General features: G+C 42.3%; 1 pseudogene; it reads right to left on the bottom strand.

The window, feature by feature from the left end:
- Nucleotides 1-45,870: 45,870 nt before the first annotated feature.
- LOC146782727 (vomeronasal type-2 receptor 26-like) lies at nt 45,871-68,732 on the bottom strand (annotated as a pseudogene).
- Between the last annotated feature and the right edge of the window lie 3,357 nt (nt 68,733-72,089).

Here is a 72,089-nt window from a genome sequence, read left to right as displayed (position 1 = left end):
AAAAAGTACACAGTGTTGTCCGACAGGGATGATTAGTAACCTGCAAGAAAATGAGGGTTGTGATTAACAACCCTTCAGTAAAAAATATAGTCCAGTGGGTATGTCTACAACAAACCAGCAACTAAAGACCGATACGTGGTGAAATAATGGCTTTATAGCTTATGGGCTGTGGATGCCTCGTCAAAGAATCAGTATATAGGCGGGAGACACAAGCCATTGGCAGTAAAATAATGCCCCCGCGGTGTGAACTGTAAATTTGAGTACACAATGGGTGATATCCGATTCACGGTAACATAATGGCTTTGCAGCTTATGTGTCTAAAATGACTAGAAAAGGAGCCAGTGTATAAACGGGAGACCAAAGCCGTTGTCGTTAGTACTTGATAGCCCCGGGTTATGTGACATTAAAAGTGTAATACAAACTGGGCAGATATTGCTTAAGCAAACATATTGTTTAAGCAAACATAGCCGCTACGGCATGATTCATTCCCCATAGACAATGCCCAATACCGCAAGGAAAACAGAGAGAATATACGCGCAGTACCGACCTGATGGCAGCTCTGGTGGCAATCCAAGTAGCAGCCTGTCACGGTTGGGGGAACCCTCTTAAGCGCGTTGAAACGTGCACAGTGCCGCGTCAGAAGGAAAGACGCTAGATGCTGGCTATGATCCTACGATTTTACGAAAGAATGATGTGTGTGTTTCTTACTCTGTCCTTTCATATCGATCAGGCAATAATAAATGTGAAAAGCTGTCCGACATATCAGCGTACAATCTTAGAACCAATAATACAAAAGAAGTAAATTACATGTGTAATTGACATATATTAACACGATATTCGGTATGTATTGTAGGTTAAACATCAAAGACGTGTGTCCTAAACCAATGACTTTAGTATGATCTTACAGTTTATGGCGTGCGTATTATTTACTATGTGCCCTTCTTGTTAAATCAATCAGGCCATATTTTGTGCCAAACTGTCCAACGCATCGGCGCACAATTTTAGCAACAACGATAAAGGAGGAGTGACTTCTAAGGGAACTAAACATATGTTATATTGACATGGAATTCAGCGAAGATTTAAATATCTAACATATGTTAAATTCAACAACACAAAAAACTCGTCAAAAACGCATATTCTAAAACAACGTGTGACATGTAGTCCCTTCACATGTAGGCCACTTAAGTACATATATACAAGTTATGAGGCGGCTCATATAACCTTACATGTGGTTATGATTACATAGCCAAAGCTATGGCTCAGATTGTGGTTTAGGGGCTTGCCCGGAGCTAGACAACTATTAATATCAACCCTTTGATATAATGGTGCCCCAGATGGTATTACATGGAGAAAGGTGGTATTCTAGGACTTAGTGTATGATGCAGGTGTGAGTGTTAATCATTACTTATACAAGAAAGTTGTGCATATGTTGCATCTAGTTCATTGAGCCCATTATGGACAGAGTCAAAAGAAATCCACCCACTTGCATTCTCTTATGTTCAGAATGGAATTCAGATCCCCACCCCCCTTCTGATTCCCAACATGATTTTTTCCAGGACCACCCACCTTATGCATTCTGGTTGATGGCCTAGGGATTGAAAATGCTCCACCAGGGGTGACCCAATGGTGCCACACCTGACTCTGCTTCAATGTTGCAGTATTCGTGCATTGACCTTTTGTCTTGTTTGGCCAATGTAGATTTTTCCGCAAGGGCATAGGATGGCATAGATAAGGTCAGACGTGTTATAATTCGTGTGTGCTTTTAAATCAATCTTGTGCTGTTGGTAACACAGCTGTTTAGTTTCCACTGTAAGTTTGCAGGGTTTACATTTGCCACACTTGTGGTGGCCTGTAATTTCCGGTAACTTCCACATGGTTTGAATGATGGACTGTGACGCTGTGTCGAGGAGTGATCTAACCACATAGTCTCTAATTGTTTTGCCTTTCTTGAAGGAATGCATGGGAGGATTGGGTATTTCCAAATCGTCTGCAACAATTTCCCAGTGTTTATTCACAATTTGTTGGATTTCATTGCTCTTTGTGTTGTAGGTTGTCACACAGATCATCCTATCCAGGGTGTCAGTGGTGCGTACTTTGGGCATCAGTAGTGAATCCCTCTGGTTGAACAATGCCTGTTTCCTTTCCCATTTTACCAGCCTTCCAGGGTAACCCCGTTCCACCAATCGATTCATGAGGTCATCAGACTTGTCAAAGTAATCTTCCTTGTGGGAACAGTTCCTCCTGATCCCGAGGAACTGGCTGAAGGGCAAGTTATCCCGTAGTCCTCTTGAGTGGTGGTTCCCATATCTCAGGAGGGTGTTACTCTCTGCTAGTTTTCTATATAGGGTGGTATATAGATGTTGATTGCTAAACTTGATGGATATAGCCAAAAAGTCAATTGAATGTTTATCCCAGTGGATGGTAAATTTCATATCATTGGAACTCTTGTTGATCCACTCATAGAATTTCTGTAGATCTGTTGGGTTGCCAGTCCATATTAAAACCACGTCGTCGATGTACCTTTTCCAATGCTTCACCTGATTCTTAAGTGGATTGTGTGACACTGTGTTGACACTAACCACCTTCAATTGCGGAATGTGGCCTTTATTTCTCTAACAGTGAGTCCTCCACATGGGAGTTGTTACGTTTGGTATACGCAACAGCGCTTACTGGTTTTTGATGTTGGCTTTCTGTTTTCTGTTTTTGTCTCTGACAGTCCAGGAGCCTACGGGCCCTCTGTTTTACTACACAGTGCTTAGTACACAGTTACATACATCGTGCTGTTCTACATTGGTAATTATCTAATTAATTTCCCCATACATTGATATTTATTCTAGCTCTTGTCACCAGAATAATGCTTTATTAATTGTTTTCAGGTGCTTGGGCTTCCCCCTCTCATTTCACGAGTCCCCCATGGTTCTGATGAAGACCCCCAAATAAGGCGGAAATCACCTTTATGCTTTCAGGGGTCGAAACGCCGACAGATTGCGTTCTATATATTCTGTCAAACATAGGCAACAGAGATTTTGTATCTGTACCTACTGTGTTATGATTTACTATGTATGTGTATGCCAAAAATGTGGTGGGACAAGTTTAATAATCTCCGGATGTAATTAAAACACATTACCTTCCCTCTCCTTCACATAATCACTCAACTCATGTCGAACACTCACCATTTTCCCCCCTTATCTTGAGCACCAATTTATGGTTGATTTCATACATTTATTGTCAGATCTGTTTGGTTCATCCTTATTGTTGTGATGAAATTAAATCACATTCATTTGTTGACCTTCTATGGTGATATTTCAATTATTTTTCTTATGCAAGTTTAAGTCTGCTTTTGTTATATCAATGTGCAAATGATTGCCACTGTGACCAATTCTTTATTGTTTCGAAGAGGGACCCTGTTACGGTTCCACAAAGCTGCACAGCCGTATAATGGATTAAATCCAATGAATCAAATTTATTTCCTTTTCCTTTATTTTTACGTTTTACTCCTTTCACTTTCACCATTCTTTTGTCTTAGTTCAATTCATTTTATTCAATGTATTACTTTCCGAGTTTCCAAAAAGCACTCAGATGCATAGGGTTCATTCCATGTCATGATTTATTTACAATGGTCCATGCATTTCGGGAGAAACCCTCCCTTCGTCAGGGACATCTAAAAGTATAAACAAATACATGTCTTTAAACGCTTTATGCCAGTATTACATAACAATATGCTATTACATCACAAGTTACATTTATCAATTATCCACGTGCCGCTAATCATAGACATTTGTTACACTTTTGTTGAATACATTCAAAAAACGTTCGATATTCACTACTGTTTAATAGCTGTTATGGTGCACCCTCAGTTCACCCCCTGACTACCTTAAAGAGAAATCCCAATTAATCCCCCCTCTATTGCGGTCACATATTTAAATCTTTAAACTTACCATGACATGTAGACAAATCATATTACTTGAAAGAGCATTTCCTTTCGGCTACCTTCATGTAAAACAATAATCGTTTTCCATTTTCCGCACATGCCGTGGCAGGCATCTTTATTGTTCCAACAAGCTGACTCCCAACTTTCTCGTCCTTATATTAGTATGTGTTCCCACCCTCCATAATGACCAACAGGTGATAATTTAAAAGAACCTCGATTCCTCTAACACGCTCAATAGGAATACCTCATTCTACCAGAATGCAATTCTCTTTGTACTGCTCTCCCCGGTTTATGTGGCATAATGTCGTATTTTCACAGCCGTTAGCCTTAAATAAAAACACGTAATTACAACTCCATAACTCTTTGAATTACCCCATGATATCTAGCATAAACTCATCAAAATAGAACTTGACTTTTAAATAGATGTATTAGTTTCCAACATGGCACGTAATTTATCCCATGCTTCCAGTGACCTTTCAAGTTTCTAAGTGCTGTCCAACGTTTCTGCTGTTATTTTAACTGGCTTTTCTCCAATGATTTTCACTGTGGGTGCTATCTCATGAGAGACGAATAATTCATGGTATGAGTTCACAGGTGATGAGATGCACACCAAATATACTCCATAATTTTCAACAATTTCAGCGTTTTAGCGTGCAAAACTTTTCTACGCGCTCGTCTCGTTGCGCTGCAACAATAACTACTTCGAAGAGGGACCCTGTTACGGTTCCACAAAGCTGCACAGCTGTATAATGGATTAAATCCAATGAATCAAATTTATTTCCTTTTCCTTTATTTTTACGTTTTACTCCTTTCACTTTCACCATTCTTTTGTCTTAGTTCAATTCATGTTATTCAATGTATTACTTTCCGAGTTTCCAAAAAGCAGTCAGATGCATAGGGTTCATTCCATGTCATGATTTATTTACAATGGTCCAATGCATTTCGGGAGAAACCCTCCCTTCGTCAGGGACATCTAAAAGTATAAACAAATACATGTCTTTAAACGCTTTATGCCAGTATTACATAACAATATGCTATTACATCACAAGTTACATTTATCAATTATCCACGTGCCGCTAATCATAGACATTTGTTACACTTTTGTTGAATACATTCAAAAAACGTTCGATATTCACTACTGTTTAATAGCTGTTATGGTGCACCCTCAGTTCACCCCCTGACTACCTTAAAGAGAAATCCCAATTAATCCCCCCTCTATTGCGGTCACATATTTAAATCTTTAAACTTACCATGACATGTAGACAAATCATATTACTTGAAAGAGCATTTCCTTTCGGCTACCTTCATGTAAAACAATAATCGTTTTCCATTTTCCTAACATGCCGTGGCAGGCATCTTTATTGTTCCAACAAGCTGACTCCCAACTTTCTCGTCCTTATATTAGTATGTGTTCCCGCCCTCCATAATGACCAACAGGTGATAATTTAAAAGAACCTCGATTCCTCTAACACGCTCAATAGGAATACCTCATTCTACCAGAATGCAATTCTCTTTGTACTGCTCTCCCCGGTTTATGTGGCATAATGTCGTATTTTCACAGCCCTTAGCCTTAAATAAAAACACGTAATTACAACTCCATAACTCTTTGAATTACCCCATGATATCTAGCATAAACTCATCAAAATAGAACTTGACTTTTAAATAGATGTATTCGTTTCCAGCATGGCACGTAATTTATCCCATGCTTCCAGTGACCTTTCAAGTTTCTAAGTGCTGTCCAACGTTTCTGCTGTTATTTTAACTGGCTTTTCTCCAATGATTTTCACTGTGGGTGCTATCTCATGAGAGACGAAAAATTCATGGTATGAGTTGACAGGTGATGAGATGCACACCAAATATACTCCATAATTTTCAACAATTTCAGCGTTTTGGCGTGCAAAACTTTTCTACGCGCTCGTCTCGTTGCGCTGCAACAATAACTACTTCGAAGAGGGACCCTGTTACGGTTTCTTTATTGTACCATAAACTACACAGGTGACTGACCTGCTTTGAACACTCTAATTTTTTCAACTTAAACGCTTCGGACACTCAGTCATGAGCATCAATGGGGCACCGAGAGGCAGGGGCTAGGGCAGGAGGGAGCTTACCTTGCGGCAAACCGTCAGCTCGATCCTAAGACCCAACTATGAGATTTTTAACTACAGCAACTTTAATATATGACATTGGAGCTGAAATTACCATTGCTGCTGGCACCAGATTTGCCCAACAATAGATTCCTCTTAAAAGGATTTAAAGTTTACTCATTCCAGTCCTCTTTTGATATTTTTTGTCACTACCTCCCAAGTAAGGACCGGGTAATTAAAAGAATCCTACATGTGAATATTTAATGACATTGGACTTTGTGTCTATGAATGTAGTGCTGAGTAATTTCAATTGTCTTGAGGAAAGTATTCAAAAGATAAACCCTCGCCAGAAATCATGTGAAATCCTTTGCTTGAACATCTGTTGAAACATATTCTATATCTACTTAGGCGGTCGTTTTGTTGTATCGGGTCACTTATTGTGCACTTGCCTGGTGCTATGAGTCATTGTGAATCCAGCAAATGCAGACGTGGCTCTTTCCAGTATCAGCAGCCCTACAGAAATTATGTTTAGACTGGGAATTTTACAGTTTCCGATGCTATCTGGCTCTTAGTTACTTACCAGTAAAATTTACAAGAATTATGGGGCATTGTTGAAAAGGCCACATCTTATCCTTACATCAAGTTCCTGTGCTTTTATGCTCATAAATGATCTAATTCAGCAATCTGTAATGAATATGTGTTGCTGGAAAACATGTTAATTTTGAGGTACTGAGTTATGTTTTAAAGTGGTTAGGTGTTTGGCAATTGCTGTGCATCCATGCAATTCTTCTGTTACAAAGTACCATTTTGAGTCTAATTAATGTTATTGAGGGTGCTTCAGATCTTCTCCTTACACAGCAATGATTTCTGGTTTTATATAAGCCTGGACGGAGTTCCACTGCGAAGTGACAAAAAACTCTGCCACACTATGCGGAGCTCCGCAAGTGGTAGAGTGCGTTAGGGTTATGCAATTTGCGGTGATTTTGAGCGCCTGGTGTTTTTCCCACACTGTAAAATCATTGTGAATTGCACCATGCATAGCACAAGAGGGTGCAGCTTCCTTTCTGCTGCTCGAGCAAATGATGAAAAAATCCCCGCCCCGCGGAAAGGAGGTTTTGGGTACTCTGCGTGCTCCGCGGAGCACGGGGTGCGGAAAACTCTGCAAACTCCGCGAACGTAGAGGAGTTCACCACCCAGGGTTGGTTTTATATATTATTTGCCTAGTGTTTTATAATTGACAGCAAATTCTAAATAATAAATAAAAAAACCGTGAAAGTGTGGGTATGGCTCTTTGGTATCTACCCCAGTATGTATAATGTACATTTTTTCCAAGGGCATTCTAGTTAACAGCTTCATTTTTTTTTTTTTTTTTTTTTTTTTATTCATCATCCTCGAGAATTATATTTAATGATACATTTCATTATGCAGTTTCATCAAAAAGAAGAAAATAAAAAACACAAAAAATTAAAAGTAAGAAAAACAAAACATGATAAGACCAAGAATGCATGGAGGGCTAGCCGATTGCCCCCGATCAAAACGGAGAATGTCAATATTTTAATCTTTTTCAAGCCTCTCTTTCCAATAGGCAATAGGGGCCCATATCCGATTCCCCATTTGTCTTGTCTTCCATCCTTTTTTATCGTACAGGGCTTTTTCTAATGCATATACAGCTAATAATCGTGATAGCCATTGTTGGAATGTTGGCGGATTTGGATCTTTCCACATTGTTGCGACACAAAGTCGGCTCAAAATCATCGCTATATATATAAACTCAAATTGGGGTATTTCTACACCATCCCTAGTTACCCCCAGAACCATAACTTCGCTAGTTATAGTAATTTTGATCCCTAGTGCTCTATCCAAAAATTGCTCTATTGAGTTCTTAAATAAATCCAAGGCGGGGCATGCGGCAAACATATGTATAGTATCTGCCTGTGTTGCCTGACATCTTGGGCAAACCACTCCCGTCGTTCCACCCCATTGAGCAATTCTGTGTGGGGTGTAATAGAGCTCAAACATGGTCTTATATTGCTGGACTTGTAAGGTGGCTACTCTTAACACTGAGTTTGATAGCTTGAAAGCTTTTTCAACCTCATTCCCAGATAAATTCAATTTTATATTCCATTTTTCTATAACCTTTGCACTATCGTCCTCCTTGTGCCTGGTCAATTCCCCGTATACCTGGGATATTGAGCAGCCCTTCTTATCTCTTAGAATTTCCATGATTTCTACTCTCCGATAGTTGATATCCCCTCCCTGTTTTTTTAACAAAGCTGATCTTATTTGAAGGTATTTAAAAAAGTCCCTGCGGTCTAAGCTATATAGCTGCTGTGCTTGATCAAATGTTATGAAACCTGTTGTACCCATAAGGTCACCGATCGTTTTTACCCCCATCATATCCCACCTCTTCATAACTAGATCATGAAAGACCTCTGGCAACAGCTGATTATTAAATAACGGGGTGTAATAATTCATCCTCCCCATTTTCATTTTCTTCTTGACAGTTGACCATACTGCCATTGCCGCGCCTAGAGTCTTGAACTTGACTTTTTTGTAGTAGCTACCTTCATTAAACGAAAGAAGCCACTTATTAGAGTCCTTAATCAATAGCTCATATATATCAGGGACGCTCTCTCCTACTCTCCACCGATCCTCCATACTTCCTCCCACTAACCCTCTGATATATTGCAGGACAGTCGCCCAATAATAAGCCCTATAGTCAGGTGCCGCCAGGCCCCCTCGCTCTCTCGGTAACGACAGAAATTTCAATGCTCGTCGTGTTTTGCCTTTAGCCCAAATAAAACGATTTGTGAGTCCTTCTATTTCACAAAACCAGCTGTTATTAAATTTTAGTGGAATGGTGCGGAACAGATATAGTACTTTGGGCAAAAAGATCATTTTTACTAAATTGCATCTGCCAATTATTGTTAAATGTAGATTATTTAGTCTATCTAAGTCCCCTTTAGCCTTTTTTATTACCGGCCCCACATTCATTTCCACTACCTTCGAGAGATCTGAAGTTATTGTTATCCCTAAATAAGAAGCTGAGTCTGTAATTCTTTGATCCACCATCGTTACCTTTTTTATTAATTACTATTTGAGTTTTGCTCTGGTTTAATTTATACCCCGAGAGCGCCCCATAAGCCGTTGCTTCCCTTTCTATTTCTAGCAGCGCTGCAGTTGGGTCCGTAGATGTTATGGCTAGGTCGTCGGCATACCCTAAAATTTTTGTTTCAAATCCATTCAAAACAACAGGCTTGATATTTTCATTTAACTCTATCTTTCTTATGAAAGCATCTATATAGAAGGCAAAGAGTAACGGGGAGCAGGGGCACCCTTGCCTGGTGCCCCGTCCAACCTTTATTATCTCGCTCTGCTCTCTCATAATCCTTAATCTTATCGTGGGGTTCTTATATAGAGCTCTCAGAGCCCCAATACAGACATCTCCTATGTTTGCCTTCCCTAAAGCCGCCCAGAGGAAGCCCCACGAGACCCTATCAAACGCTTTTTCAGCGTCTAACAAAATTAAGGCCATAGGGTCTCGTGAGGCTGCCGTCCCGTCAAACAATGCACACACTCTTCTGATATGGTCCGCTGTGCCCCTTCCTGGGATGAACCCATGCTGTCGGGGAGAAATAATCTTGCCTATGAATGCACTAAGGCGATTAGCTAATATCTTAGAGTAAACCTTAGTGTCGCTGTTCATCAGGCTTATGGGTCTATATGACCCGGGATCGGTTGAAATTTTATTCTTTTTTAGGAATACCACCATAGTTGCTTCCCCCCATGACTCGGGAGGTGTCTCCCCTCTTTGTGTAGCTACCATTAATTGATAGAGATCCTCTTCTATACTAGGGAGGAATTTTTTATAAAATTCGAGCGGTATAAGATCAGGACCCACAGCTTTCCCAGCAGGTAAATCTTTAATTGCTGCCCGTACCTCTTCTATCGAGAAATTAGTCTCCAACTCCGCTCTATCCTCCATTGTCATTTTCTCTACTAGCACGCTTTCTAAGTAGTTCTCTATTTCACCATCTGCAACGCCACTTTCAGGATTATATAAATTCTGATAAAACTCTTGGAAAACAGAGCATATCCCCTTTGGTGTTGTCGCTGCTATCCCTGCCACGGAATTAACCTGTAAAATTTCTCCTTTAGTGGCCGCCTGTCGTGTCCTAATAGCTAAAATACGCCCTATCTGTTCGCTGAACTCATATTGGTCCTGTTTCCACGCCAAATATTTCCCAGCCGCTTTGACTGCGAGCGACTCACTCACTGCTGCCTTTGCTATTGCCACCCTTTGTAGTATTCCAGCGACCTCTTGCCTGGCCTCTATTGCTTTAATTAATTCTTCTTCGACAGCAGCGACTGATCTCTGTTTGCCCTCCATTTCTTCTTTCTCTAATTTATTTCGTTTTAATGTAAAGCTGATAGTCTCCCCCCTTATGCCCGCCTTCATAGCATCCCAAACTATTCTGGGGGAAGCAGATCCTCTGTTTACCTTTAAATATTCTTTTAGCCAGCTATCCATCTGGGTAACATACTTAGAATCAAGCAACAGAGCTCTCTCGAAGGTCCAGCTAGATCTCTCTTTTTGTTGATTTGAGATAGCGATATCTAATATCAAAGGGCTATGGTCTGATACCACCCGTGGCAATTTTCTAACCTTAGCGATCGTCATCAATACTGCTGATACCAGAAAATAGTCCAATCTAGCTAAAGATTTGTGTGGCGCAGAATAATAGGTGCTTCCCCCTCCCCCAGTATTTTGTTGTTCCCATATATCTGTCAGCCCGTTATCCTGCATCATCTGTATTAGTGCCCTATGACTTTTCTTTTTTCGACCTGTAAATCTAATTGGATCATTTTTCCACAGACCATATAAGCCGTTGATGTTCAAGTCTCCACAGACTATAATCGGCATAGGCCAGTTTGTCAATTGTGTGTTAATATGATCTAAGGCCTCTGGATCATCGACGGTTGGAGCAGAGACAGAGCATAGTGTAAAGACAAACTCTTGCACCTTGCATTCTATTATGACCCATCGACCATGGGGATCTGCCTTCTTTTTTTTTACTGTCACCATGCCGCCCCGTGCCAATACCGCCACCCCCCGTGTCCTAGACCCTTGCGTTGTACATATTAGGAGTTGATACCCTAATTGCTCTAGCAGGAATTTTTGAGATATCTCAATATGTGTCTCCTGTACACATACTATATCAGCGTGTATTGCCCTAAGATATTCTTTCAGCTCTCTCCGTTTTTTAGCATCGTTCAATCCGCTTATGTTGATTGTGACTATCCGCATAAAGTTCGATTTTTTTTCCCCTTTTCCCGCTTAATCCCCTCCTTCCTCCTTCTGTATGATTTCTTGATGATGATGTCATTTTTCTCTCTCTTTTCTCCCCCTAGACCCCCCCCTATCCCACCCTTCCTACAAGCCCCTCCCTCCCCTCCCCTCCCTCCCTCCCCTCCACCCTGTGAGGCAAGCAGACCAATAGGTCTCTGTGATGGAGTCTGACTGTCAGCCTCCCTAAGCCTAGAATCCTCTAAATTTTTTTTTTTTTTCGGTGCATTATACAACCATATCGTCCATTTCTTCTTCTATTGTTATACCCCTCCTTCATTTTCTACCCCCCCCCCTTTTTTTTTTTTTTTTTTTTTCCTCCCCCCTGTCACCAATATCTAAAATAGATCTACATGGCCCATAATATTTCTTATATTTCCTCCTTCAGGCAGTGGAACTAATCTTTTTTTTTTAATGTATCCATATACACCTTTGCTTGTACTTCAGAGGTAAATACTCTAACCGTGTTTTTATATATAATCTTCAACCTGGCAGGGTTCATCAAATAAGCCTGCAATCCCATTTGATGACATGGATCTAGCAACTCTCTCAGTCTCCATCTCCTTTCCACTGTTGTATGACAGTAATCAGGGGTTGTAAAGAAAGTTTGGCCATCGAACGAGCATTTAGAATTGGGACGGGCTTTGGCATACACTTCCTCCCTTAATAAGAAGTTTCCAAAAAATATCAGTATAGCTCTTGGCCTCTGTGGTCTCTGGGTTCCGCCCTGAGCCTGAGCCTGTGTCTCTTTCTTCTTCATCATCAATGGGAATCGATGAACTCTTTGGACTTCCTTCTCCCAGTCCCAGTGACTCAATTCAGGAAAGGCTCCTTTCAGCATCTTCAATACGTAGGCTCTCACATCATTCCCTTCCTTTCCCTCTTCGATACCCAAGATTCTTAGATTATTCCGCCGTTGGCGGTTTTCTAACTCTTCCAATTTCCATTGGATGTCAGAGAGTTGCTGTTCATGTCCTTTCACCTTGGCTGTGTCTTCTGCATGTCGGTCTTCCATGGTGCTAATGCGGTCCTCTAGGTGGGATACCTTCGTTTTTGTATCTGAGCAGATTTTGGCTACTCTTTTAATTGACCCTTGCAGACTCCTGGTTGCGAGCCGATTTTTCCTCCCCTCACTCTTTGTTGCCTCTTGGAGTTGTTTTATCGAATTTAATATCAACTGCAGCGGAGGAGCTTCCATTTCTGGCTCTCCAACACCCCCCTGCATCGGTGGTCCCAGGTAAACCTCCTGGGTGGCTGAGTAATCCCATTTTAGATTTGTTGCACTACCCCCTCCGCTTACACGCCTTTGCCCGCTAAACGCTTTTTCCTGTGACTGGGTGTCTCTTTGTCGTTTTGAGAGCCTCTTTTTTCTAACGGCTATGTCCTTTTCTTTAAGGGAGACTCTGCTACTCCCTGAGCTAAGATCAAGACTGGCGTCTGTAGAAGCCTCCTCATCGCTTCTTTCTAGCTCAGATGGAATATCTTCAGACCCGTCAGTCACTGAGAAGAAATTGTCAGCTGCATCTATGTTATCCTCTGTGCCACTGGGGCCACTACTTGCGACAGCCCCCAGAATCAGATTCTTAGTCGATAATACTTCTATATTTGGCGTGCCTGTTGTACTCTCCACACTTATCACCTCTGATCCTGCTACCTCAGCTCCAGGGGGGCCTGCTTGGCCTTGTACTTGATTTAAAGAAACCATTGGGTTCAACTCTGTGCTTCTCTTATCGAGCTCTTCTTGAATTTCTTCAATTTCACGGCCTTCCACAATCTCTCCCCACTGCGTCTCAGAGTTAATGTCCTGTGTCTCAGGAGTCTTTCTTGCATTTTCTTGCGTATCTGCTTTACCTTTGCGTACAGCCGTGTTTTTATCCCTCTTTCTCTTTTCCAGGGCCGGCACAGGTTTGTCATTTGTATTACCTAGTTAACAGCTTCAGGTGGCACTTCTGACTCTTGTTTGTGAAATAGTTATCCTGATAATGGAGACTAGGTGTAGTTCCCTTCCACACAGAAGGCACACCTGCATTTGGCTAGGAAGAATGCACATTATTTTGTGTCAATGTGAGTGACTTCTAGGAGCTGTATTTCAGAAAGAGCCCCTGGGGTGCAACAGGCATGTGAGCCCGGTTTGATTATTCTTGGGGCACTTAGTTATTACTTTCCGTAAAACTAACAGTATTGACATATATGTAGCACTAGCACTATCTCAAAAGGGCATTTGCTTATTTGCAAAGGGGCATGGCCTCATGCAAATTAGGGAATCTCGTTTCCTCTGCATCTGGGCTGTATTATGGCTAGGGGTGCAAAAGCAAAGAAGCTGTCAGGAGGTGCACTGAAAGTGCACCATAAAAAGTTGGCACACTGTCAGTGTGTCCCCTAAAGGCAGCCCTCTGGCGGGTGGAAGAGAATCCATTGGACCCTGCAGACATCCCCCTGCAGGCTACTGCAGTCACTCACTATACCTGTCTGCAGCGGTATCTCAAATTCCTCATCAAAGTGCGGGTGGGTTCCCGTCTGCACTGTGTAACACAGAGCGGTTTTAATAATAATAATAATACAGAAACTTGTAAAGCGCAATAGCAACCTCAATCAGAGGTGTCCCGGCACTCAAGCAACAGGCGGTGCACACGTCGCGGTGGATACACTGAGACCGAGCCTATTCAGACCTAAAGAGCTTTTCTGAAGCAGGAATCTGAATCAACCTGGCGGAGATACCTAGGCAGGGAATTCCACAGTTTGACCGTCCTCTCAGAAAACACTCTGCCACCCAAACGAGCTTTCGCAAAGCAGTGTGTGCAGAGCAAATTATGCGAGTTTGACCTTATAGATCAAATTTGTTTGTAGCTGTATAGCCTTTGTTTAAGGTAATCGGGGCACTTTCCCTTCAGTGCTCGGTAGGCCATAGTCATGGCCTTAAATTACATTATTTTGGCTACTGAGAGCCAATGCAGTGCAAGTAAATGCGGAGAGACATGATGTCGAAAAGGTATGAGTCTGATCAGTCTCGCAGCCTAATTCTGTACCATCTGTAGTCGTTTGATCAAATATTTATGAAGGCTAAGATATAAGCCATTTGCGTAGTCCAGCCTAGATGTTACTGTGGCATGGACTACGGATTTGCGGCAGTCTTCGGGTCGGTAGTGCAAAAATCTACGGAGGTTTCTCAACTTGCTCAAGCAAGTTTTGAAGCAGCTACTCAGCCTTTCACTTGAATGATCTGCTCTGGGGGCAGTATGAGTTTGCAGCTGCCTGGGGGCAGTGCATTCTTCGTAAGAGGGTTCACTTTCCTTGTTTGTGCACAATCCACCTACCTAAAGGTGAGAAGTGGCGCAAACAGGAAGTGTGAATCCTATGTGTAATATGTCCCTAGGTGTGTTATACAATATGTGCGAGTGTGAGTGCATCATTGTATGTTTGTATTTGTGTGTCTGTGTGTGAGAAATTCGACTACACTTGCTAGTACTGGGTCTGGACCCTTAAAAGACTCCAGTTTGTTTTTTTGGTGAGCAAGGAACTTATTGTATGACACATTAATTTCTCTCACTCTCTGAATTTAAGAATACCAAAGAAGTGACCTACTTAGCATTACATTTATTTCAAAGGATTCATACAGTTTCAATTACTCCGAACTGTTAGTAGATATGTACTCACGCTGTTGACAGAAGACCCACATCTCCTAACCTATACAGGGAAAACTAAACATGAAGGACTCACATTCTCTTCACTCATATGTTATCATGTGCATCGTTTTTTCATGGCACACCTTCACTAACACATCCATCCGTTGGTGATGCAAAGTTAGTCCATCACCCGGGTGAAGGACCAGCTAACCACAGCACTTGGGTATTCAACTATCCACTGAACACAGAGCACCAGGCACCTGGATAAACTTACTATCACCATTTGAAAATGGCCTCCAAATCCCTGTTGGAGAAATATTGAGAAATGGTATTTCATGGCTCTCCTTTTCCGAGATCTTGTTGATAAATTCTCCCAACCAGAGGGCCTTGCTTTTTTGGAGAAGATCAAATCTGTGGGCCTTTCCGAATGTCCTGCTTTCCCAGTGGCTGGTTTCTGCCTGTGGTATTATTGGTACCGTATAGCCCTCCTGATCAGTGAGACACTTTCTACTCCACAGTGATAGATCAGCTGCATCTGAGCACCTGCCAATATTTCATGCAACATTTTCTTCCATGAAGTAGTAAGAGTAAACACGTGAGACTATTCTGCTCAACATTAGGTAATTTCTCTTAAAAATCAAAGACATTCTTCTTTCCAAAAGTATGCAAAGTTTAAATATCAGCACAATTAGTCTATATTTCTACATCAGCACAAAGCGCATGTTTAAGATGCCCATGCACATACTCATGCAAATGACAGGTGCTTTTTCCTTTCCCTGCTCTTTATGGCAGACGTTTTCCCTTTGTGTTTTTTGGATAAGAGTCCCTTATTGCATGTGAAATTAATCTTCATCTCATGGTCATGTTAGCAGGTGTGAGCTAAATTACAGGGAAGAAGAGTTGGGGATACAAAATATCATATTTGTCCTCCCTTGATTGGTTATCAAGGGTTTGGGCTTAATGTATACCTATCTATCATTAAGTTGTGAAATCCCTAAGAAATGCTAACTCTCAAAAGAACAAATTCACAATAGGACTTTGGAAGACAGCTGACCGAAGAGACGTCTGTCTCCAGGGGGTATTGGGGGAACCAAACGCAGTCTAGGGCCGGATGTACTCCAAAGTATTTATATGTCTCCATTTTGGGCTGCCACCCACTATTTTGTTGGTAAGTGTACACAATGACTACCCTTTAGTTTTAGGGAAATGTTGTGGTATTTTTAGGTGCATGTAGGCTTTTAGTCTTATAGTATCTACGGCCCCCTTAATATACCAGAATGTGTAATCATAAGTTTATCTATCAACCTCTCCCCTACCTTCTCCTTCTCTCCAATTTTAATTTACAGACCCCTAGGTCAATGTAAGGGGTACATGGAAGTACTACCAGAGTTAGTAGCCGGCCACATAACAAAAAAAGCAAACTTTACTCTATTAGGGAAATTTAACCTGCATCTCGATCAAGCTATTAACCCAGTGATTTCAAACTTTCCACAGGGTCTGGTGAATGCTCCTCACGCAAAGGGTGGAGGAGCCTACCCATTGGAAAGGCCATTGCTTGGACCCAATTTTCAGTAATGAGCTTAATATTTCAATGAAAAGACCTCGTCCAATGGCTTGTACCAATCATGCTGTTATTTGTTATTTTATTCATGCTGGATGGTCCGGTGATAAACTCCCCACGAGACAAGGCAGGAGATGGTCAAAATGTAGGATTGATACCTGGCTATCCATACTTGCCGACACCAGACCGACATTAGGAAAAGACACTCAGGGTGCTAATGTCAGGGTGAATGAGTGCATTAATAGTTCACTCAATGAATTGATCCCCATGTGTACCCCAAGAAAGGAATGCAAAGAAAAATTGGCCACCTGGTTTAATGAATCTTCAATTTCCCTGAAAAAGGGATGCAAAAATTTGGAAAGACAATGGAGTCATAATTATAATGAAAACATAAAACTTGTCTATCGGGCAGCAACCTGGCATTAACACCAAGAGATAAAAATGGTGCAGGCCTTATTTTATGAAGATCAATTCGGCAAGGCAACCAAAGCTCCTAAGGAGTTATCTTAAAATCTCTCACAGCTTCCAAAAGCGGGAGTTCATTGCCTAATCTCCCAGAAAATCACTGCAATGAATTAGCAGCCTATTTTCAAAATAAGGTGGCAGACATCCACTGCGAACAACAAAAGAGTAGGGACTCCCTAGAAATCAGTCCGGAAAATATATCAATGATTCAAGGATTAGATAATCTACAAAAAATTCACCCTATCACCAAAGAAAGATTCCCTGATTTTTTGTGAAAGTAAAACCTGGGTACCTATTAGATCATGAACCTCCTCACATTCTTTCACAAGGGAGACAAGAAATCCTGCTTATAATCAGGAAACTATTGAATATCTCAATTTCTACAGACATAGTTCCATAGCAATGGAAGCATGTGGTTGTCAATCCCCTATTAAATTAAACAAATTTAGACCCTGCCTGCCCAGGGAACTTTAGGCCTTTATGTCTGCTGATGGTTTTCGGGAACATTCCAAACAGGACTCTAAGATCCTCCAACACTGGTATTCTTAAAGTTCAAAGCATTCAAAAGGCTAAATGAAGTGGAAGATCTTTCTCCTATCTTTCTCCCAAACTGTGGAATGCAATACCATTCCATTTAAGAATGGAGTTGGATGAGGCCAGGTTAAGAAAACATCTGAAAACCTGTCTGTATCCCAGTTAATGAAGGCGAGGTGACCAGCAGAGAGCAGCAGAGAGCAGCAGTGAGCAGCCGCAAGCAGCAAGTCGCCATTCATCATTCTCCACGCCTGCGAGCAGTTAGCAGCGAGCGAGGAGCAGGCGAGCAGACAAGTTTCAGCTGAATGCCCGGAGCCTTTCATCCAGCGCCCTGCCCTGCCACGTTATCCGGAAGCCGGTAGCCGGTTAAAAAAGGTGCCGGGTCCCTGGTTTTCCAGCCTGCGGGGAGTCAGCGGAAAAGCCTGCTGGGGGGCTGCTGCGGCGTTTTTGGCAAAGCACACGGGAACATGGGAACAGAGTCTGAGCAAGTTAGAACAGGAGAGAGGCGGGCAGCCGTGGTATTCCTGCCGACGGAAACGGAGCAGGGGAGAGTTCAGGCAGAAAGCTCGGGTGCTCTACAGTTTAGGAAAATTTTGAACGGGATAAGCAAACTGTGAGCTGCGAAACCGGTGAAAGCGGCGCTGTACAGTACCAGTACCAGTATCAGTAGCAGAGTAGCAACTGCAACAGCGAGACACCAGAAATCAGTGAGACCGGAGTGAGACCGGAGTGAGTCGAAAAGTGTGACCCGCGGTCAGCTGGGCTTGTCAGCCCCCCAGCCACAGCCCCTAGCCACAGCACTGCATAGCCTCAGTACAGCTCAACAAAGCAAAGCGAGCAAAGCAAGCAAAATCTTGTGGAGGGATCAACGAACCAACCAACCAAAAGGGGAGCAAGGGGACATTGGACAATCGATTTATTTAACCCTTCAGCTCAAACCTTGCACGGACCACCCTGTGAAGCCGCTTTCTTCACAATTAGCACCAGACCACCCCGGGAGGGACCGGACACACACCAGGACAAACCGGTGAGTGGTGTGTTGGTGTGTTGGTGTAGGGTGCGAGGGGGGGGAGCTAAAGGACTAGTGACAACAACATCACGGTCAGTGTGCACCCTAAGCTTCCCCAGCTCTACCCAGCTTCCGCCTTCCACCGTCTGTCGGTCTTTGCAACCCAGGCTCAATAATCTAACATGAGATCTGGTAAGATCCGAGGGAGCCAAACGCATAAGGGAGGACCAAACAAGCGAAAACAAAGGACTAAGGGGCAGATTTATGTTCCCTGGCGCATCCCTGCAAATCAGCATGGATGTGCCAGGGAAGATGCGTCACGCAAGTTTACCCTTGCGCCACAATAGATGCGCCGCATTTACAATGCAGCGCATCGTGGCGCAAGGATAAACAGATGCGTGACGCATCTGATGGCGGAAGGGCGGCGCATTGCTGGAGTTGCATCGCGACGCAGCTCCAGCAAGGCTCGGGGGTGCCCCATCGGTACAATGCTGCGTCAATCCTTACGCCTGCTTCAAGCAGGCGCAGGGATTTGACGCAGCATGGGCGGAAAAGTGACTGAGTGAAATCTTGTAGATTTCACTCAGCCACTTTACGGAGGCGTTCCTGCGCCGGAACGCCCCCCCCCCTGTGAAGGTACGCCCACATGTGGCGCAAGCTTTACAACCTGACACATCTCCCTAGATGCGTCAAGTTGTAAATCTGCCGCAGCATGGCGCTGGGTTTGCGCTGCCGCTGCGTCACAAAAGTGACGCAACGGCGGCGCAAAAGTGACGCACAAGGCTTATAAATCTGCCCCTAAGTCATCTAAGGGGGAGATTGAGGCTCAGACAGACGTGTCCAAACCTATAGAGGAGACCCCCCCCACCAGAAATAATTGACCTAACAGTCTCAAGCGAGTCAGCGGAGCCAACTCAGGCCCATATTGCTACAACTACAACCAAACAAATAAGAACTACGATGAGCAAAGAAGGGGGAAATAAAATGAATAAAACCTTGGTTCAGCCTAAAATCTATACAAAATTTTGCTTTTTAAAGAATCCAGGGGACATTATATTTTCTAAGATCAACAAAGTATCAGGCCTTCAATCACCTCTTGAACCGTTCCAACCAAATTTAAACCACCATCCCAGCGACAGTAAGGGCCGACTGAATGACAGCTATAGCAACAGCATCGGCAACAGCAGAGAAGACAAAAGTATAACATCTATAATATCACCCCAAAAAACTTCAACACCTCAGCGCAATAATCTCAAAACGGGGCAAAAGCTCGAGATGGCAGACATCCCGGCAAGACGGAAAATGACCATAGATGCCAACTTAATACAAATACACCGGCCAAAGGATGCCACGGATTTTTTACCATCAAAATTGGAGAAGAACATCTCTAACATCAACACTAATATCGAAAATGTCAGCATGAGCAATGAATTAGGCCAGGAGGGTCACGAGGGCATAAGCAATAATGAAGAGGGCAGGAGAATAGAGGAACCTGAAACCGCTCCAGCAAGGTCATCGGAGATGGAACCCTCATTAGTAGTCCTTGATACAAAAAACAACGAAGCAACACTAGTACCTAAGGTGTCAGAAGGGACGGGAAAAAAAGATGGAAGCCAGAAGATTTGCACTCCAGAAGTGATCGAAATCTCTTCTTACCTAAGGAAAGAGGAGTGGGAGGAACTCATGGCGGCATACCCCAAAGACCTGAGCACAAGTAGGTTGGCCAGTGAGATACCAAAATGTGGAACGGCCCACCAGCAGACAAACATAACAGGAACGGAGGGGCCAGAAACAGCGCAACCCTTCAAAGTGTCACCCGCGTTCCAAGAAGCGGGGCCCAAAGAGTGTGATGGGAACCAGGATGCATATTCAGCTCAGGCCAGACAAGAAAGCACATGGCCCAGTCTCCTTAACACAGTACAACTCCTGGTGGATGCAGCACAATATCAATCGGAGAAAATGGACGCCCAACTAACGTGGTTAGACACGCTGGCAGTATTCGTAGTCGCAATAGACGGGAAGCTGGGCACGCTAAACTCGCTTCTTCAGAGCAAACTGAACCAACTTGTGGACACCAAAAGGAGAAACAACATTGATTGTGAATGTGGCCCAATCATTGACAAACTGGCCACCCTGCCAACATTAATGTCAGATTTATGCGGACATCTGAAACGATCTGCCGAACTTAGCCAGAAGATCAGCAGTGGTGTACTGGGTTGCCCAAAATCAAACGGACCCGGCAAAGAGTCTACTGTACATATAGGGGTGGCTGAGGCTGACGCCACCCTCGGCAAAGACACCGCTGCCAAACGGCGCGATGAAACAACAATGATCGGTGGGCATGACCATAAAAAAACGGAAGCGAAAATCCAGGACACAGGGGAGAATAGGACGGAGATATTAACACCTCTATCAGCAGGTGTCGAAGACGACGCGGACACAAACCAGAAATCAAATGCCAAACAGAGGAGAGCGAAAAAACGCAAAGGGAGGAAACAGAAGCTCTGCTCTAAACGTGAAGGCTTTAGGCAACTTTTCGGGCAAATTAAAATCGCAGAACAAAGCACGAGCAATCTGGTTGAAGTAATATCACCGAACTATGAACAAGAAGAAAGAGTCGGCACTTCCGATGACATCGCCCAACCAGCAAATAAAACCTTAGTGAAGACAGCAGCTGATCCACAAAGCAATCAAGCTGTGGTGCCCCAACACTCTGGGTCCATCACTTCATTGGTCGACCCTGGGTCTTGGAACCGACTAACACACAACATCCAGCTTTGCACAAAACCCATGGGAAGCCCAAAAGCTCCTATAAGCCCAAGGGAAGATAAAACAGGAAGACAGGATCTAGGACTCACCGAAAAACAAATATCAGCCATCACCTAAGAAACGGTGTCAAACTATCTACAGGTGGACCAAACAATGCCAACAATTGCCCCTGTAATCCTGACTTCAAACAAACAGCTTCCACGCCGTGAAACCTCTGATCCAACAAATGGTGCAAGGGATCTAATCTCAGTATGGGAACACAACCGAGAGGGCTATCGGGTACCAGTAAATACAACTAGTAATACGAAGCGGACAGCAACACCAAACAAGGACAACGTATTTGGAGGTGCTACCGACCAAGGGGAAGCTGCGGATGCCACATGGTTCATCCCTGATTTTACCTCCAAAGGAAGCCACGAGATCCTTAACAGAGGCAATATCTTGCGATTATTGGCCCACATTCCTTCATTGTCATTTGTGGTAAGCTCGGACCTGAAGACTATTGAATTCATAGCTGTGGATGGCATAGGAAAAGAAGCAACGAAGGCGACCTGGGCTTCGGCAGACATGGCACAAAAGATCCTTATGGAATCTGAGATCTTTAAAAACTGGGGCATCACGCTGAAGCCCTTCACAAAGCCACGATACCCGGATGTACTGTGCTCTGAGAGAAACCCGAACCCGAGGGTGCATACAGAAGGCAGCAAAATCTCGGTTCTCAGGGGTGCTGTCGGGCCAAGCTGTACTGGCAGTAACGGGTCGAGCGAACTCACTTTCGGAGTACGACATGGAAGACAAGCTCCAAACGGGTGGCAGGAACAAAGACGGTTTGTGAGAACCATAACAAACAGCAATTGACAAGTGCAGTGGCCAATAACGGAGAACTTACAGGACCAATTGCGCTTATGTTCCTGGAACATAAATGGCCAAGCATCTAAAATGCTTGACTCAGACTTCATAGCTTATATTCGATCTTTTGATCTAATAGCGCTACAAGAAACCTGGCTTGCCGAGCCCCCGCACCTGCAAGGATACCTACGTTTCTTCTCTGGTGCAAAGAGCTTAGCTAAGTATGGTCACTTAAGAGGAGGTTTGGTAACATATGTAGCTACAACTAGCTTTGCGATGGCCAAAGAAACCGGGCACTCGGCGACAGCTGCACTCGCAGTTAACCTGACTTTGACAACAGGACTAGGTAAAACAATTAATTACTGCATCTTGGTTAATGCTTATATTCACCCCAAAGGAAAGAAAAAAGCAGCGGAGGAGTTATATGCATATATTGAAGAGTGTATCACGGGGGAAAAAACAGGGAATTTAGTACTCACTGGGGATTTCAACCTCAATCTTATGGGAACAACACAAGAGGAGGGTACCATGGCACAAAATACATTCTGGGCACTACCACAACAAAGCAAGCCACTAACAGCCATTCAATCAAAATTGGGAAAGAAGGTACTTGAGGCATTAGAAAACTTTAACATCAGGGCATTAAATGGCAGGTTTGCAGGGGATAACCCGCCAGCTTCAACTTTTCACTCAAAAAAAGCGAATAGCACGCTAGATTATACCTTCATGTCACTTCCACTCTTCCAATTCGTAATATCCTATCAGATAGGGATCCAAGCAGATAGCGATCATTGCCCTCAGGAAATCACTATGGACCTTGCTAAGCCAACCTACGAGCGTTCGACAGCTCCTAAAGAGTCCATTTATACCGAAAATTTTAAAAAGATCAAGTATTCGACCGCAATGGGCGAATTTTTGACTGGACTGGCAAAACAACACTATATGGAGCGCACAGGCCCTAATGAAGTAGTGAAATGGGTGCAGTTTACTACCACCTTTGGGCAATATGCAACAAAATACAAACTGCGCACAAGGACGAACAAGCTGGGCACCCTTCCTCAACAATACAGAGTGAAAATTAAAGAAACAAAATACTTAATCTCTAAGTTAAGGAGAACAGCACAGCAGGACCACAACAACAAAAGGATGCTGTATCAACTTTCTGAACTAAAAGCCTCATTAAAAAAACTTAAGTGGGAAGCAAATAGAACCTTAGAGGAACAACTCTGGGCAACCCTTCATGAGGACATAAAAAAGAATGATGGTGCAAGGTTTTGGAAAACAATAAATTCATTAACGCACCCTGCAAAAACGGAGATAATATCAAACATCACAGAGGCAACTTGGGCAGCATATCTCGAAAACCATTTTAACCGAGATCTGTTGGCCAATCAGAACATGAGCAAACCTTTTCCTGTGCGAGCCCAGGACGTCGGCAATAGGTTACAATGGTGCCCAATCGACCAGGACACGGTGGGGGACACAGATCATATATCATTGGTACCCATAATAAAGCGGCAAATAAAGAAAGGAAGAAGGGAAGGCGTGCCGGGTCCAAACGGGATCCCGCCCGTCCTCTTCAAACAAGATATGGATTACTGGGCAGCAGCACTTGAACCTCTCTTTCGGGAGATCAGACATACAAACATCTTGCCAGATACTTGGAAGGGCTCCATCATTGCCCCCATATATAAAGCAGGGGATAGGGGCCTTCCTCAAAATTATCGGTTAGTTGCTCTAATCGATAACGATGCGAAGTATTTTGCAGGTCTAATCTTGAAAGAACTAAAGGAATGGGCCATGAGGAAATCTCTCATACCTGTCAATCAAACAGGCTTTGTTAAAGCAGTGGGGACTACAACAAACATACTGACGATGGGTATGCTTATTGATAAGGCAGAGATGAAAAAATTGCCTCTGCACCTCTGCTATATTGACTACAAAGCAGCATTCGATAACATTAATCGCAACCTACTATGGACAAAACTCAATGATTGGGGTATCCCAAAAGGTTTGTTGGAGCTGTTAATTAATTTACATACAGACACTTGGATTCAGATCAAGGTGGGGGACGGCTCAATGTTGTCAAGGCGGATACAAACTAATAATGGCCTTAAGCAGGGCTGCGTGTTGGCCCCCACATTGTTCAACCTGCTCCTGGGGGACTTGGTGCCCCTACTAAACAACTGCAACTCACACTCGCCAAAATTAGGAGGCCTCAATTTACCATGCCTCTTATATGCAGACGACCAGGTGTTAATAAGCCATACAAGAGTTGGGCTTCAAAATCTTCTGAATACGACCCAGAGATATTCTGAGTTAAATGACTTAACAGTGAACCTCGAGAAAACGCAAACAATGACAATCAGCAACAACAAAAAGAAGAAAGTTTTCTTGTGGTTCTGGAAAAACACCCGTATCAAAGACACCTCGTCGTATAAATATCTAGGCGTGAAGATAGACAGTGGTGGCCAATTTAGCGAACAAAGGGCTAGCATAAGAGGCAAAGGCACCGTTCTGGCAATCGCCTTAAAAACACTAAACAACAACCTCTCCGGCCCTTCTCTGACCCCCTTACTACATGTCATACGTGCCAAACTGTTACCAACACTAACATATGGGAGTGAGGCCCACCGAGGCAGAGATGCCGTTACACTTGACAGCACAATCGTGTCGGCATATAGAATCATCTTCAGCCTCCCAAAGCGATCCTCCCCAGCACAGATCAGACTGGAGTTTGGAATTTGGTCACAGCTTTTGGCACGACAGGGGGCATATATCTGCTCTTGGGATAAAGTAAGAAAAACGACCGAAGGGACGCTGAACGAATATCTATGGAAAGAGCTAGAGCAGACCCAAAACTCACCAGCTGCAAAATACCTGGAAAAAAGCATAGTGAACACCGGGCTGGCGGAGCTCTGGGCGTCCCCTGCAGATCATAAAACACTCAACAAATTGGTGAAAAAATCGATCAAGCTACAGTCATGGGTTCGGGATAAAGCCATCCTATCAAAAAGATCTCACGCTTGGATGGTATTAAATACATACCTGACACAAGCCTCCCAGCCTTACCTTGCCCTAGGTTACACAAAAAAAATCAAACTGTGCTTTTTAAGATATAGATTGGGCCTGCTACCATGCATCCTACATCTTCCTCACTGGCTGAGATTGAAAGCAGGAACATTATGCAGGTTATGCGGCATTGGGGCAGAAGACATGTTGCACCTGCTATGCTCGTGTGAGGAACTGCAAGAAGAAAGGAAGCTCCTGCTGTAACGCCATTTCATTCTACAGGGGGTACGCACACGAAGGAATGCATGTTAACCTGCTTCTCAGCACAGGACCCTCAGCTGAGCTGCAGATTTGTGAAATTTTTAAAAGCAGTAGAAAAAAAAACTACCAAAAATTGACTCATGATTAATTCAGCAAACAGGACATATGATTTAACTTACATAGATGAACAGTTAATGAAGGCCACATTACCTACTTGCCGGTTTCTAACTCAAAGTGCTGGGAAGCATCAGGGTAGCTATGCGCTCTATTAGTCAAGATAAGGTAATATAAGAGTCTAGAAGAGAGTTTGTGGATGGCATTAATAGCCCATGACATGCAGGACGACTGCATTTGAGAACCTCTCCATCTGGTTAAGGAGGCAAGGCACTTGGATTTATTGGCCATCATCAGCCAGTGGGATAGCTGCGGCCATGTTGCAGGCTCACCACCAAGGAGCCCTTCATCAGCCCAGGTGAGTGTCAGGAGCTGCCCACGAATATGCGAACCTTCCCTGGAAGTGAGAGAGGTCAGGTGGGGAGGGGCCACAAGTTATAAGTGGCAATTTGGAGGAGTTCTCTGGGTGGGGGAGGGGAAGGCCACACTCGAGCCCATGCAAAGCAGAATTTGAAGGCAAAGTGGGGCCGTGGTCAGAGACCAACGTCTGCCGGAGTAGTGCAGTTTCGAGGGGAGGGGGAAGGGCTTGCACCTGCAAGCACATTTGAATTTGCATTGTTTAGAAAACAATGGTTCACTAAGATTTTAATCTCCATATTAAACAAAGAGGAACTCGCTTCACATAGTAGGAGACAGAGAGTATGTCTACTTTATACAATACCAAGACATACAATGTAGTCAGGCTTATTTTGCAATTAATTTATTCACTGCATATTATAGTATCAAAATACAATTCGTCTTCTAAAAGATTCAGTTCTCATGCTTGTGGTGAACAAAAGTGCAGGGAAGAGAGAAGGTAAAAAAACAAAGTGCATCACAATTTAAATGACAAATTACTCCTTTGTTTTGTTATTTTAACAGTTTGCTAGGAGTCTATATAAGTCTGTTCTCAGTGGCGTTTTGACCTTGTTTAACGAAAGGTCTTCATCAGGACAAGAGCAAGAACACCCAGTATCTAGAGAACAAAGAGAAGCAACAGTCAGAAAAATGTGAGAAGTAGCCTGCCTTTAGACTACCATTTGAAAAGAATGCCACACTTGCCTGGTAACGGGGAAAATTACCCTGTTAGGAATATGCATGAACATGCAATAAGGGGGCACAACATTTTTGCTAGAAATAATGAAAAATAAGGTAAGAACGGGCTAACGAATAGCCACTAAATAATCAAAGACCACTGTGAATGAGAGTAATCATCACCTTATGAGTTGGATGAATAGTCCCTTATTTCTTTAGGGGAGGGTAAGAAGAATTTTAATGAAGTGATGGCCCAAAGTTTCAACCATCCTGCGGGGAGGACCGTAGTCACAGCTATCAGGTCCTGGCTACCACTGGCTCTAGAACAAAATACTAGGGGGCAGAGGTAGTAAGGTATTAGATAGGAAAGATCAGGATGGGGGAGTCATCATTATTAGGCTCGGGTGGTAAACTCCATTCTACTTTTGGAGTTTTCAGAATTTGGGCACTCCACGCTCCATGGAGGAACGCAGAGTTCTTGAATTTCACCTTCCCAGGTGCGAAGTGGATTTTTTTTCTGTTGGTGCGTTCAAGATTTGTTTTGGCACTCACTTTTGAGCTCCACAATAATCTCCAGCCTCTAGCAAGCTTGCATGAGACTTCACGCTCACTCGCACACCTTCTGGACGCGACGGCGCTAATGAAGGACCAGTCGCGAATGCACCGCTTGAGCAGCTTTTGTGCCTGAGAAGCACCTGAGAGGCTTTTTGAGTGGACTTTCTTCTCCAACAGACTGCTGGAGTTGTTTTTTTGGGAAAAGAGCCATTTTTTATAACTTTTTTCCCCAATTGAAAGGAAGTGCCCTAGAGACTCTAACTTGATGTTCTTGTCCAGCAGGCTCCTCCCAGTTCTTCGTCCATCGCCTTGTCTCTTTTAATTTGGAGCTGGAAGGATCACTCTCCTTGTCTGCTGCATACATACCATTGGATTTAAGGACTTTGTATTTTGGATTTCACACGTAATTTAAAAAAGCCTTGTATAATGGTGCTATTTTGCATGATAGAGGGCATGCACCTGTATTTGTTCGATTTTCAAAGTTATTGTGGTGAGTGGCCTGCATTTTTTCAGTAGAAGCCTAGTTATATTTTTGAATTTAATTTTTTTTCGTTGTAAAGGAACAATGTTGCACAGTTTGGCACATTTTCTCCATGTTTGTTAAATTTTTCATATTTATTTATTTTATTATATGGCCTAGTCTGCACAGGGAGCCATTAGGTCGGCCCATGCCAGTGCTAGTCATAGGTACATGAAACACCTGTTTCTGTGGTATATGTTGCTTTAAAATGTTATTTAGGGCTGGGGTGGCATTGGATTGAATTAAATATGTGGTGTTTTTTTTTTATTTGATTAATTTATGTAAAAAAAGGGAAAACGTGGGCTAATATTTGATGCTTTGGGAGGATGTGTGGTTTTTACATTTTTATAGCTCAGTTAATTTCCATTTTTGGCATTGCTGAATTAATGGTAGTGTTTTTTTAAGTTTTACCATGCTTCCTTTGTCTGTCCAGTGTGTGTGTATGTGTGTTTGCCATTGGCAGTCATTGATTTGTCTTTGTTCTCCATGCCACGTGGCCCGGGGGCCATTTTGTGAAGTTTGTGTCCATAGGCCAATTTGTACATCCAGCCAGTGCACTTTGGCCATAGGCTTGCATTTATTCTTTGTTCTGTTGCTGGGATTCTGCACATACATAGAACTATGCGCAAGAATATGGGACCTCAGTGTATAGGGGCTGAGACTTCCCACCACCTTAGTGCCCACATACCCAGGACTAACTAGCTATCGTATGTCACTCGCTCTCCTACGCACTCATGAAGAAGCAAATGATTAGACACCCCAGAGCACAACACTCCCGGATCTCTCAGGTATCGCAGTAACATGACACACCTTTTCGCTCACTCACTCATACATGTCCATAATAAGAATTGACTGAAACACGATTATAGTTTAAAATGTTTATTTTAACTATTGTGCTCTAAAATGCAGTATACGAGCCACAACCAGCAGCAAAATGCATAATATCAATAGAGTTAGCATTGCAGCAAGGCCATATATCATAAAGGGAGATGTCATTATATATAGACAGTGGATAAAGGATTAGAAGGCCTAACCACCCTCCCATCGGTAAAAAGAAGTATTATTATATAATAGACGATCTCTGAGCTTTTTCAGTAGACCCCATACCTTAGTGCCTAAATGGTATATCTACATCATAGGAACTGCATGGCTCTTCTCCCTGGAAAGCTCCCTCTCCACGTGTTTGTTACCTAAACATGCATCCCCATAATATAGAAGCACGAGTTTCCAACAGCAGCTGTGTTAGCATGTTTTATCTATGTGCTAGGGACTGACCAGAATAGAAGAACAAGGGGCATTGTTTATCGACCTTGCTCACAGTGTTCAGACTAAACTCCAGGAACTGGCAGAGAACAAACCAAGAAGACAGTTCTCATGTGAAAGGTCTTGCAAAAATAAAGCCATGTAGTAATGTGCGCAAAAGCAGCATCATGGTTGCTGGGCCCATGCTAACTTTGCGATGTCGACAATGTGCCTATTAGCCATGTGACTGTTTCCAATGCCTCCTTGCTCAGTGTTATAATTTGACATGTGGCACTGGCTGGCAGCCATGTTGTGTGTCCAGCCAGTGTGCTTTTGCCATAGGCTTGCATGTGTTCTTTGTTCACCATGCATCCATGCTCAGTGTTGTAGTTTGACCATGTAGCATTGTCTGGCAACCATTTAGTGCATCCATCCTGAGTGCTTTTGCCATAGGTTTGCATGTGTTCTTTTTTCGCCATGCCTCCTTGATCAGTGTTGTAGTTTGACCATGTGGCACTGGCTGACAGCCATTTGGTGCATCCAGCCAGTGTGCTTTTGCCATAGTCTTGCATGGATGGATGTTAGCTTTCAGTTGCTTTCAGTATGCTTGAGGATCATTGTAGTATATGTATATTAAGAATATGATTTTGATAAACAATGCTTACATAGCATTACGCGCATTTTCAGAAATGTTTTCACATTGCGCCTCCAGCAGGTTTCTTCTCATCCTCCCATATAAACATCAGGAATGAACATTTTTTTAGTATAATTTGTATTTTATTATTTTATTTTTTATTTTATGTTTTTATGCTTTATGTTATTTGTTATTTAACTCATAAAAAATTCTTAATTTACATTTCTTTTCATTGTAATTTGTTTCAATTTTACCTTGGTCGATCCATCCATCCATCCACCATAAGAACACCGCCATGCAACAGCATTTTGATTTTTTGGGTACATAATTCCATTTCCTCCTGGACACCCTGGCTGCTGTGCACTTTAGATACATCAGCATCATTCATTTGTGTAATTATGATTATTTTATTTCCCCCTGGACCACATTGCCTGCCATATGCGCACACTAACCTCTATTTTTTAAAAGATTACTATTCCGTTTACCCATGTAGTTCCCTGAGTGGCACGTGTGTCTGCTTCAGAATGTATGGACATAAAGGAAAGAGCTCTACCATTCTGTATATTGTGTGTTATTCTCATGGTAATTACCTTTTATGTGGGGTTGTGGTTTGACTTTAGAGTGGTTAATACCTAAGCAACAAACCTCACTAATATTGCCTTTTTTCTGTACTAATGCCACTTGAATAATGCTATGTTTCACTGAATGTTTTTCTCGCTTGTTTGCTTTTAGGTGCACCAGAAAAGAGACATCGCCTGCACAATTGACACACAGGAGGCCTGTGCAGTGACATCACATGTTAGTCCTCTAACCTCTTCTGCTTGTGCAGCACAGAGCAATTGCCAACTGAGAGTTTTAAAATGGCCCCAAAGAAAGATGCTTCAAAGAAAGCAGTCAGTGAGAAGAAACAGCTTCCCACCAGTGACGTGTCACCCCAAAACCTTTTTGGAACATGCTGTGTGCCTGCCACACCAGCCTCAGGGGAGCAAGCTGAGAGCAGCACTCCTGCAACAACAGTAGCACCCCAACCTGAGCCCAAGACCATGTCTGTCAGTGAGGTGGCCACTGTAATCATGGCAACACCGACAAGCAATGACACTGAATTTGATTTGTCCATTTTGCAAAGTAGTATTAAAATATTTCAGGAAAGAGAGCAAAGTGGACAGCAATAGTACATCTTCCTGATGTTGGAGCAGAACAGGAGGTTTAGCTTCCTTCAGAGTAAGAACATTATCTTTTAGAATCATTGGCTCCCAGATCTCCAGCAAGAAAAAGGAAGATACTACTCCACCATCTTCTCCGAGCACCATTTGTGATGATGATAATGGGGACTTGGAGTGGACCCCAGCAGAGTACAGGAGATGCCAGGACAGGCAAGGGAAAAGAAAAGTTCTTGAAAGCCATATAATTATGGAAAGGGATGATGAGGAGGATGATGACGACGAGCCAGTCATTGTGGAAGGTGACACAGAAATGGAAGATTCCAAGTCAGACCTATTTTGCCAGACTTGTTGTTCCAGCACTGCATCATGACCTGCTGCATTTGGTTGGACAAGCTTTACAGCAAAGTGTTGTTCACACTATCCACCTGACGACAGACATGTCAACCAGTTATCAGGCGACTGATTACATGTGCATCATTGCACAATGGATCTCCTTTGTGGGGGTAAAGCAAAAGATATCTACAGGTTTTGGCCCTGAAGAAAGCTTTAAGAGTTTTTGGTGGCTTGCAACAGTGGTCATGTTTGCTATGGAGAAACCACATACAGCTGTAAACATATTGGCCAAATTTAACAGCAAAGTGAATGAATGGCTGTTACCCAGAGGTCTCAGAATTGGGTTTGTTGGCACAAACAATGGCAGTAACATAGTCAAGGCCATGTCAGACAGTGGCTATTTCAGGGACCTATGTTTGGCCCATTGCATCAATCTGTTGGTACAGGACTTTGTATAAAAAGAAGACATAGTCAACAACATATTGACCACCTTCAGTAGAATCTGCACTTATTTCTGCCATTCTGTTAAAGCCCTGAAGTAGTTGCAGATTTGTCAGCATGCAAATAGAGCACCATTTAAAGCCCTGATATGGGAGTTGCCAACACATTGGAATTCGACCTATTACATGTTGCAATGTCTCTTTGAGTAGTTCAAAGATCAATGACTATGACATTCAAAGAGGAGAGGGTGCAGTTTGGAAAGCTATGTCCATTGATGTGGACAAATGGAGCCTAGTCAAATGCCTGACACTGATAATACTCCCTTTTGAGGTTTTCACATGGGAAGTTAATAAGGTGACAGTGTAATGGGCTAGGCTATCCCATTGTTGCATCTGCTACAGGACCAGCTAAAGAAGGTGTCTGAAATGTTGACCCCGGCAGGTGGGATTGAAAACACAGAAACACATGACTGCTTAATCCTTCGCTTGGCTTGTAATACAAGGCTGTAACCTGACATCATCTTGTCCAAAAGAGTAAATCTGTGCCAAACAACTTGATTCACAGTACAAAAAATGCCATCTTCAACTTCCAGAGAGGGCAGTCAGTCTTGTCTCAGCAGCCAACAACATCATCAACCAAAACACCTACAACAACAGGAACAGAAGGACTAGACCCAACCTCTGAATTGAATTGATTTCAATCGGCAGGGTTTAAATCCAGTACAGAGGAAATAAAAAAAGAGGTTGAGAAAGTGGCAGCAAAAATGACTATACAGAGGATGTTCCAGGAGTATCTGGATGATCCTAAAGAGGTCTATGTGGATCAAAACCCATTGATGTATTTGTATGGGAAGATGCGCCAATGGCCAGAGCTCAGTAGGCTGGCAATAAACTATATGGCTTGTCCTGTAGCCAGGGTGTCGACTGAGCATGCGTTCAGTGTAGCTAGTGCAGTTTTTACAGTGAGATGGACCAGTCTCTCACCTCAAACCTGGGGACTATTATCAAAATGAACCAACATTTCATATCACACAATTACACCATTCCTGAAACAGCAGAGGAGGAGGAGGATTGGTCAGAATTATCTGACCAACTTCTGGGTGAGACACCTGCGTTTGAGCACAAAGTCTACTTCCCATACTGAATATGCCAGTGCCACCATATAACTTTTAATTATTTCTTTGAACTTCTTTCTTTAAAAAAAAAGTAGCAAGTGGGAACATTATATTTGTGTCAGATTTTTGATACCCCACCATATTTTACTCACATATATTGCCAGATAGCAGTTGGAACAGTGTGCAGTGAATAAGGATCCTCAATTCCTTCATGACATTGGAGACAATGCCTACATCTGTTGTATGTCCATCTTTTTTGCATCAATTAGCAGGGCTGCCCCAGGAGATTGATGGTTTATAAGAGCACCAATCCAAAGGTGTTGCCTGTGTCAAAGAGGAGATACTGCACCTACCACCGTGTTTGGATTGGAACAGGTAACCAATGCATCAAAAAGTGAATATTGAGTGAGTATGAGTGAAGATTAATAAATCATGTGGTGGCCAACAGTAAGGGAAGATGTTGAACTGTAATTTAGGAACTTGCTTGAGGCGATTTGCAATATTTGGGGCCTGAATTATAAATTAATATTTATTCCTGGAGGTTATTGGCCTTGACAAATGTACTCAGAGAAAAATTAACCTGCCCGGTCTACTCCTATGATCCTTCTGTTTTTTCATCACCTAGAATGGCTGCCTCAGATGATCATTTGATTTAAAAGACTGCCAAATTCTATTCTTTTGCTTGCATCAAAGAGGAAATAGTGTACCTACCACCATGCGTGGATTGGAACAGGCAACCACTGCATAAACAATTGATTATTGAGTGATTGTGAGAGATGATTTAGAATTCTTGTGGTAGAAGACAATGAGGGAGGATGTTGAACTATATTTTGGGAGCTTGCTTGAGATGGTCTGCAATGTTTGGATCCTGAATGATGGGTGATAATTGTTTCCTGCATGTGATTGGCCCTTACACACTTAACCAGATTTGCTGGCAGGCTCCACTCCTAAATACTGCAATTCTGTTTCTCTACTTGTCCTTTAACAGCAGTGTGCTAGACATCAGTCTTGCTTGGGTCATGACTAGGACGGGTTACTCAGAGTCAGGAGGAGGATGGAAGGACTCAGGGCAGGACTACCTTATCAACAGCTAGAAGCAAGAAGTTATCGACTTCAAAGGGAATCCATGACTCTGAGGCCGAGTACTCAGCTATGTGGAATGGAGAGAGGTGCGTTGATTTGTGAAATATTGCTGAGTGTGTGTGTGTGAGTTGTTTTAGCTCTCTCCTCATTAATGATCCACTCTCACCATTCTCTATGTTATCTCAGCGCCAAGACGCCTCGGCATTCGAGCGCTCTATAAATATTTCAGTATTCAGTATTCCTCTGAGTCTTCTTGGTACACTGCTAATGAAGCTTACCTTCCTTCTGTCTTTCTCCTTGACTCTAAAATACAGTTTCTGTTTTACAATGCACAGGCCTTCTCGTCTCCTGCATGAATGAAAGGCAAAAGCTGAGCTCAACACTCCTGCTTACCTAACAGATCAGTCCATGAAGACACCCAAGTGTGATGGACATTCCTGATGAGAATGCAGATGCAAAACTTAATTTTGTAATAGAGTATCATTTTTCTTTTAACAATCATATTTGGAGAACTGGTTGGGTAAACGCTTCTATAATTTTATTTTTTCCAACCTAGAAGACAGAACATTTAGATATCTGATAACTTGGGTCTTTGGGGATGAACGACTGTTGCAATGCATTTAACTGTACTGTGGCATTCTCATTCCTTTGTTTCCTTCCACAACAGATTGATAATAATGGTGTGCTGCTCATTGCCCAGATGAAAGTAGTGTCTTTGTCTAACCTTTCCCCATGTTCCCATTCCCATCTATTCATCAAACCCCTGACCCTCTTCCCCCAGGCTGTGTGATTTCTTGAGGTGTGACTTACTTTACACCATCAATGAATGACACACTTGGTGGAGCGGATGAGGTGAAAGCAATACCAACTCACTGCAGGATGTTCTATAACTTAAGCAATAGTCCACACTGGTCCCATTTACCCATCCACACATGAAAGTGATCCATATGTTAGATATGGAACAAAGAACACCAGACTTCAGCATCATCATTCAGACCTTGTTTATATTTTTTGGTATTGCAGTTATCTAGAGAAAATGTTAAAAGACAGTTGACTTAAACCAAAAGGATTTAATAGATGTAAGAAATGTACAGCACATAAAAATAGCTCAGAAATATGGGAATTTGATATTCTGCATCTGAAATGACTTGTCCCATTAAAAATATTGACGATGAACAATAGATTTAGCAGTCAATGTTCCAAAATGTTTATGCATGAAGATCTATATACAAAGCACAATCTTTCAACTATATAAGCCCATATGTAAAGACATAAGAGAAATAAGATCAAATGACACAAGCTACTCCGTTGCACACCATTTTGCTCAATTTCACTATAAGGATCCCAAGTTTTTGTCTTTTTGTTCGACAGATTGTGTAGCAGAACCATAGATTCAGAAATTGAGTAGAGTAGAAGTAAAGTACATCTTTGAAGTTAGATACATGCATACTGAATGGCTAAATAAAACTAAAGAATTGTCTGTACATGTACTTCATTATTTGATCATCTATTTTTCTTTCTTAATTTTGTTAATCTTGTTTCTATCAATCTATTGTATGATTTTAAACCACAATTGGGAATCACAATTTTGTTTTTCAGAAGTATTTTCTTTTTACAGAGAGGATGTACTTCTTGACAAAGTGGGAGAAAATTATATATTTTTATGTGTTTGGCTTATAATGACCGTATAAACAAAGATTTCTCTTGGATTACAACTCACAAAGAGTCAATTTACCACATTCAACCATACAAAGGACATGCAAGTATACTTAATCCACTGTTGTTTCAGAACCCATAAACCAATTATAACCATAACAAGAATTTTGCGTGAGTATTACAAAAATTAATTTATTAAAACCACAATCAATAATATAAAACACATTAATGTAACCAATTATTTCTAAAAGGTTACAAAATATATTTCGACAGACCTATACATATAACAAATACATTTCAATATGTATGAGAGACAAAAACAAGTGACACATTAAGAATCATCATAAATGTATTAATTCGATTGAATCTGTTGCATTGGAGTCTATCAATTCTTTTATAATTAGGCTAAAACATTCCTCAAATTTAACAATATCAAAAAAAGCATTGATGCATTTCGGTGAGCTATATATTTTTACACCACCTTCTTCAGGACTCTTAAACTTAGTGTCTCTCTTAGAGTTAGCACAGTGTCATATGTGCCTCGTAATGGCACTGTCCCTCAAGAAGAAATAAGTGCTCAATCGTGGTGTATTATTGGCATATGGTGTCTTCTTGTTTGAAATTGTAGATTCTGGAACTTTGATGTTCTTTTATTTAACGGAACGTAAACCGATAAAAAAACAGGAATTTCTATACCAATATTTTGAATGGCTGACCAATATAAATAGGGTTTGACAGCCCTCCAGTGATATAAATCTTTTAACCGGAGGCTAATCAGTCCTCGGCCTGATATAAAGGGGTTTCAAATCTCCCTCAGTCATAAAGGTTGTATCCCGGTAATTTCACACAATGCGTCCTCACAGGATTCTTTAGAAAGATAGGTCCGCTGCGTCAAAAAACATCCGGTACCGCTCCGCAATAGGAAGACCCTCTTGTTATGCTTATTATTGGTTTATGAGTTCTGAAACAATAGTGAATTAAGTATACTTGCATGTCCTTTGTATGGTTGAATGTGGTAAATAGACCCTTTGTGAGTTGTAACCAATGTTCCCTCTAATTTTTCCCCTCTGTGTGCGGCACTGTAAGGTCTCTGTGCGCTGCAGCCAAGGTTGTGTGCGCCAGTAACCCGACCGCGCGTGTGGTTGCAGCAACACATATCAGTGCAGATTGTATGAGTATTCATGTTAATCGCAGTGCCAGTCATGTGCTGCAATTACCATGAATACTTTCTCAGAGGCACACAATATGCCCCGCACAGGGCCGGCCTTAGTGCTGGTGGTGCCCTGTGTGAGAACGTTTGTTGGCGCACCCCAGTGACCACCCCGCCAGTGATTCCCTCACTATTATCCTTTTACAGTGCCCCTCAAGGTCTCCATTACAACTCTCTCTGAAATGTATTTAATTTTGTTTTATAACGTCTCTCATACCAATGTAGGGTGTACTTTCCATTGCACACATATTAAACAGAGACAGAGACAATCAATCATTATTTTTTTTTGCAAACAGATTTTATTGAGTCTTCTAACAATAACTATCACATTTATCAATACAACTTTAGATTCATTCGTCTAGTTCCTATTATGATATTGCAAAGAAACGCCCCAGAGTGGTAAAACATTTATCAATGGCATCTAATAGCTTGGCTCCATCCGTTTACTACCAGGGCATCCACGGCTGACATAACAACTCGATAATTACACATTTGCTTAGCTGTAACTTCACGGTTCCTGTGTATCTATTCAAACTATCCCCAACAGTTCCCCCCACCCGTCCCTTCCGCCCAGGCGTGTCACATTAGGCCCTTCATTATGCAGCCAGTACAATGACAGAACACCACTTTTGTCCATGATCTCAGGTATAGTCTCAATGATAAACCTTACCATCAGAGGGGACACGTTAAACATGCATTCGCTGCTTTTGCTAATGTTGCACTGTTGCAGCGAACACTTCCCAGCTGCTCAGCCATCCACTACTGCACTCTTCAGTTATCAGGAAATGAGGCGGGGGAAGCACGCTCCCAACCCTCATTCATGCTGCGGCTAAGCCATACCGCATGCCAGCTCCCCGCAAGGCCTCCCAATGGCGAATCTCTGCCTCCACAAACAGTTTGCTCCTTACCAGGCTGCAGGGAGATGAAACATCAGCTGCCATCTAATGTATCTGCACTACGGCGCACACCCAGGAGTTTCCGGTCTCAACTGGGTGCCACCTCCGACATAGGCCTCTCCGCTACTCGGACGCGAGTGCAGTCCCCGTCTTCGCCTTGCTGTGAGGGGTGTGAGGGGTCTACCAGGTCTTCCGCCAACACCTTTCAAAGTGCGGCGTCTCCGCTTCCGGCCCACTCCGCTGAGTATCATGGGAGATACTCTTGGCCCTCGGTTGCTCAGGGTACAGTCAGAACGTCGAGGGCTAGCTGCTCCTCCCCTCGTCAGCCGCCATCTTATATTGCTCCGGGCCGCTTACTCTCAGTTCATAGCCAGCAGGTTTTTCTCTGCCATGCAGCCCGCTTAGCTGCAATAATGAGAGCAACGCACGCACGCACGCCATTCAGCAGGCACAAAATATATGTGCCCAGGGCTCAGGATAATCATTTACCGGGGGTATGCCGGCCGGAGCTCCGAAGCCTGTCTCCTCTCACATCGGCTCCAGGCCACACACCCCCAACAGGGACAATCAATCATTGGTATGTAAATCAGTGTAGAAGAAATGTTACATATGACAGAGGACTGCAAGATATAGGAGTGACATATCATTCAATACTGATAGGCAGTATAGTTTAAGAGTGCTTTGTCTAGAGAAGCACAAATTCAGAATTTAAAATGTAACATCATGGTTAGGATTTCTCTTTAACTTCTCTCACTTCTCTCACTTTGCGCCCAAAAGAACCCTATTTGCAACATTAGGATAATGAATGGCTGGGAAAAAAATCATAACGCTCCAATCTATACCTTGCAGTATGCATGAAGTTCTTTGATGACAGTTAATAGTTTACTTTTCTATATTAGGAATAAAATATAGATCTGTTCTTTGCAGCAGGCATATTAACCTGCTGTGCTCCTTTAAGGCGAGTCAAAACTGCCACTAGACAAAACTCCATCTCAGTCTCTCTAGCAGGAACATTAATTACGAGTTATCATGCCATTTTTATTGGTGCCTGAAAGCTGGAGGCACAAGGAACTCTGCAGCAGGTGATTTTAAATTTTAAGTTGTTGCTGAACACTGCACCCCCCCCCCCTGAGGCCAGTGCCAAAACAGTTCAGCACCCAGTGCCGCTGCACCGGTCGCTCCACCCTAAAGCTGGCCCTGATTCTCTCACTACCATCCTTTAACAGTGCTCCTCAAGTCTCCATCTCTCTCTCAGGTGCATTTAATTTGATGTACAGCGCCATTGATACCAGTGTAGGTTGTCAGAGCACTTTACATCACATACATTACACAGAGACAATCAATCATGCATGTGTAAATCACTGTATAGACAATATTACATAAGACAAAGGACTACAAAGTGTAGGAGTCCCATGTCAACCATACTGGTAGGCAGTATTGTTTAATAGTGGTTGGTCTGGAGAAACACAGACTCTGAATTTAGAAGGCAACACCATGGTTGGGGTGTCTCTATAATAACCAGAATTGATTTCTATCCAAATGAACCCTTTTTGCAACATTAGTATAATCAAAGACTGGGGCAAAAAACAATGCTCTAATTTACACCTTGCAGTTTCCATTCAGCTCTTATATGACAGTTAATAGCTCACTGTTCTATGTTAGGATTTCAGCTTATAAACTGCAAGTAACAAAAAGATCTCTCTGACAAAAGCAGTAACCCATTGACCTATTTACATTATGTGCAGTTTGTGATCTGCATGGTACATGTTCTCTGCGGCAGGCACATTAACCCTCTACGCTCCCTTTCCATGAGTCAAAACTTCCACTTAACAAAACGTCATCTCTCTCTAGGAAGAACATTAATCACTAGAATTATCATGGCATTTTTATTGTTTCCGAAAATTGCTGGAGGCCAGGAAGGAGGCAGCAAGTGCTTTTAGAAACATAATATATTTGCCCATAATCCTGTGAGTTTGCAATCCTGTAGATGACTCCTTGTGAAAATAAAAAAAATACAAGTCTTTATCCTTAAACAAGTTTTATATGGGAATACTTCTCAGATTCCAGACATGTATTTTGATGACTTCTCAGACTAACAGGCCACACAAATTCTAAATTCCAACTATCTGCACAGCTGCAGCAACTATGGATCACAATTGCCTTAGCAAGGATGCTATGGACCACAAGGAACTTCAGGCGTTTACAGTGGCGGCTGCTGTTTAAATTCTTGGGAGAGTCCTGTGACTCCTTAGAGATAAGCGGTTATATTTTTTTCCTGGGCTAATGTTGAAACGTGCTTCACTTTTCCTGACCTTAGTGTTCTTGAAAGAGTAGAGCCTCGCTATGAAACCTGCCATGTATTCATTCAGCCATTTAGTGCAACGCCTCACTCTCAGATGTGAGGCTGGTCTTCATTCAGCCGTTTAGTGCAGCGCCTCACTCTCAGATGTGAGGCTGGTCTTCATTCAGCCGTTTAGTGCAGCGCCTCACTCTCAGATGTGAGGCTTGTCTTCATTCAGCCGTTTAGTGCAGCGCCTCACTCTCAGATGTGAGCCTTGTATTCATTCAGCCATTTAGTGCAGCGCCCCACTCTCAGATGTGAGGCTGATCTTCATTCAGCCGTTTAGTGTAGCGCCACACTCTCAGATGTGAGGCTTGTCTTCATTCAGCCATTTAGTGCAGCGCCTCACTCTCAGATGTGATGCTTGTATTCATTCAGCCGTTTAGTGCAGCGCCTCACTCTCAGATGTGAGGCTGGTCTTCATTCAGCCGTTTAGGGCAGCGCCTTACTCTCAGATGTGAGGCTGGTCTTCATTCAGCCGTTTAGTGTAGCGCCACACTCTCAGATGTGATGCTTGTCTTCATTCAGCCGTTTAGTGCAGCGCCTCACTCTCAGATGTGAGGCTTGTATTCATTCAGCCGTTTAGTGCAGCGCCTCACTCTCAGATGTGAGGCTGGTCTTCATTCAGCCGTTTAGGGCAGCGCCTCACTCTCAGATGTGAGGCTGGTCTTCATTCAGCCGTTTAGTGCAGCGCCTCACTCTCAGATGTGAGGCTTGTATTCATTCAGCCGTTTAGTGCAGCGCCTCACTCTCAGATGTGAGGCTGGTCTTCATTCAGCCGTTTAGGGCAGCGCCTCACTCTCAGATGTGAGGCTGGTCTTCATTCAGCCGTTTAGTGCAGCGCCTCACTCTCAGATGTGAGGCTTGTATTCATTCAGCTGTTTAGTGCAGCGCCTCACTCTCAGAGAGAGTAGCAACTGTAGCGCAATGAGAAAGTGGAAAGGAGCTGGCCTGTGTAACTACCAACTCCATCAAGAGGTGAACTGAGTCCTAACCGTTGCCACAAGTCACCCAGAGTTCTCCCTGCAACAGTGATGCACCGACCAGGCTTCAAGTCTAACTTTCTGGCCAGTGCTTCATTTTACATTTTGGTGCTCTTAGTCTCTAAGATCTCTCTAAAGCGCCTCTAAAATAAAGCAATATTTGTTTAGTTATTGTTTCACATTTTGAACCTTTTATTTCTCTACCTCTCTAGGCTGCACTTTATAGAAAAATGTCCGAAAAAGACATTTCCAGCAAAAGTGATGTTCGTTTTTGGATCCATTTCACGGAGCAACAAATAAACGAAAGGAGAAAAGAGGGTGAGAAACCGTTTCTTAAAGTCACGGTTTCCAGTAAGTGAGGAGAAGCAAGACAGAAAGAGAGGGAGGATGAGTGAGAAAGAGAGGGGGACAGCTGTCAGCGGCAGAGCAGAGGTCGACACTGACCTTGTCCCTGCCCGTGGATCTGTATAAATGTGTGGCAGATAAAGTGGCACAACCGATGCTCAACAAGTTCAAAAGACAAGGGAGAACAAACAGTTGCCCGAAGATGTCAGACTAGCCACCATAGTAGTCATCGCAAAAAAAGATAAACCTTTGGTCCAATGTGGCTCATATAGGCCCATCTCCTTGCTGAACTTTGAAGCCAAAGTTCTGGCTAAGGCGCTAGCTTGTAGACTGTGTCCAGCCATCTCCTCCATTATTCATCCCGACCAGTCGGGTTTTATGCCGCTTTTATAGTGGTAGCTATACTGAGTCATGCAAATGACAGGGACCCGTCCAACTTAGGCAGTGGCTGGTTGGATGCATGTATGGTATTCAAAAGCATTTTTGGCCGTACTTGTTTGCAGTCCTGATGCGAATTGGCTTTGGGGGAAACATTTGCGACTAGGTCAGACTTCTCTACCGGGACTCAATGGCAGGAGTCAGGGTCAATGGGGTGGTATCCAGGTCATTCATTTTTTTTGTTTACATTTCATTATTAATTTTTCTTGCAATTTAACAAGGCCATAACATATGCAGTTACAGTTGCCACAAGCATATTAGGTTACATTGCTGTTTTAATAGTGTTACTGGCTAATGGGTGTCTATAGTTGTGACGTGCCCCAGGTTGGTGAGATGGAAGGCTTACAACTATTTCAGATCACTGTGTGTGTGATGCCTGAGTATGATCTTGGTGTTCACGTACTGCGTATGTGGGGTGGGTGGGATTGACACGGCGGGGTGGTAGGAGAGAGGGAGGGGTCGGTGTAAAACAAGGGAGTTTAATGGGGTACTAAATGTGTGAACTTGCCAAAAGACCCTGGCTTTTCGATCTCTGTCATCTACCCATTGCCTCAATGCTGTCAGTTGGTGTCCCAACCATGTTGTTTTTGCGTGAGGGGAGCTGAGATGTGGGGGTGCAAATGTGCTTATTGGTCACTGCATCTGATAAGTGCTCCTATTGTGCATCATCTCCGCTTGCCTCTAGTGCCCTTTCAGCCTCCGAATGCGGGGACCGGGGCCCTCACCAGACCTTCTGAAGCTCCAAAATTATAGCACCAAATGCGGTCACCAAGTGGGATTTGGCAGAGCCATAGGGCATCTTCTTGCCTCAGTGCCACACTCTCCGCTTTCACCCAGTTCATGAGTGAGCGATGCCATGCTTCCCGTGTTGGTGGTTCGAGACATTTCCATCATCTGGTGATCAGGCATTTATTAGTGATTAGGATTAAGTCTTTGAACTGGGACGTCACATTATATTTCTTACATCTGTGGAATTAGCCCAGGATCCATACTTCCCACGTGTTTTCCACTGTGCGTTTGGTGCAGTTTGCCAGGTGAGTGGTGACCACTAGCCAGTAAGAAATTAGGGCAGTGCAGCCCCATGACATAGAAATTAGGTCTGCATTTACCAGTTTGCATTGGGGATAGTGCGCATTGGCATGCTGAAAGTATCTATTTATTTTTTCTGCTGTGAGGTATGCCCTGTGACTTATGTAGAGCTATATGAGGCGGAACCTGGCATTCCTGGGTATGAGTTCGGGCCCTGTCAGGATTCCCTCCCATTCTTATCAGTGCTAGAGTGACAGAGATCAGCATCCCAGTGGTTTCTGAGTAGGGTCAGTCTGTGCATCACATGCATATGCAGGGATTCAACAAACCATTTGATAAGATGTCTCCCTGTACCCATGATATGGAGGAGTATTATCCTTTAGGATGAAGTTCAATCACACTGTGCCTTCACCGCGCCACATGCAGAACAAATGCATCTTCAGCACGCAATTGTTCTGCACGAAAGTCATTACAATGACTTGCATTTGGGGGGGAATATATACCTTAACTACACATGCATTACATTGCATGACATTATAACGCGGTCCTTACAAGGACCGTGTTGTTAAAACGCAAACCATTACATCGCAAGTCATTTCAACTACTTGCTGTAGGGGGCGTACTTGACTTAGGAATAGTATAATTTACTATTTCTACTCTAGCTTTTGCAACAGCAGGAAAGGTGTTGGAATGTAAATCCAACACCTTCCACCCCCTACAGCAATTTGTTGTAACGACTTGCGATGTAATGGTTCACGTTGTACCAACCGCGCTGTGAGAGCATGCGATGTAAAGCATGGGATCTCAAGGCTGTTTCCCTAGGAGGCACAATGGTGGAGTAGTGTTGGAATTAAAGTCCAATCCCTTCCCTACCGTTGCGCAGACTGGAGTTGGAATAGTAAATTAAACTATTCCAATACCCATTGCCCCCCAAGGCAAGTTGTTAGAACGACTTGCGTGCAGAACAAACGCATGCTAAAGATGCATTTGTTCGTATGACAAAGTTCCTAAGGCATGCATGAAAAATGCACGTGGAATTCTGTCATACATTCAATATGGATGTATTGGATAGTGTGGTGTGTTGCAGGGTGCCCCCCACAGTGTCCTCAGCGCTGTGAGCAGGAAGGCATGTAGTAGGAACTGTCCTCGTGCAGTCCATCCTCTACCACTGGTGTGTCATAGGGTGTTAGTTGTATGTTATTGTAAGGATGTAGGTGTCAAGGTCATTCATACTGCCCAGGGGCATCCAGCAGGAATGCCCCCTCTCCCCCATGATTTTCGTGCTGGCACTTGAGTCCCTCATGGCATGGGTGTACCAAGACCGCTTGTCCATGGTTTCGCGAGTATGGGGAGGCTGGGAAGAGCATATTTTTTTGTACGCAGATGATGTTTAACTATATGTGAATAAGCCCCAGAAGTCAATCCATCCACTCATACACAGCTTCTGGCTGTTTGTGAGCTACTCTGGATATCCAATAAAGTGGGATAAATGCCTGGTTTTTCCGCTGGTCAGCGAAATCCCCCCTGACATCAGTTTGTGCACCATTAGAACAGAAAAAAGAGTTCAAATACCTGGGTATCCTTATCACTCACTTAGAGTGGGAACTTATATCACTCTACATATACCTGCAGCAAAGGAGGTTGAAGGAGGACATTACCCATTGGATGTGGCTGCCGATCTCCTTGATGGGTTGGGCCGTCCTGTTCAAGATGATGGCCTTCCCATGTTTACTGCATGTGCTCCAGAACATGCCCTACAACATTCTAAACAACATCTTCCACATGATCAATTTGGAACTCCATAACTTGCTCTGGGAGGGGGGTACCCCATGAATAGTGCTGCGCAAACTTCAGCGCGGAGCATACGAGGGCGGTTTAGCGGTTCCAGACATCAGGTGCTATTACCTGGCATCCCAATTTATAAACATCCACAACTGGGTGTTTATAGACACCACGGTACCGACATATCAGCTTGACCAGTACACCTTGGGAATGACAGGCTATCCAGCAGCGCTCTATCAGAAAAGCCATGACAAAGATTTCTCGGCCCATGTGCAGGCAGTAGTGCGAATGTGGTGAGAGGTAAATAAACTGTTGAGATGGGATAACAAAGTGACAGCCCAGACCCCTCTCTGGGCCTATGATGGGCTACCAGAAGTGGGGCACTTACTGGGTTTCGGCTGCTGGACCCTAATAGCTATTGAGAACCTGAGGGATATCTGGCGAGATGGGGCAATGATCTAGTTTGACAATCTAAAGAACGAATACCAGATGGCAGATACTGAGTACTTCTGATGTTTACAGTTGTGACACTCTGCGCTGCCATTTGCCAGAAGCGGAACAGAGGCATACCCTGGGAATAAAGGGGGTGAAGCCATGGCCCAAATACCCAAATATGCTGGCTATAGCGATAGCAAAGAGAAACATTGCTCAGGCATGGGGAGCAGCGGCCCCACCAAGGGTGAGGGACTGGGAACAGAACATGGACTGGTGCCAACTGGCAGAGAATGTTGTTTATCAAAGCAGAGAAGACCCCCAAAATTGGGAAAAGATCTGGACCCATTTGGACCTGTATAGACATAAATAGATGACATCCAGGTATGGGTGCTATGACACGACTAAACCATGGGGTAGGAGGGGGCAATAGGAGATGCGATTTTTCATAGGGAAAGAAGTCTCACTATGTGTTTAAATTGGCTTCTCAATAAAGATTTAAAAAAAAAATCATTTCTTTGATCTTCAAATTTAATATTTGACTTATGTTTATATTTGGCCATTCCAGTACGTCACCTTTGATATTTATGTTAAGCAAGATTGGTTGGAAGTTATTGTTTTATATTCACTACCGACTGTGATACGTTAATATTTTTGGGCCAATCATATCTCTAACAAACTATATGCATACATATTTTTTATAAGCATACATATCACAAATAAATGACCTATAAATTCAAGTGCAACTTTCTATAACACCAAATACAAGAATCCCATTAAATTAAAACAATGGGGTATTTAAATCACACATTATAGCTAATGGTATGGGCTCTTATGACTATAAAGAAAAGAAAATGCTCATTAACATCTTGAATATTTTAGATTTCTATGGCAATAATTAATGTTGTTTTTCTTCATCTGATCAGTCACATTGGATATCACAAGCCTAAAAGTAAATTAGTGTCAGAAATTCATGAAATTATGAAACTATGAAATCCATAGAATAAGGTCTTCCCACCCTGAAAGGAACAATTCTATGTCTAAGTCTCTTTAATTTTGTCCCTGTGTTTTGCTTCTCTGCCTATGAGGAGTTCCTTTGTGTTCATCGCAGGCATCAGCAGAATAATGTAACGCTTGGGTAAAAATATGAAAAAAATAAGGAAAAAATTGGAAGACAAAAATTGCAAAACTTTCCAAGGCCACCATGTATTTGCCCTTAGTGCTGAGGTAAGCTGCAATAAAAGAGAGCCAAACACTGAGGAAGGCAAGCATGCTGAAGGTAATGAATTTAGCCTCATTAAAACTGTCATGCAAATTTCTTGCCATAAAGGCTACTATGAAACTAATGGAGGCCAGAAGTCCAAGATACCCTAACATACACCAGAAGGCTATGAGAGACCCCTCATTGCACTGAAGTATGATGATCCAGGTTGAGATTCAATGTTGAATTCTGATGCAGGAGGAGAGATAATTAACCATGAGGCACACACGAGAACCTGAATGAGTGTAGAACTACCAATGACCGAGTAGGACAGTTGTGGACCAACCCATCTTCTTAATTCACTGTTGGGTTTGGTTGCATTAAAGGCAAAAACTACCATGATGGTTTTGGCTAAGATGCAGGAAATACACAGAGCAAAAGAAATTCCAAAGGCGACCTGACAAATGATACATTTGACTTCTGTGGGATAACCAATGAAAGCCAATGAGCACAAGAAGCACACAGTGAGGGAAAGGAGCAGGAGGTAGCTGAGACTGTGGTTGTTGGCTTTGACAATGGGAGTGTTCCTGTAGTAGATGAAGAGTACCAGGATAGCAATAGGGACTGCTGAGAGAATAAGGCTGATTACTGTCAGGCTGGTGCCCAATGACTCTTCATAGGACAGAAACTCAGTAGGCTTCAAGATACATTGGTTTTGCTTAGCATTTGGCCACTGATTCCAGGGACATTTGAAACATTCCACGGAGTCTGAAATCAAGAAGAATTTTTCAGTTATCTATAATAAATTCTTTATTATGTAGGTGTCAGAAGCACTTTTATGTACGTACCTGTTTGGTTGGTTATCTCTCCTAGAGAACACTGGATGCATGAGAAACAGCAGACAAGTTGTCCTTCTCTAGCAGCTTTTCTCAAACCAGAGGGACAGCTTGGGGTGCAAACCGAGACTGGTGTCTAGAAAGAAAAAAGCCAATTAAATCAAAAGAATGAATGAAGTTGTTTAATTAGAGTTTAATGTAATATTTGTACTACAAGAGCACACATTGCCTTTCCCAGTTCTCTTTATATCTTGCTTATCATTGCTGCAGCTACTTCAATGACTATTGCACAATGATTGGTGTCATATGTCCCTGCCTTATAAAAATGTTAATTTCTGATATGACAGACACTGTCCTTCCAGTTTGTACTTCTTACAAATTGGGCTGTTGTTTTTGCGTGGGGTATTAGCTCTGCTAAAGCAACAGCCATGATTCCTGTCAGGGTGAACCACAAAAGTAACTAAATGAACCTGTGGTTAACACTCTGGTAGCTTGGCATAAAAGCAGTCAGGCCTAACTTAGAGGCAAGGTGCAAAGCATTTAGCCAGCACACACACAGTAATAAAGTGATAACGCAACACTAATGTGCATTTTCATAAATTGTTTAACACCAAAACAACAAACTTCCAATCACTAGAACTGGAGTTATTAATTTTTACTTTTTTAGTTAAAAACTAATGCCTAAAAGATCAAAGCACCAACTGTGGAAATCTAGTTGCATAAGACCAGACCAAAGTCATAAAAATATGGAGCACGATTCAGATACAAGAAGTGGAATTAGCCCAGTCGGCATTTACCTTCAAACTTAAAAGAAATCTCAACAAAAATTGTGTGAGAAGGTAGAAGTTCAGTGGGGCAAGGTAGGAGGTGTTGTCCAAGGAGGAGGCGGTGTTGTCAGGAAGCTGCTGGATGAAGTCACAGTGAAGAATTCCATGTTGGGTTTAGTCTCTTTTTTGGAAGTTGAAAATCTCCAGGGGGACAAAACTGGAGGCTATAGTCAACGAGAGCTCACCTAAGTCGGATACCACTTCTGTTCAGGACTGCTGTACAGGATTTTCAGCTGCATAGAAAAATGTAGCTGGAGCTCCTGCGAAGTCAGGCTGACTGGCGATGCACCTTTGGTGGATAGGCAAGTAGGTTGATCCTCATCTCTTCTTGGTTCTCAGAGCAGTAGTTTAGCCAAAATTATTTTAAGTCTCATGTTTTGGATTTTGGCTACCTGGCCACCTTTAGCACCACTTCCAAGGGCCCAGAACTACGGAAGCACTACTTGGAAGGTTGGGACTCACTCCATCTGGGTCCCAGTGTGGGTTTCAAGTTGGTTAGAGCCTTTACTGTCCCTGAGGATCTGTTCAGTAGGCCAACAAACTAGCCCATGGAGTAACACTGATAGTCCTGGGTGCAAGAAGTGGAATGAGGCTTAAGACATAGGAACGGTCTTTGAGAATTCAAGATAGGCTTGAGGCAGCAAATCAGTGCTTCCAGGTGCATCTTTTCAGTCTTCTGAAGTACACATCAAGCCACAGGAGCAGGCTGCCCTCTGAGAGTCCTTCCACAGGATCAGAAAGTGAACTGAAGAGTGGCTTGAGGGTCCTATTTTTATACTTGATATCTTATTTGAAGTAGGAGACGTTTCTACAGAATTCCCTTTGAAGTGCTTGGAGTTTCCTGTTTCCCATGCCCTAGATCCAATCTGGCTCTTTTGTGTGTAGGTAAGGCACAACCGATTGATTTGCAAGTGGGTCTGTAACCAGCGCTGTCCAACTATCCTGCCAGTGATGGCCCATCGAGGCACACCTAATCCCTCAATTGTGGGTCTGTCTGGGAGGAATGAACAAACACCCAGTCATGTGATCCAGGAACAAGCTGCAGGCATAAAATAGCTGGGCAGGAAAATGCCAACTTTCTAAAAGTTCACCATGTGAGAGGGAGTAGGACCTTGGGTATGCAGCAAGATTGGACCTATGAAACTGAAAAAAAGAGGTGAAATTGTTTCCCTAAAGAGGATTATGAAGTGCATGCTAGGTCATTATGGGACCAACTGAAAGATAGAGTAAGACCTAACAAACTACTGAAACATGCAATGAAAAGGGCATGGCACACACCCTGGGAATGTCTCTTGACAAAGAGAGCAACACAACCTATGGAGAAATTAGTATGTGTTTCCACTTATGGTCCACATACAAATAAATTCTGGCAAATTATAAAAAAAAATTGGCACCTTATAATTAATTCAGAACATCCTTTACAACCACTGATATTCGCATTGAAGAAAAATGCTATCTTTGGCCAACAAATTGTATGGGCTGATATTGCCCCTTCTACCAAAATGAAGGATTTAAGATCACAGGTACCAGATGCTGAATTTTATGAATTTTGCTCATTTGAAGGCTATGGATTTGAATTTTAATTAACCTGGAAATTCTGGAGGTTTATTCAGCTGCTATAAAGCCCACTAGAAAAACACCTTATCCTACGAATTGACATGGCTCATGGTTCCCTTTTGTGATGTTTTTAAGAGCATGTTCTATTGTATGGTTGCATCTGAAACAATTATTCACGATTCAGCGAGTGAATTTTAGTGAAGAATGTTACATTATTGTATGGTCAAACTGACCTATGTTCGAATTTGATCTAGTTGTTGTTGATGCACTGAATGCCTTATTTTGTATTCTTTTATGGCTGCTCAAGTCGAATAAAGATTTATTGATGATGATGATCACAATGGAATCTGAAACCGGTCGAAGGCCACCAAGAGTGCGGCAACTGCTCAGTCTGTGACTTAACGATAGAGGGAACAGTGTTTTCGCATAACAATCTCCAATGGACACATAAGGAATTTTGAAATTGCAAAATGAAAAATGTCATGCATGCCACTGTATGCTCATGTCAAAAACTGTACATTGGTAAGACAAAGCAAGAGGTTACACAACCCATTGTTCAGCATTGCACAAGGATCAAAACAAAGGTAGCTACTGCCCCAGTGGCGAGCCACTTTATGGAAAGGAACTACAGTTAGACAGAACTAAAATGGACCATATTAAGTGTTATTAAACCGAACCTAAGAGGAGGAGACTCAGAGGCAGCACTGTTACAAAGAAAAGCTTATTTAATGTTGATTAAAGGAGATGTCTGAAGTAAGTAGAGTTTAACCTTACAGGAACCTGGTCAGATTACAGAACTTCGGTGAGCAGTAATCCGGTGAACTTACAAGAATTCGAACTGCTGAATACCATAAGATAGTATGAGTCATCTAGCAGATGAAGATGTTGGCAAGTAAAGTTTACAGCAGGTCTGCTAATTATGCTGTTCATAACTATGAGTCCCAAGATGCATCGTAAATAACACGGAGTCTGGAAGAATATAAAGAATCAGAAACTGGAAGACATCATGATTGAATCAGCTGGTGAGAACTTGTGAAGACAACGCCGAAGCCAGAACCACCATGAAGTAAGTTCAAAGAATGTTTGCCCCCGGTCAGCCCGCGACTCGCTAAAAAAAGTATAATCTGCTATAATATATGTCGCTGCAACCAAACACCAATGGACTTTTAAAAATCTCAGTTGTTTTCCATCTATTGTAGAAAGAACATAAACTTGTAGCACACATTGACCGAATATTGATCAAAAGCTTGTGCAAATATAACAGACAAGGAGTCGCTAAAACAATGTCGACATATAACCGCTTGAAAGTAAGTTGTGCTGATCATTTTCTTGATACAATTGCCTGTTGACTGGAAACTGGAACTTCACTCTGAAGCAAAACAGCTTCTTTCACCAGAACACACAATTTTACCAAAAATAAGCTATTGCTGCCCATGTTTGTATTATAGATCTTATGGCTATATAGAAATGTACAACACTGGGAGTAAATATACAAGTGTAGCATTTAATCAATTGCTCTACTATCTTCAAGTGAAAAGAGATTAAAAAGAAGATAGTGCAGGTATTGTGAACTATTTGGCAGGCGCAGATTGAAATAATGCCAAATGAAGTACAGAAGGGGCATAGGAATTAATCACATCCCTTTCATTTTTGGTTTACAGATCACAGTCAGTCATTGCCCTGAGGAGACCCCCATGAATAAGATTGGGTCATGAAACGCATCTGTATCATTCACCATCTGGGAAAAACTCACATAGGATAGGATCCAGTTAGGGGATCGGCTGAAATATTCCCAACCCTAGTATTTTGAATATTAGTTCCCAGTTGTCACAGCATTTAAAGAAATCTATCATAGATAAAAACAAATCAAGATAATTGTTGCTGCATTTTATAAATTGATGACTGGATTGGTATTGTAATTTAATTTCAATAATTTATTTGTTATATGTATTGTGGAATTTTATGTTATTTTACATTTGATATTTGTCTAAGTTTGTATGTAAACATATAAACAAACATTGCTTTTCCCTTTCTCTGACTTAAAAGAGAAAACTAAGGGCCTCATGTAGGTAGCCAAATACCGGTCGGTAACGGCCGATTTTCGGTAATTATACCGTTACCGACCGGTATTTTGGCTATTGGTATGTAGGGGGACAAGTTTTGGCTTCGGAATTTACCGAATCGGTAAAATTACCGATTCGGTAATAATACCGAATCGGTAATGTTACCGAATCAGTAACTATTCCGAATCGGTAATTTTACCGATTCGGTAAATTCCGAAGCCAAAATCGAGATGTAGGGGGAGTGTGTGGGTGTGTTTTAGAGTCGGTATTTACCACCAAATTATAGTTGGTGGTAAATAATTAATGTGTGTGTTTAAGCATTTTTACGCGCGTAGCAGTGTGCAATGTGGCATACATACATGCCCTTAGGGCATGTATGTGTGCCACATGTGCACACATGGCCGAATCAGGGGTGCAACAGGGTGTCAATGTGACACCCTGCCACCCTTTCATGTGTTCCCCCCATTACCGAATCGGTATTTACCGATTCGGTAATGAGGCATACCTTACCATCAATGGGAAGGTATGCCTCATTACCGAATCGGTAAATACCGATTCGGTAATTACCGACTTGTAACGAATCGGTAAAAAATACCGACTCATTACCTACATACGAGTTACCACTTCTAAAATACCGATTCGGTATCGTTCGGTATTTTAGAAGTGGTAACTGGTATGCTACCTACATGAGGCCCTAAATGTTCTAAAAATAAAGTATAGAATCATGGTCTAATAAACATAAAGGGCAATGTAATCAGTAATTGGTCTGAGTCTGTTTAAGTAGAGAACAGCATTAAAAGTGACAGCTAGATAAAATTATTTTATTCAACTTTCTAAAAGTTGCATTTTCAAAATTGTAACTTAAAATCTGACTTTACCATTAAAGAAGATGTTTAATTATAATTCCTTAGACACGAAACTTGAAATCTCTAGCTGTTCCCAAGCAATATTTAGCACGTATTGAATGTAATAAGGCAACTCAATATTATCCAGCAGGAGAGGTAGGCCTCACAGTATTGAAAAACATATTTGTCAGTTTCTCACTGCCAGAACATGTAAAACTAAAAAAGTACAAGTCCAACATTTTGATAACAATGCACCCTTCCCTGTGGGCTACCTATGCCTTACCTTAGGGGTGATACGATAAAAGTGGAGTTTAAGACTTGATACGGGGGCTTATTATGACAGGTCGATTTGGCAGTTAAAAACTTCATTCATGCTGCAATGGCAGACTGGGACATGTATGAAGGGTTTATATATGTGGGTAGCACAATACGTGTTGCAGGCCCACTAGTAGCATTTAATTTACAGACCCTAGTTATATAACATTCCACTTTTCCAGAGATTTATAAGTAAATTAAATATGTCAATCAGTTGTAAGCAAAAGTTACCATTTTTTAGGATGTGAACACAAACACATATCACTGGTAAGCAGTGGTAAAGGCCAACAAAAATAAATTATGAAAAATAAGTGGGTAAAAGCTAAAGGTTTGGGGAAAGATTACCCTAAGGGTGATATGTCTAATAGTGTTCAATAGTTTAAAAAGTTTTATTTATGTATGCTCATCGAAAGATATGCACAAATTGCATTGCTATGTCAGCAAGTATACACTCACTGTCGGACCAGTGAGTGAATGCTATAACAAAACCTGTGTGAATAGTGTTCTACAGTGGAGAATTTATTTGGATATTTGCATGTTTTATCATTGAATGTGTATGTCATGATGAATGTGCTTTTAACTCCTAACTGTTAATTACTTTTGTTCGTTGATCAAATTGACTACTTGTTAGAATACGACACAGCAGGCTAGGGAAGACCGAGGTCACAAGATTTAAATAAGAGGTACCTGACAACTGAAAATACACTTAAGGAAGTTCTAAATCTTGATGAAAATGCACTGGGGAAATGCATCCGAATAATGGATTTAAGGTGGAGGTACTTTAAAGGGTAGACGATCCTCTGCATTTTGCACTGCCTTTGAAAATCAGCACATTTTCATTATTATCCAATTCTGAATCAGGGCCACAGAGTTGATGTGACCGGTGTCTGAACTTTAGAAGTAGGCAACTGACAAGTCCACAGAAGTAGGCTGGTTAGGTTAAGGATGTTTTGGCTAAGTTTGGTGGCTGGACTTATGCAGTAAGGTGATTGCAAAATAAAATATGGAAATTTGTATCTGTAACAGCACAAATAAACAACAGTTTCAAAAATTAAAATACAGTTTCACATCAAGTTTCAGAATAAAAATATAAAAACTAATAGTTTTAAGAAAATATATAAAGGAAATTAGACAAGAGGTCATATATTATGAGCACACTTTCAAACATGTCCACTTTTATATAATAGAGAAAGACAGTTGAACAAAATATCATAATCTGCATGTGAATGTCCTCAGATAATAGAAAACCCATGTCAGGCCGAGTTGGGAGAAGGTCTGGATGTTGGTTAGAGACAATAGTGTAATTAGATTTTATTTCATATATATTTTTATGTCAGGAGGTTGGATCCGTTGAGCCCAAATCAATCTAAAATTTGGGTGGCCCCTATAAAACAAGCAGCAGCAGGTAGATAAAAAATCTTGCCAGGAAAAATAGCTCCCCAGTACAGTTGTTGCTATTGTTTCCATGATGAAATCTTCTGTAAAATGTTAATAAAGAATTACAACACAAAAAGCAAAAAAACTTTTGCTGGTTTGAGTGCCCGAATAAGTGTAAATTATTGCATACACAATGCTAATTCTGGGGAAGTTCATCAGGGCTAGTTTTTACAGGCCCAGAGAGAATATCTCTGGTTAACAGGTATCTTTGACTTCATGGCTTCTCATCGCCTTCCTACCCAGGCTTTCAAAAGAAAATGGGAAATTATTCCAATCCTTTTATCCCCCTTATTTGATAACAAATAGACAAAAACATATTCAAATCAGAGGAGAACCAGCAACAAAAGAGGCAGTGCAACCTAAGGTTCTAGAATATGTCCCCTCTCCACTGAAGCAGAAGAAATTCCTGACAGATTTGTTTATATTGTTGGTTCTCCTCACTGAGGTGCTCTTCAAGTCACATTTATTTAAGGTGTTATAGGTCCCATAACAAGGTATACACTTGCCACTTAAAGTGTTTCATTGAGAAAAATAAAACACAGTGGCTATGAATGCTGATATTGATTTTAAACTTTTGAAACACTTTTTGAACCTTTTTTTTTACCTAATTGCAGTCTAAAGTTATTTTTAAAGCATACATTCTGAATTGTGTTTTCTAAAGGGTCTTTATATATATCAGTTTTTACCATCACATTCTTCTCCTATTATGTCCTCCCAATGGGTGACATGTCTCTGTTCTTTCTTAAATTGATTCTCTAGGAGTGTGACCTCCCTATGTACACAACTTTTCTTCTACCCACAATTCTTTTCTCCAGCCTCCTCCAAACCACACCCATTTTTAATTATATTTGGGGGCACCCCAAACACCCTACTTCACCCATGTTCAAAATGTGTTTATTTCCCCATTCCCATGCTCCTGCAATTCTTTATTTTTCTTTTGAAGGTCTCCATGTGTTCCCCTCATTCTTATCCCTTTCCCTGCACTTCCACTTTATTAATAAATCTATGTCCCAAACTAGGTTTCACTATGGGGGTTCACATTTTTCATTTAAAAAACATTTTTATCAAATTAATGTAATATTATGTTTTTTAATTGTCTTACGTTTTTTTCTATTTCTTTTGTCCAAACTACATTTCTACTTTTGGTGGTCCCTAAATGGACTTTCAACTTTTTGTAATTTTAGAAATAACATTTTACAGTGTCATTATTTTCCTGTTCAGGCCAGCCTTGTGCAGTTCACTCTTTACCTTATCCCAAATGTAAGCAACTGTTAGATTTATTAATCAAAAATATAAATGCCTATTATTATGTGTTTTTGCAGCTCAAACAAAAATGTATAAAATGTGTATAAGAGTATTTCTTGGCCTTTGTTTAACGAGGTCTCAATTAGGCCTCAACTCCTTCTTTGTAAATATGGGTGCTGACTTCATAGTATTCATTGTGTTTATATTTCTCATTGCCACCAAAAACAAAAAAAAGGTGCACTGTTTGGTTTGTATTGTGTAGGATATGTTGTTTTCAAAGAACACTCTGGAGAAAGTCTCTAAATATGTGTCCAAGTTTCTGCCTGCTAGCACACTGTACTGGAACCTTCCATGGGACTTTTTATTGTTCATGTGGCTATCTGACATCCTAGGATGACTTTAGGTCAGAAGGGGCAAATCAATATTCACGTCGTGGATTACTGCTAGGATAGTGGTATTATATGACATTTTATAATGCTGAAATGAAATGTGTTAATACGCCAATACTGTATCGTGTACCATGCAAACACTGCATTTTTGCTTTTTCTTCTTTTACAGAGATTTATATAGTGCAAACTTGACCCAAATTGGGTATCAGACATAGCACCAGTTGAGTTACATGAGGACACATTCATGTTTTTCTTAGACACGGGGAGAATAAGTGATTTGCCCAGAATCACAGGATGTTCAGCGTCGTTGCCAAGACTTGAACCCAGTTCCCCAGATTAGAGGACGACCGCCCTAGCCGTTAGGCCAACTCCTCTCCCCTTGTTGCTTTCTATGCAAGAACATGGTAAATAATACCCTTGAATTTGGGGGAGATAGTCTCTTTTCTGAGCCTCTAGGGATGCGACTCAAGTCTCTGTTGAGTTTCTGCATAACCTTTGCTCTTTATTGGTGCATCTACTGAAACTGATTTATTTAACTAACCCAGTCTTAAATTGTCTTTGTATTTTGTTTACTATTGCAATAAACGTTCATGAATTTCTTTCATTTTTGACCTCAAGCTCCCTTTTTGAGTCAGTCGTTCTTTCATAATTTTTGACAGTATTTTTTAAATGCTTTTCTGAAATATTATCTTTAGGACAGATTTGCTGCATTTACTTACAAGGTCAACACTGACACTGACCCTGCACTGGGCACTATTATCATACAGATTATCTAAGAGAGAGTGGCCTCACAGCTGAGGCATGTACCAGGGTTACTGAGGCTCAACATTAAGAAATGGGTATTGTCAGATGATACTCCTGAACTTGCTGTGCCATGGAAATAAGGCCCTGCGTCCTTGCAGACCCCTCATGTTGCTACGAGCATCCTGCCAGGAAGATTGAGGAATGGCCAGGTAAATGGAAAATAGGATCCTAAATTGCTCCTTTTCCTAGTAATTCCTAAATACTCAGAGGATTTTAAGGGTTCAACCCAGAATCCCTGTTTGGCTAACTCGGGTGGGAGGAAGAATCAACACCTCAACAGCCATGAACATCATAATGAAGCTGTAGGATGTCAAAGCAGGTGCAGGATTGTGAAAATTGTTCATGTCAGAACCATGGAGAACTGGAGTCTTCCTTTTGGAGAGAGGAGAGGCTGATTTTGAAATGGTTTATCCATCTTTATAATGAAGATTTAGAATGCAGCACAGCAAAACTATTTCTTTAGAATAATTCAGGCATTTCTGTCCTTCATTTTTGTGATGTAAGAGGTCCATTGTGACGACCAGCTGAGAGCAGGTTCCAAAAGCATGAGGGTCTTTTCTTTTTTTACTTCTTTTAAATTTGTTCACTATGACCATTGATCTCTTCAATGTTATGTGTAATTCACAAGTTATCATATTTCCCTCGTGGTCCTAAACCTACATCCAGCAACATGTAAATTTATTAAAAAGATATGCTCTGTGGCACTGCATTTTTATATATAAGACGTATGTATAAAACATTTCTAGAAATATTTCCAAATTGGACTTGAGAGATATTCCTTTTAGGAAGCCATCTCCCATTCTAATTGAAATACATTAATCAAAATTAGTTTTTTTTAACATATCAGTACTTGCACTTCCTTTTTTAAATTGAAAGATGCTTGTATTTCTGGTCAGCATTGTTGCAGTGGTGCTAAATACTGAACATGTTCTTGGTAGCAATCTTTTCCAGACAAAATGCACCTTCTATCCTTTTTATATTTTTGTCAACTTATTTTCTATTGCTAGAAATGCTTGGTAAGTTCACTGTGTTGTGCAACTAATGATGTGCTTTAATGTGCTTGTGTCCTACTGTAAATTGTAAACAGTATTGAGCTCTGTACAGGGTGACCACCCTCTATGGGCCATTACAGACACTGTTTCCAGTCCTAGACTTTTGTATGATACACTGGAGCATTTTGAGTGTTTTAGACTGACTTTGATTTCATTTATCCAATCAGACAAAGACATGTGAAAAAAAATGATTTGTGGGTGAAAGGGTCAGGACTGGGGGCACTTTGAAGTTATGTTCTAAACATACCAGAACCACTAAAGGTAGGGAAGGTTTGTGGTTCTTATTGGTCAGGTCCCATCACTTACATTAATTCTAAGTTTATACAAGCATTGTGTTGATCAACTAGTGGGAAATGACTCATGAAAGCTTTGGAAGATCTTTGTATTCTTCACATGGTCTTACCTGTGCAGATCCTGGCCACAAAATGATGCTAGAATTGATGCGCAGGCTCTTCCCTGACAGGGCACTACGATCATAGAGCCCGACTGTCCGGTGTTGTATTTTGGCGTCCGTTCCCAGCTGCCAGTGGACAATATCATACTGAGCCAGGGGGTTGCCAGAATTGTTAAAAAAAGCCTTTGTTTGAAATTCATCCTTGAAGCTGGCACGTTTGATGTAGTGGTGAAGCTGGTGAATAGAAAAGGAGCTCATAATTACATTAGTATATTTCATTGTTGGGAGGTTGGAGGGATATATACCATGATGATGTAATTTATCCCTAAATATTTTAGTAAGAGTGAAAGCAGATATTCTAGTAACTGGCCAGGCATCATTTTAGAACTTTAGCTGCATTGAATTTGAAACAGAGCCCCTACCATTGATTTGAGGTTTGTATCTGATGTGCTGGTGTATCAACCTTCATGTCTGCTGTTCATGAATTATGTGCCCACTCTGGCAAAGATACTTTATACTGCCAGATTACCTTCCAAATGTATGAAATCTGGTTAAAACTAGGTAATAGGCCAGCCGTTTCTACCAACATCATCCTGTGGCTGTACCACTGAATGAAGGAACATTTATCTGTAGAAACAAAATAAAAATGAGATTATAGTAATGGGAGCTGCTGATCCCTTACTCTTCAACCTGCCCCCAAGCTTTACCATTTCTTCAGCAACTTCCCTGATAATACAGATCTGAAATTGATTTCTTATTCCAACCTCCTGATTAATCTTCATGTCCTTGCAGTTGAAATTGGTATATATCTCCAATTTTGCATTAAGGCTACTTATACTACTTTTTTTTCACTGAGTAAAGCTAAGAAAAACCTTAGGCATGGCAGGCATAACCTTCTGGAATTTGATATGCACTTTCAGTGCCAGGATAACTTCCCGGGTGAGTTGTGCACTATACAAATAAACCGAAAGGACAAGACAGCACATTCAGACAAAAAGAGTCCTCATAAAGAGGGCCAAGTCCCATCACCCACCGAAGTGGCATGCTTCACCATCTGGGACCTCCCATAACCGCACCTGGTGTGGTTATAAAGCTACAACTCCTTAGGTTACTGTAACAAGGAGGAGCTCAGGGATGTTTTAATTCCTGTAAAAGGGAGGATAAATTATCTCCGGGTGAGAAAGACTGCCATAAGTGTGGTGAATCTAAATGCAGTGTGTAAGTTAGAAAGGTGATTTAAAATTGATTAACATTGGACAATTATTTTATTGAGTATCCAATGGCATCAAGCTAAAAACAGCAGGAATCATAAAGGAAAGCGTGTCCGCAAGTGTTATAGGAACACGTCCTCATGGGTCAACATGTTTCAGCCAACCTGTGTCTACCAAATGACAGTGGCTTTCGTCAGGACCAAGTGGTAACACTACTGCAAAGTGTGAAGATGTGATAAGTGGAAAAAGGAACAATACAACCTACCAATGTACCTACTTATCTGTCGATATGTGGCACCGTAGGACTGTAAATTAATCACCTGTGAACAAAAATATAAGTATAATACAGGGAAATGAATGAGATGTGCTGGAAAATGTCATCTAAGTTCTTAGACATAGAACAAATGTATCGTATGTAAACATTTGTGATGCGTACAAACTACATTATCTTCTTACCCGCAATAAGTCGGGGATGCGACCTACACTCCTGGTTACAACTCAGGGCGTGAGGCAACGCTCTAGAAGACAGAAAAGAAAAGAAAACTAACTAATACCAAAGATAACAGAAGGTTGTCCGTTTATCTATTTAGGCATAGAGTTGCCTCGCCATAAAAACAATATACAAATACAGGTGTGTCGAGTGACTCCAAGCAGCATTGATCATGCTTCCATACTTCTGGATAGACAAATGGGATACATAGATAACCCAGCTCAGTGTTCGAACATGTCGATCACAAGTATGTCGGTTTAATGGCAGAAAACAAGCGATAGTTATGACGCGCATGTTTCTATAGCCATCAGTTCTTAAAAGGCCGAGTATCTAGCGTTTGATTCAACAAAAAATCAATTTGATCGTGCAACAAAAAACAAATGGGATACACAGATTGCCCAGGTCAGTGTTCGAACATGTCGATCACAAGTGTGCCGGTTTAATGACATGAAGCAAGCGATCAGTTCTTGTAGGCCGAATAACTAGCGTTTGATTCAACTACAAGTCGATTTGGTCGTATAACAACAAGATGAGAGCGGGCTTACCTGTCCGTCATTACCCCGGTCCTTCTTCCAGGTTGTACCGAGTAGTAACTGGAACGGTGTAAGCCCGCCTCTCTTAAAGGCTATCGATGTAACTCAAAGGGCATTAGCCAGATCATCACGTGGTAGATTGATGTCACGTGCTGGCCGTCAAAAGCGTATGACACGCAAAGGATGTTGGGGAGTGTAGTACTAATGGTCATGTTTCAAACACTCAGTTGAGTCTCCGTGTTTTTTAAAAAAAATATATATAGATGAGTTTTGTCAATAAAGCATTAATGCAACAAACCCAAAGAATATATATTGAAAGAACTGTATTAACAGGTCGTGTATCGAGCAAAAGATGTTAAGAGCAACGTTGCTGGTACTGGGTTAAGTCTGCACGTATGGTAAGTGCGTCTTAGAGAGAGGGTATCTTTGGGGTGAGCCCTCACCTTACATTGAACAATGAAGATGAGCAGAGTAAGGGGCGGCCATTGCAATCTAATTGAATGCCATGTCAATAAGTAGGACATATGTGCTACTGTGCATGTCCTAGTTTGAAGACGTATGTCGAGCAAACCTCGCCAAGGATGCAAAGGATTATCTCAGGCCCCCAGATGAAAATAGGTATGATATGCCATGTGAAAATTTGTGTGAAAAGAGAAATTCTGTGCGGGGCAACATGTCAGGAAGCACCGAAGGCTCTATACTTGTTAGCTATGGGAAATGTAAACAAGAAGCTAATGTGCAACAATCGCGGCACCGCAGCTGGTGAGTATACTGACTCATGTATCAGTGGGGGTGCCCAAGAGGCCCATTCCTCAAATATATAGGTAGAAGATTGCCGATTCGTGTAATAAAGGCTCAATGTATACGAGTATGCAATGCATAGCAATCATGCAAGGTGCTAAAGCAGGCAACAGAACAAAAGCCAAGAGTCTCACAACGAGGTCCAAGGAATTGCCTCATTGAGTCCCGCTATATCACTTTTGAGTTTAAAAACCCAGCGTTGTTCCTTTCTGAACAAAAATGTGGAAATGTCAGTGACATGGGACGGAATAAAGGGTTGTTCAAGAATCGTCCACTTGATGTCATCAGGTCTATGTTTCAGTTCCACGAAGTGTCTAGTCAGGCGAGTTGCCTGTCGTTGGCATCTAATGGTACTTTTGTGTTCCATTATCCTCAGTTTGACCTTCCTGGTGGTCATCCCCACGTATCTCTTATCACAGGGGCAAGTAATCAGATAAATTACCCTCTCACTGTTGCAGTTGGTGTGTTTTACCTGCCTCCAGGGTTTATTAGTCCCAATATCAATTTCTGTGGTATGTCGTGTATTAATACACACCACACAATTACCACAGGCATAATGTCCTTGGACAGGTGGCAGATTCCATAAAGTACTGGTCGTGGAGACAACGGTAGTTTTTGGGCGCGTATGTACCAATGTATCTCGCAGGTTAGCACTTCTCTTGAACGAGAACAAAGGAGGACTCAAATGTACATGTCCCACATTTAGAATACGCCAATTTTTGCGTATTATTTTCTGTAGTTGGTTAGAGTGAGTGCTAAACGTTTGGACACAAGTCAGTCTGTCCAAAGGAGCCTTAGGTACAGGCGGTTCTAGTAGGGCTTCCCGGTTGTTATTGCTAGCCCGCTTGTATGATTGTCTAATCAATTTCGAGGGTTACTGTCTGGCCTTCAAATTATGGGAGAGGACGTCAGCATGCTCTTTGAACTTATCTACACTAGAGCAGTTACGCCTCACACGGAGAAATTGCCCAAATGGTAGACCTGATCTTAATGACTTAGGGTGGAAACTATCATATGACAAAAGGGAATTTCTTGCCATAGGTTTAGTGTATAACTCACTCTCTAGTCCATTGTCAGTGGGGAAGATACGAAGATCCAAAAATGGCAAGCTAAGCTTGCTCGCTTCCATGGTGAATTTTAGGAAGACATTCTGGTTATTGAGCCACAGGTGAAAGGTCTCTAGAGTGGCATAATCACCTCGCCAAATGACGAAAACATCGTCGATATAACGTTTCCATATGACTATATGGTCACGGAAGGGGTTGCTGGTACACAAAACGCATTGTCCGCGCAAAGCCAGCGCCATGCTGCGGCAGATTTACAACTTGACGCATCTAGGGAGATGTGTCAGGTTGTAAAGCTTGCGCCACATGTGGGCGTACCTTCACAGGGGGGGGGGCGTTCCGGCGCAGGAACGCCTCCGAAAAGTGGCTGAGTGAAATCTACAAGATTTCACTCAGTCACTTTTCCGCCCATGCTGCGTCAAATCCCTGCGCCTGCTTGAAGCAGGCGTAAGGATTGACGCAGCATTGTACCGATGGGGCACCCCCGAGCCTTGCTGGAGCTGCGTCGCGATGCAACTCCAGCAATGCGCCGCCCTTCCGCCATCAGATGCGTCACGCATCTGTTTATCTTTGCGCCACGATGCGCTGCATTGTAAATGCGGCGCATCTATTGTGGCGCAAGGTTAAACTTGCGTGACGCATCTTCCCTGGCGCATCCATGCTGATTTGCAGGGATGCACCAGGGAACATAAATCTGCCCCTTAGTCCTTTGTTTTCGCTTGTTTGGTCCTCCCTTATGCGTTTGGCTCCCTCGGATCTTACCAGATCTCATGTTAGATTATTGAGCCTGGGTTGCAAAGACCGACAGACGGTGGAAGGTGGAAGGCGGAAGCTGGGTAGAGCTGGGGAAGCTTAGGGTGCACACTGACCGTGATGTTGTTGTCACTAGTCCTTTAGCTCCCCCCCTCGCACCCCACACCAACACACCAACACACCACTCACCGGTTTGTCCTGGTGTGTGTCCGGTCCCTCCCGGGGTGGTCTGGTGCTAATTGTGAAGAAAGCGGCTTCACAGGGTGGTCCGTGCAAGGTTTGAGCTGAAGGGTTAAATAAATCGATTGTCCAATGTCCCCTTGCTCCCCTTTTGGTTGGTTGGTTCGTTGATCCCTCCACAAGATTTTGCTTGCTTTGCTCGCTTTGCTTTGCTGAGCTGTACTGAGGCTATGCAGTGCTGTGGCTAGGGGCTGTGGCTGGGGGGCTGACAAGCCCGGCTGACCGCGGGTCACACTTTTCGACTCACTCCGGTCTCACTGATTTCTGGTGTCTCGCTGTTGCAGTTGCTACTCTGCTACTGATACTGGTACTGGTACTGTACAGCGCCGCTTTCACCGGTTTCGCAGCTCACAGTTTGCTTATCCCGTTCAAAATTTTCCTAAACTGTAGAGCACCCGAGCTTTCTGCCTGAACTCTCCCCTGCTCCGTTTCCGTCGGCAGGAATACCACGGCTGCCCGCCTCTCCCCTGTTCTAACTTGCTCAGACTCTGTTCCCATGTTCCCGTGTGCTTTGCCAAAAACGCCGCAGCAGCCCCCCAGCAGGCTTTTCCGCTGACTCCCCGCAGGCTGGAAAACCAGGGACCCGGCACCTTTTTTAACCGGCTACCGGCTGCCGGATAACGTGGCAGGGCAGGGCGCTGGATGAAAGGCTCCGGGCATTCAGCTGAAACTTGTCTGCTCGCCTGCTCCTCGCTCGCTGCTAACTGCTCGCAGGCGTGGAGAATGATGAATGGCGACTTGCTGCTTGCTGCTGCTCACTGCTGCTCTCTGCTGCTCTCTGCTGGTCACCTCGCCTTCATTAACTGGGATACAGCCAGGTTTTCAGATGTTTTCTTAACCTGGCCTCATCCAACTCCATTCTTAAATGGAATGGTATTGCATTCCACAGTTTGGGAGAAAGATAGGAGAAAGATCTTCCACTTCATTTAGCCTTTTGAATGCTTTGAACTTTAAGAATACCAGTGTTGGAGGATCTTAGAGTCCTGTTTGGAATGTTCCCGAAAACCATCAGCAGACATAAAGGCCTAAAGTTCCCTGGGCAGGCAGGGTCTAAATTTGTTTAATTTAATAGGGGATTGACAACCACATGCTTCCATTGCTATGGAACTATGTCTGTAGAAATTGAGATATTCAATAGTTTCCTGATTATAAGCAGGATTTCTAGTCTCCCTTGTGAAAGAATGTGAGGAGGTTCATGATCTAATAGGTACCCAGGTTTTACTTTCACAAAAAATCAGGGAATCTTTCTTTGGTGATAGGGTGAATTTTTTGTAGATTATCTAATCCTTGAATCATTGATATATTTTCCGGACTGATTTCTAGGGAGTCCCTACTCTTTTGTTGTTCGCAGTGGATGTCTGCCACCTTATTTTGAAAATAGGCTGCTAATTCATTGCAGCGATTTTCTGGGAGATTAGGCAATGAACTCCCGCTTTTGGAAGCTGTGAGAGATTTTAAGATAACTCCTTAGGAGCTTTGGTTGCCTTGCCGAATTGATCTTCATAAAATAAGGCCTGCACCATTTTTATCTCTTGGTGTTAATGCCAGGTTGCTGCCCGATAGACAAGTTTTATATTTTCATTATAATTATGACTCCATTGTCTTTCCAAATTTTTGCATCCCTTTTTCAGGGAAATTGAAGATTCATTAAACCAGGTGGCCAATTTTTCTTTGCATTCCTTTCTTGGGGTACACATGGGGATCAATTCATTGAGTGAACTATTAATGCACTCATTCACCCTGACATTAGCACCCTGAGTGTCTTTTCCTAATGTCGGTCTGGTGTCGGCAAGTATGGATAGCCAGGTATCAATCCTACATTTTGACCATCTCCTGCCTTGTCTCGTGGGGAGTTTATCACCGGACCATCCAGCATGAATAAAATAACAAATAACAGCATGATTGGTACAAGCCATTGGACGAGGTCTTTTCATTGAAATATTAAGCTCATTACTGAAAATTGGGTCCAAGCAATGGCCTTTCCAATGGGTAGGCTCCTCCACCCTTTGCGTGAGGAGCATTCACCAAACCCTGTGTAAAGTTTGAAATCACTGGGTTAATAGCTTGATCGAGATGCAGGTTAAATTTCCCTAATAGAGTAAAGTTTGCTTTTTTTGTTATGTGGCCGGCTACTAACTCTGGTAGTACTTCCATGTACCCCTTACATTGACCTAGGGGTCTGTAAATTAAAATTGGAGAGAAGGAGAACGTAGGGGAGAGGTTGATAGATAAACTTATGATTACACATTCTGGTATATTAAGGGGGCCGTAGATACTATAAGACTAAAAGCTTACATGCACCTAAAAATACCACAACATTTCCCTAAAACTAAAGGGTAGTCATTGTGTACACTTACCAACAAAATAGTGGGTGGCAGCCCAAAATGGAGACATATAAATACTTTGGAGTACATCCGGCCCTAGACTGCGTTTGGTTCCCCCAATACCCCCAGGAGACAGACGTCTCTTCGGTCAGCTGTCTTCCAAAGTCCTATTGTGAATTTGTTCTTTTGAGAGTTAGCATTTCTTAGGGATTTCACAACTTAATGATAGATAGGTATACATTAAGCCCAAACCCTTGATAACCAATCAAGGGAGGACAAATATGATATTTTGTATCCCCAACTCTTCTTCCCTGTAATTTAGCTCACACCTGCTAACATGACCATGAGATGAAGATTAATTTCACATGCAATAAGGGACTCTTATCCAAAAAACACAAAGGGAAAACGTCTGCCATAAAGAGCAGGGAAAGGAAAAAGCACCTGTCATTTGCATGAGTATGTGCATGGGCATCTTAAACATGCGCTTTGTGCTGATGTAGAAATATAGACTAATTGTGCTGATATTTAAACTTTGCATACTTTTGGAAAGAAGAATGTCTTTGATTTTTAAGAGAAATTACCTAATGTTGAGCAGAATAGTCTCACGTGTTTACCCTTACTACTTCATGGAAGAAAATGTTGCATGAAATATTGGCAGGTGCTCAGATGCAGCTTATCTATCACTGTGGAGTAGAAAGTGTCTCACTGATCAGGAGGGCTATACGGTACCAATAATACCACAGGCAGAAACCAGCCACTGGGAAAGCAGGACATTCGGAAAGGCCCACAGATTTGATCTTCTCCAAAAAAGCAAGGCCCTCTGGTTGGGAGAATTTATCAACAAGATCTCGGAAAAGGAGAGCCATGAAATACCATTTCTCAATATTTCTCCAACAGGGATTTGGAGGCCATTTTCAAATGGTGATAGTAAGTTTATCCAGGTGCCTGGTGCTCTGTGTTCAGTGGATAGTTGAATACCCAAGTGCTGTGGTTAGCTGGTCCTTCACCCGGGTGATGGACTAACTTTGCATCACCAACGGATGGATGTGTTAGTGAAGGTGTGCCATGAAAAAACGATGCACATGATAACATATGAGTGAAGAGAATGTGAGTCCTTCATGTTTAGTTTTCCCTGTATAGGTTAGGAGATGTGGGTCTTCTGTCAACAGCGTGAGTACATATCTACTAACAGTTCGGAGTAATTGAAACTGTATGAATCCTTTGAAATAAATGTAATGCTAAGTAGGTCACTTCTTTGGTATTCTTAAATTCAGAGAGTGAGAGAAATTAATGTGTCATACAATAAGTTCCTTGCTCACCAAAAAAACAAACTGGAGTCTTTTAAGGGTCCAGACCCAGTACTAGCAAGTGTAGTCGAATTTCTCACACACAGACACACAAATACAAACACACAATGATGCACTCACACTCGCACATATTGTATAACACACCTAGGGACATATTACACATAGGATTCACACTTCCTGTTTGCGCCACTTCTCACCTTTAGGTAGGTGGATTGTGCACAAACAAGGAAAGTGAACCCTCTTACGAAGAATGCACTGCCCCCAGGCAGCTGCAAACTCATACTGCCCTCAGAGCAGATCATTCAAGTGAAAGGCTGAGTAGCTGCTTCAAAACTTGCTTGAGCAAGTTGAGAAACCTCCGTAGATTTTTGCACTACCGACCCGAAGACTGCCGCAAATCCGTAGTCCATGCCACAGTAACATCTAGGCTGGACTACGCAAATGGCTTATATCTTAGCCTTCATAAATATTTGATCAAACGACTACAGATGGTACAGAATTAGGCTGCGAGACTGATCAGACTCATACCTTTTCGACATCATGTCTCTCCGCATTTACTTGCACTGCATTGGCTCTCAGTAGCCAAAATGATTTAATTTAAGGCCATGACTATGGCCTACCGAGCACTGAAGGGAAAGTGCCCCGATTACCTTAAACAAAGGCTATACAGCTACAAACAAATTTGATCTTTAAGGTCAAACTCGCATAATTTGCTCTGCACACACTGCTTTGCGAAAGCTCGTTTGGGTGGCAGAGTGTTTTCTGAGAGGACGGTCAAACTGTGGAATTCCCTGCCTAGGTATCTCCGCAGATTAGCATTTATTTTTCCAAGTCAAGTCAAATTGCTTTATTTCGATAACAAGTATCATAAAAGCATCAGACAATCCTTTATAAAAAGTAAATAAAATCTGTAGAAGTAAAAGTTATCAAAAAAGACATAACAGATACACAATGTCTATTTAGTCACGACATGACAACACATTATTTCATTGCGATAAAAACATTTCATTTTAAATAAGAACAAGAGTTAAAAAGTATGATTAAAAGAATGGTATCCGACAAACCTTATATAAGTGACAGTGCATAAGAATTAGTTCAAGCAATATTTGGTCGTTCATCTTGTGCTCTGATAAATTCTGCATGGGGCTTATGATATAAGATTAAGTCGTGGTAGGCTTCAGTGGACCCCTCTAAGGGGTCCTTTGAGTGCAGTTATTATTGAATCTGACACTGGAATCAGTGCAGGTTTGTTAAGACGAGATGTTTGGTACCAAACATCCCATAGTACAGTGAAGCCATCATGGAGCTGGGGAACTCATAGTGACGAGTGTTCAGCCCATGTACTCTCTATGACTTCCCTGTTCACTTACAATATTCAAGAATCAACATGGATATTGTAGGGGCATATCTGCTCATGCAGATATATCCTCACAGGAGATATAGGGCATCCTCTCTTAAGACTATAAGGCCTGCTATAGCGGTGTCTTAACTATATCCCAAGCAGTTTTTGTGGGCATGGCACACAGGGAGGTTTTGTCTGCACCAAGGCGCGCAGTCTACAATGGCAGGGTGCATGGCCTTGGTGAGGGGACACTAGAGATGCACAATTTGCGCCAATACCTTTGAGGTCCCTTTTCTGTGCCAATACCCAAGGCATCAGGGGTACTATTCACTAAGGACTTATGAGGGGAGTTGTGCAAATTAGGAAACAAAAGGATCAGTTTAGGGAAAGAGCTTCTGGCACACGGGACCTGGTTGTCAGGGACCCTGTGCACTTCCAGTTGATATTATATTATTTCCAGGCAAAAGTGGGGGCTAACCATGTCCAAAAGAGGCACTTTCCTACAGGAGAGATTCAGCAAAGTTTGCCTTTTGTTGTGGTCTCGACTAGACCGACTCTCTGGGCAGAACAATTTTACCGATGGTGGCTGTGGGATGCCATGCCTGGTTGAGAACCTCTGGATTTTCAAGGGATGTCCAGGCCTCTCTCATGGACATGCTCTTTAATGGCACCTGTCTCTTCGTAGAAAAGGCAGACAAAGCGCTGGAGCGCTTGAAGGACTCACGGGCTACGGCCAAGTCCTTGGGCTTCTCAGTTGCCACATATCCCCGTCTACCTTTTGACCCTTTTGTGGTTTCTGACGGGATTTTCAGCTGTGTCAGCCATTCCCCATCCACAAGACCATAGAGGTTCAGCAACCTCTTTGTGGCCATGGCTCGTTTGGACCCCGTGGATCAGGCAGCCAGAGGTTGAGTCAGACCCTTATCACTCCTGCTGCCTCAGCCGCTAAACCTTCCTGGCCCGGACCTTCCAGGTCATTTGGCACCATTTGGTGGCAGGATCCACCATCACTTCCACCACTGGTAGAAAATTAATTTGGACAGGTGGGTTCTCCAGATAGTCTGAAAGGGCTACTCCCTCCTCTTCGAGACTACCCCTCCCTCCATGCCTCCAGCTTATTACCAGCTGACGGGGGATCATCTGACTTTGCTTCAGGAAGGAGTCATGACTCTCTTATCCTAGGGAGCCATAGAGAGGGTTTCAGCGCCAAAAGTAGGCTGTGGTTGTTATTTCCACTACTTTCTGGTCCCGAAAAAGGACAAAGGTCTTTGTCCTATCCTAGATCTGCGAGCCCTCAACTACTTCCTCAAAAAGGAAAAGTTCAGGATGCTCACGCTGGCTCAGGTCTTGTCTGTTCTGTACCCAGGAGACTGGATGGTAGCATTGGGCTTGCAGGACTCCTATTTTCACATTTCCGTCCTGCCTGTTCATCCGCGCCACCTTCGGTTTAAGATAGACAAAGAACATTTTCACTTAACCGTGCTCTCCTTTGGCCTTACCAGTGCCCCTTTGGTGTTCACCAAGGTGATGGCGGTGGTCGCAGCTCAACTGCCTAGATCAGGGGTGCCAGTCTTCCCCTATCTCGACGACTGGCTATTGAAGGCGGGCTCGCTTCAGACTTTGGACTCCCACCTCCAGACTACGGCGAACCTCCTGCAGTTACTGGGGTTCACTATCAGCATGCCAAAGTCACACTGGACTCCCTCTCAGAAGTTCCCTTTCAATGGAGCTCTTCTGGACACCGTGCAGTTTCAGGCATATGCTCCTGAGCAGCAATTACATGGTATCAGGCTATGACATCGATGTTTCAGCCTGTATCCTGGAATTCAATGAGAATGACTCTGAGGTTGCTCTGCCTCATGGCCTCCTGCATCCTGCTAGTGACACATGCCAGATGGCATATTCAATTATGAACATATATTTACCTCTGAACCCATAAATTGCAAGAAATATTTGATCATCAGTCCTTTTTATTTGGCTGAGAGAACCAATATCATTTTGCTTATTTTCACAATTTTCTATATACAGGGTAAACTCTACAACAATAGGCTCCTATATTTTTTCGCTATTCACACAAGTATCCTGTACATAATATTTACATTTATTTACACAGACATATACAAAAAACAAATAATAAGACGTTATGTAGCTAAGTTGTACACCGTTAGTTTTTCATAAGAGAAAAGTCCAATATTCTATAACCTTGGGACCTTAAGCTGATTATTCCTCAAGGTATTTTGATTTTGTTGGTCCTGAGCAGAGTCAGTAACAAAGTTTGCGATGTTCAGGCAAGGGGTAACCTTATCTTAATTAGGTTCCTTTTATTTAGGGGAGGGAAAACAAAAAGGGAGTTGTTTCCACTGTTCCTGTTTTTCAGGATCTCTGCTAGGCTGGTTTTTATATATAGCCTACGCGTTTCGACCTTTAAATGGACCTACAAAGTCGTGGAAAGGTCTTCTTCAGGGCTTGCTTTGTTGTGATATGGACATGTGATCTTGCCGGTCTCCTGCAAAAATAACAGTGAACCTTATTTAGGGTGTGCAATCGTGTAATTTATGCTAGATCTGGTGGATCATGATCAAAGTTACGTACCTATAATCTTATTTAGCTCATGTGGCTCAAACCGGTGTTGTTTTCTTGGCCTGTAATAGCATAAATGTGTCTGTATTAGTGCTTCATTTGGCAAAAAGCTAGTATGGTTTATGCTCTATTTGCCTCGATGTTAGTGGGCACCTACCAGGCTGTTTTCCAAATCGATGGAGGATGCCTGTGCGTTTCTTTGTTGTTATTTCTTATGTTGTTATAAGGATTCCAAAAAGCCGTCTGGCAATACTAAAATTTGCGGAAATTTGTTTAAAACACAATTTTTTCAAATTTAATGATATTCAATACCTGCAAACCATGGGTACTGCTATGGGTTGTCCATTTGCGCCGGAAATGGCTATAATGTTCATGGCATTATTTGAAGAAAAGTGGATATACAACAACAATCCCCATGACGGACACATCAAAATGTGGCGTCGGTATATAGACGATGTGTTCATGCTCTGGAGAGGAAATATAGATCAACTACATTCTTTCTTGACATGGCTAAATGACAGAAACCAAAACATCCAATTCACCATGAATTCAAACAAAACAGAGATGAACTTTCTAGACATTATGGTGAAACACGAAGAAGGCCGTCTATATACCACACTATTCACGAAGAATACTGATAGAAACACCTTCTTAGAATTTTCAAGCTTCCATCAACGAAATCTACGAGAAAATCTACCATTCAGTCAATTCTTAAGGATAAGACGCAATTGCTCAAAAAAGGAAGACTATTTCAAAAATGCAACAGAACTCTTGGAAAAATTAAAAACCCGTAGCTATCCCAAAAAACTTCTAAAGAAAGCGATGAAAAGAGCCTGGTACACTCCACGAGAGTCTCTTCTCATCCCAAAGGACAAGCAGGACGACACTCCATTGGTCTGTGTTACTACTTTTTCAGGACGCACCAACGAAATACAAAAAATCATCCGAAAAAACTGGAATACAGTGAAAGACTTGCACCCGTTTAACCAAACTCCAATCTTTGCCTTGAAAAAAAACACAAGCATAAAAGAAAAACTAGTACGAGCAAATACCAACCTGCCAAAACCTGAAACAACCCTACGTACTCTGTGGTCTATGCCACCGATAAAAGGCCACAGAAAATGCGGGAACTGTACTTCATGTGAAAGTACCATTGAGGGTACTAAATTCATATATGGGATGAAATTCGTGAACCACGAAAACTTCACAAACTGCAACACCCATAATGTTGTATACTGCGTTGTGTGCCCATGCTCTTTAGCATATGTCGGAAAAACATCACAAGCCATAAAAAACAGGATCTCCCAACACAGGTCACGCATCAGATGCAGGACACCCAATGCACCCATGGTGTCACACTGTACCGAAAAAAATCATGGACCAGATGAAATTAAATGGACAGTATTACGACACATAAAAGGAAGTAACACAGATTCACGCCTGTCTAGGACAGAAGCCAGAATGATTATGTTACTGAACACAATGGACAATGGCCTTAACGAGATGACAGAACTCGGGAATATAATATAACCACCTTAAACGCAAGCTTTGCCTCCACCCACTTCTAAGATTATACCCTAAAACAACTCACGTTATTGTGAATAAAAAGGGGATAAGAGTCCAAATACTCTTCAAAAGGAGAACCAATT

Source organism: Triturus cristatus, chromosome 12 (assembly GCF_964204655.1).
Source record: "Triturus cristatus chromosome 12, aTriCri1.1, whole genome shotgun sequence".
Taxonomy (NCBI): domain Eukaryota; kingdom Metazoa; phylum Chordata; class Amphibia; order Caudata; family Salamandridae; genus Triturus; species Triturus cristatus.
This window is presented reverse-complemented; position numbering and strand designations above follow the sequence as displayed.